We start from the raw sequence: 68578 nt of genomic DNA on the forward strand, positions 1-68578 counted from the left end.
AGCCTGTCTGCACGTCACGTCAACTAATTCCACAGAGTATTCTCCACCTCGCACCAGCACAAGTACTGAATAACTCTGTCACCAAGGCTGGCTTGGACAGAAGGGAAAAAAGCACCTAGTGCACTTCTCATCTTGTGCTTTGATATCTAAACTCAAATTTTTAAACATAAATTACTCCCACTGTCCCAGAAGAAAGCGCAGGGTTTGGAGTACAATGGTCAATTTCTATTACTTATTATGTGTATTTGGACACTCGTTCCCTCACTTGTCTGATATAAGTAAAAATGCAGCTCAATGCACTAAAGCTCCCGCAATGCCCGGGCACAGGGAAGGGACGGACCACAGGGGTCTATTGTACACAACCTTACCCTGCTTTCTGTACGAGGTTATTTTCACGGGTTCATGCATTTCTGCAAGAGGCTGTTTCTTACGGCTTGAACCCGTGACCTCCTGGTCACATGACAACAACTTTACAAGTTACGCCAATGCTTCCCATTGTCTGATATACAAGTAACACTTACATATTCAAAATTACCGTAAAAAGTACTCCAATCATAAATTTTACATATTCAAGTAAACGGAGGGATTATATTGTTGTTGTTGTTGCAGGCAAGCTGACTCGAACACTAGTGTTATCAAAAAATGACAATTTTTTTCTAATTAGGTCTACAAAACCGTTAGCCAATGGAAACAAAAACTACACTAAAGAGAGTATATGCGTAAAAATTTATCGATACCCAGATGGTAAAAATTACGAACCTGAAGAGAAGGGTTAAGGGTGAGAGCAGAAGAGAGTTTCGGAAGAGAAAGGAGGCGACACTGATTGTGACGTACCACAAAACAGCCAGTACATTTTATCTACATTAGTCGAGGTCACACAAACTGACTCAAACAACATAGTTATTATTACAGGAAAAAGAGAGTGACATTTTTTCTAATTATTCGAGGTGTGTGCAAGTGAACTCGAACACCATTGTAAGTTAAAAAAAAAAAAGAGTGACATTTTCTCTAATTAGTCTAGGTGCACATAAACGGACTCGAACACCACGTTTATCAAAACAGAGTAACACTTTCTCTAACTCGTCGAGGGGCACATAAGCTGACTCGAACACCACATTTATCAAAACAAAGTAACACTTTCTCTAACTAGTCGAGGTGCACATAAGCTGACTCCAACACCACGTTTATAAAAAAAGAGTAACACTTTCTCTAATTAGTCGAGATGCACGCAAACTGACTCCAACACCACATTTATCAAAACAAAGTAACACTTTTTCTAATTAGTCGAGACGCACACGGGCTAACTCGAACGCTAGTTTTATCAAAAAAGAGAATGACATTTCCTCTAATCAGTCACACAAACTGAGTTATCAAAATAAAGTAACATTTTTTTTCTAATTAGTCAAGCTACGTGCAAGCTGACTCGAACACCACGATTATCAAAACAGAGCCACATTTTTTTATCTAATTAGTCAAGCTACGTGCAAGCTGACTCGAACACCACAATTATCAAAGCAAAGCCACTTTTTTTTTTCTAATTAGTCGAGCTACGTGCAAGCTGACTCCAACACCAAAGTTTTTTTCTGAAAGAAAAGTGAAGGCCTTTTTTTTAGTTGAGGTGTGTGTTAGCGGACTCGAACACCACAATTATCAAAACAGAGCCACTTTTTTTCCCTAATTAGTCAAGCTACATGCAAGCTAACTCCAACACCATAATTATATTTTTAAGAAAAGTGTCTTCTTTTAGTTGAGTTGCGTGCAAGCTGACTCGAACACCACAATTATCAAAACAGAGCCACTTTTTTTTCTAATTAGTCCAGCTACGTGCAAGCTGACTCCAACACCATAGTTTTTTTTTAAAAAAAGAAAAGTTAATGCTTTATTTTAGTTGAGCTGCGTGCAAGCTGACTCGAACACCACGATTATCAAAACAGAGCCACATTTTTTCTAATTAGGTCTACTAAACGATTAATCAATGCAAACAAAAATTGGAACAAGGAGATTATACGCTAAAAATTTATCGAATTCATCGATACCTGAAGAGAAGGACTAAGCGAAAGAGCGGAACTGAGTTTCGGTAGAGAAAGTAGACGAGTAATAGTAACGTTCCATGAACGGCTAACACAAGCTGCCGCTGCACATTCTACTGCGTGTAACTTTGTGAAGATTTTGTATAAAAGGTCTTCTCCGATCATATCAATCGTCGCCGCCGGTAACGGCGACGTTGACGGTGAAGGTGACGGTAACTGCGGCGACATCGCCGGCGATTTCTGTTTTGGCTGGTCCATTTTACTAAAGTGAATGTTTTGTTTTGTGTGTACTTATATAGTGTTGGGATTTTTGCAAGCTTAGTCCTTTAAGTATTGGTAAATTTAATTCTAGTCTATATAGATTGTACTACTATGGTTTTTGGTCCTCTTGGTATTTAACATGTTCATTTTGATAATCGTGGTGTGCGGCCAGTTTTCACGTGCCTCGACTAAATTTACGTATATCTGTGCACTTATAATGTTCAGATTATAGCACTTTTGGTCCTTTAAGTATTGGTAAATGTAATTCTAGTCTATATAAATTGTACTATTATGGTTTTTGGTCCTCTTGGTATTCAACATGTTCTTTTGGATAATCGTGGTATTCAAGTCAACTTTCACGAACCTCGACTAAATCTACGGATATCTATGCACTTATAGTGTTCGGATTTTAGCATTTTTGGTCCTTTAAGTATTAGTAAATCTAATTCTAGTTCATATAAATTGTAGTATTATGGTTTTGGGTCCTCCTGGCATTCAATATGTTCGTTTTAATAATCGTGGTGTTCAAGTCAGTTTTCACGCATCTCGACTAAATCTACTGCTATCAGTCACCTTCCACCAACATTTGGTAAATCTAATTCTAGTCCATATAAAATGTACTACTATGGTTTTTGGCCCTCTTGGTATCCAATATGTTCGTTTTAATAACCATAGCGTGCAATCAGCTTTCACGCTCCTCGATTAAATCTATTGTTATTTGTCACCTCCCACCAGTAATTGGTAAATCTAATTCTAGTCCATATAAACTATACTATTATGGTTTTTTAGTCCTCTTGGTATCCAATATGTTCATTTTGATAACTGTGGTGTTCGAGTCAGCTTTCATACACCTCGACTAAACCTACTGTTATCTGTCACCTTCCACAAGCAATTGGTAAATCTAATTCTAGTCCATATAAATTATACTACTATGGTTTTTGGTCCTCTTGGTATCCAATATGTTCGTTTTAATAATCGTAGCGTGCAATCAGCTTTCACGCACCTCAATTAAATCTATTGGTATGTGTCACCTCCTATTAGTAATTGGTAAATCTAATTCTAGTCTATATAAAATTGTACTACTATGATTTTTGGTCCTTTTGGTATTCAATATGTTCATTTTTATAACTGTGGTGTTCGAGTCAGCTTTCATATACCTCTACTAAACCTAGTACTATCTGTCACTTCCCACCAGCAACAAATATCATATAGTTAACTCTATGTACAAAGGCTAGATGCAGCATGTTCTCCTTGAGTGCTGGTACTCAATTGGCTTTTAGCATGCCGATGAGAAAGTGCTCCTTTGATATAGTAATATTTTTCATGTTGAATTCGAGTTTTTTCATTTTTAGAAACTTTTTTCAGCAAAATTAAGAAGAAAAGCTCATGCAAGGTACTTATCTACCTTAATCACAAGGTATAATAAGCAAGGGTGATTCAAAATATATCATGATTCAGAGTTAAATTTTGAAGTGAAGGATACAAATGTAATTTTCATCAAATAGTGAAATTGTGGTAATTAAGATAGCATCGTCACATAATTACCAAATCGGAGTGTTGATTTTTAATATGAGTCGCGACAACATATCTACCGTGATCACGAGAGGTGGTATAGGCAGACCTTATCCCTATCTTTGTGGGTATCGAGATTGTTTTCGATAAAGGAGACAAAGGTTCATTTAAATAACTAAATTTACAGCAGAACAATGCGACTATTCAAAAACAGAAGATATTGAAATATCTACCTAACACATTCTACACCAAAAAGTACGAAGCATATCTATCCCATTCAAACCACCCAAAAACTTTTGCCATTACTCACCAGATGGTCAAATGCAATACCAGTTATTTTCTTTAACGTTGTGGCAATTCAGAAGGAGTATATGACATAATCAGATAGACGGTGCTAAAGTGCAACGTGTAGTGCTGTGTTTTTTAGACTCGTTTGTATGCGCTAAAATCACCATGTGCAATTTCTCCATTGCAATAGGTTATTGGGAACGTAATATTCTCCAAAAAAGATACGACGTCCACGCTAGGCTTACCGAAATATAACTTGCCACGATTGCATACTTTTTAATTAGAATTTGCATAGTAAAATCGGAAGGAGTTGAATCGTTTGATACGTCTCAATAAAATTAGTGGCACAAAGTCACATTTTAATTGAGGTCTTAAAAATATACATATATATATATATAATAAACAAAAAATTGTTGTTGTTTTTTCTTGTTTTTCATAATTCTTATTTTTAGTGTAGGGTTATGTTTCACATGGTAATATTGTTATTTATAATGATAAGGATTGATTCAAGTTAATAAGATGTTAACCATGTATTTTCCATTCATTACCTGATGTTATTGTAAACTTATTATTTATTAGTATAAAGATTTAGAGTATTTTAATTTAAAGTTTCAAAATATTTCTATTGAATGATGATAATTTTTTATACTATATTTAATATTCTCAAAAGAAAAAAGAAAATTAACAATTAAAATATTCGACATAGTTTAAAAAGATATATAGATTAGTAGTCTTTAATTGCAACTAAAGAAATTAGGTTCATTCAACCATGTGCATATTAATGTATGTAGATCTTAGGACTAACAAGCTGTACATAAAAAATTGTCAAACTATTTATTAATTTTTGTTAGATAGTGTTCGAATCAGCTTATGTACACGTAAACTATTTTATTGTATATCTATTACCTTTTACAAATGCACGTAAGAAAGACATTGTATATATAACTATGTCCAATAAAGATTAGATGAGCAGAAGAAAAGATGATTAACGTACTCCGTCTCTTCTGATAGTTGTCAAGCTATTATGACGTTGTAGAAGATCATCACACAACGTGGACGATATTTTTTTATAAAAGGTGAATTCTGACCAACTTGCGTACATCTAAACTATTTGATCACCGGGTATCTCCAACCTTACATTAATACAAGAGATCGAGTAATTTTTATCAACTAAAACATAGACAAATGGAAAGAAATCCCGTAAGAGTTTATATAAGAGGATTCAAACTATGCAATTTCGGAATCCCATATTTCGCACTTCCCTAAAAATTTTCTTATATCGAGATGATTTAACAACTTATATATAACCAGAAAAGAATTTTTTTTCTTTTTTACTGAATCGAATCTCTTTTTCTTTTAAGACCAAAACTAAAATTGAAAGTCGGCGAATTCAGAATAAACGTCAAATTATTACATAAAAAAATTATCGATTTGTAGAGAAAACATCATTGGGAAACACAAATAATGAGGAACATTTTAATAACATGTTGCAAATTTGTAGTGTTGACTAGCAAAATAAATCCAAATCACATGGATTAAAAGGTCATAAAATTTTATAAGAAGTGATCAAGATGGAATAAGTAGTAGTATTAACAATCATATTATTAATAATTATTATTAATAATCCAAATCTCTAGGATTAGTATTTTGTAGAGAAAATTATTAGCTATAAATTAACATGTTGCTTAAGATAATCTAATGAGTAACATAAAAACAATCATATGCATATGGACAAGTCATATGATATGATCCTAGATGTGTGGGATTTTGTTGTGGTTTAGTAGATTTACTCACATACCTAACTTATAGGTTACAAGTTCGAGCTGTGAGATTAATTGTCGATTATTGTATCAGGATCGATAGCCTATATTAGATTTAGACCCCCTTAGCTGCGGTCCTTCACCAGAGCCTGCATATTTGGAGGATACGTTGTGGTAAGTCACAAGTTCGAGTTGTGGGATTAGTTGTTGATGCTTGTATCAAGATCTATGGCCTTTATTAGATTTAGACCCCCTTAGCTGCGGTCCTTCGCCAGAGCCTGCATATTTGGAGGATACGTTAATGGTAAGTCACAAATTCGAGTTGTTGTGGGATTAATTGTTGATGCTTGTATCGAGATCGATACATGTTGCCTTCGAGAACTATGATGAGATGGATGTGATTCCTCCACTCGTATTTGAACCTTAGTAAAGGAGTCAATGCTTGTGTCAAGATCCCCTTAGCCGCAGCCCATCTTGGGAGTATGTTTACGCGGGATACTTTGTGCACCGAGTTGCCCTCCAAGTAGGAAGCAATCGATTCGGTTGCACACACTACTTGACTCATGATCATTGAACATGTTTCCTTCGAGAACTACGATAGGATGGATGTGATTCCTAGTCCGCTCGGATTCAAACCCGGGAGATGGAGAAATACTCGATACAGAAACTTTATACGTGGCAAATCCCCGATAGTAAGCCAAAGAATCGAGATGATCGGCCAGTGAGCTAGTGAGTTTCGAATACCAGATGATTACACAAACAAGAATCAATGTTCATTTCTTTTATTCTGAATCATGATGTACAACTCTACTAACTTTCACAAAAAGGTATACAATTACTGACTTTGAAGGCGAAAGCGCGCGCTTTCATTAGCGACAGAATGATAATAGGCGCGAAGCAATCTTTTACGGAACCTTCCAAGATTCAACTTAACATTCTGTCGATCAAGGTAGATCTTTTTCGTGAACTCCCATCCTCTATCGTTCACGCTGTTAGGATCAGTCAGGACGGGATCATTCTTTTCATATTCATCGTATAAGGAGCTCTCTTTCGGATGAATTTTGTATCCGATGTACTTGAGTCCTAGTTTCGCTGCTGGTTCTCCGTAATAGGTTCCTGCTGCCCAATCTGTACCGAGCGGAATGATTTGTATGAAAACAGAACCGGGCCTCATGAATAGGAAATGTGTCATCGCAGCACCGTGAACTCCGATCATAACATCACTTGAGTTAAGCACTCGATAGATCCTTGCGAGCTCTGTTGTTCGTTGTGGACTCAAGACTTCCACGCGGAACCCAATATCTTCGATCAGTTTAACCAAAGAATCTTCGTTCAGTATAGTTCTCGAATCATTTCTGGATAATATAACCACTTTAGGTTTCTTCAAATCCATCTTTGTCTCGGATGAGGGTGACGAAACAAGCTTTTCCATGTTCCTCCGAGCTTCACGTTCCTCATCTTGTACCAAACCTTTAATACGAGGCCAATAAGCACGGTCTAAAAGGTCTCGAAAGTCTCTAATGGACTTATCGTTTACCATCAAAGAAGAACTAACGGTTAGCTCATCGTGGATCCTTAAACCAACTACGGCTTCAGGGAAGCAATGAATCCTCTTATCTCCGCGAAAATCTATAACAGGATACTCGGTGAGGTGAGACAATACGTTCTCGTACTTCATTATCCACCAATTATGATACTCAAGGATTACAAACACAACCTTCTTGTTGAACTGCTGAGAAGTGATGTAAAGGGGCAATAGCCCATCGTTGAACTCGTGGTAAAGATTACCGGTGTAACCTCCAGTAGAGAAAAACACAGCAGGCACGTCATGCTTAACGTCACATTTTTGATGAATCCCGGAATGCTCTCCCTTCACGACAAGGTCTAACTCATCGATGGTATCCATCACACTCTTTTCCCATTTCCGAGTATACGGCTTAATCTTTTCATGCCGAAGTACCTCATCATTGTTCCTGTAGAGGGTAATTCTCGACGAAGCAGAATCTGTCCTAACGTCTCCTTTCATTACGCATATATCAGATCGAATACTGCTTCTTTCGCAACATATTGTCCCTGCAGTTCCACCAAAGAATCTGTCAAATTTCGGAACACAAAGAACCATGTTCACATATGCATAAGACCAACACACGAAACTTCTCATACATAATACAAAACCAACAAAAAACCTAAGTCGCTCGGACTCTCCAAAAATGTTGCCGAACCCTTGTCAGATCCTCCAGTCCGAGAAACTTAGCAAAGAACCATCAAAAGGGAAATTAAAATCTGAATCACTTGCATACATAATACAAAACCAACAATAACTTATTTTTTCTTCTTTTTTTAACTTTGATTTGCTGCACTCGAGTCGAGGGTCCTTCGGAAACAATCTTCTTACTTCCACGAAGTAGAGATAAGGTTTGCGTATACGCTAGACTCTACCATACTCAGACACAGCTTATGGGATTTCACTTGGTATATTGTTTTTATTAACTAGCCAAAAGAATGTCTAGTTCCACAACCATCTCAACAACAACAACATACCAATGTATTCCACATAGTGTGGTATGGGAGGGTAAAACGTACGCAGTCCATATCACTACCTCCGAAGAAGTAGAGAGCCTATTTTCGATAGACCCCCGGCTCAGGACAAAAGACAGTAAACAAAGTCGAAAAAAACATGAAACAAGATGAAATAATAGAAAAAGAGAAAAACAACACACACAAAATAGTACTCTACACTATCAAACCAGGGACGCCCATCTCACCCCAACCCTCCTACGACTACTAGCAAGTTTACGCCAAAGCACTCTTATCTACTAGCTATGCCCCACCCACCAGCACTTTCACAACATCCTATCTAGGGTCATATCCACAGTAAGCTGTAACTGATTCATATCACGTCTAATCACCTCCCTTCAGTATTTTTTCGACGTACCTCTATCCCGCCTGAAACCATCCAAAGCTAAGCTCTCACACTTCACTCCAGTTCTACAACCATCTCATGATCAAAAAAGATATTTTTCCACAATATATGAACATAGAAGAATATAACATCATATTTTGAGCTAAACTAAAAACATCATATAGAAAATACTGAGATACTAACCATTAGAGACAGAAGAACAAACATTTACATCACTTTTAGAAACAAGTGCTCCATCATCAGAACTAAATGAATCTGCACACATGCAAAACATAATAAAACAAAATAGAAAAATAAAAACTAAAAACCCCAAAAACCAAAAAGGCAAAAAGAAAAAAACTCCCTCGTTCATCTTTACTTGTCCACTTTACTAAAACACATGTCGAACAATACTTATCCAGTTTGAAAAATCAATAGATAATTGTTAAATCATTATATTCAAAGGATAAAAGGATAGCTCGGTGCACTAAAGTTTTTACTATGCACAAAGTCTGAAGCCTCACCAGAATGGTGTATTGTATGCAGTCTTACCTTACATTTCTATCAGAGGCTGATTTTAATGTTTGAACCCGACCTTCTCGTCACATGAAAACAACTTTCTAAGTTGCACCAACATACATAATAAAATTACTCTATTATTTATTATTCTTATAACATGTAAAGTCAACAGTAAACAAGTTAAGATAAACGGAGCAGCAGAAAACTAGAGAGAGAAGCTTACACAAAAGAGAAAATCCATGAGGAGAAGTGAAGAATTGAGGAGCTAAAAAGAAGCTAAAAGAGATTAAACAAAGAAAAAGAAGATAATAAATTTTTGGTTTAGTTTTTTTATGATTGTTTCCACATACTAAACCAAGAGGGGTAGTAATATCTTCATCTACACAAACTACTAACACATCCCCTTTCTTATTCCAATGATGATATCTCTTGTAATGCATCATTTTCTTACACATATAGTAATTAGACACTAAAATAGAAACTTCACTATATGAAAGACTAGGTGCTTTTTTGAAAATAAAAATCAAGAATGAAGAGAACCAAAGAAGAAAAGGGTGTTTTTGAGGAAGAAAAAAAGGGAAAGAAAAATAGTTTTTTTTTTTTTTTTGGGTATTTCAAGAATGAATAAACCAATGAAGAAAAAGGGTGTTTTATATGATGGAGTTGCTCGGACAGTGAGCACGTGACTAAAAGCTTTTTTAAATCTTTTTTTTTCAAGAATGAAGATGAGCTTTTTTCGATAAAGAGTTGCTCGAATAGCACGCACGTTAGCAAAAGCTTTTTAAAAAAAAAAAATTCAACGAGATGAGCTTTCCTCCGAAAAGAGGGAGTTGCTCGAATAGTAAGCAAGTTTTTTTTAAAAAAAAAAAAACTCAAGAATGAAGATGAGTTTTTTGCCGATAAGAGGGAGTTGCTCGGATAATAATAACAAACCCCCCTCACATCTGATCTTGAGATTGTGAGTTTGAATCACCAAGAAGCAGCAGAAAGGATGAAAGCTACTATAACAAGAGCTTTTTTGTTTGTTTGTTTGTTTTTTCAAGAATGAAGAGAGCAAAGAAAGAAAACTTTTTTTTCTGTTATATTATTTTTGAAAGAAGAAAAAAAAGGGTGTTTGTGATATGCACAAAATAGCTGTAAAACACACTAAAAAGCTTAAAAAAAAGGAGAAAGAACTTTGCTTTTGGTAATATTTTTTCAAGAATATAATGAAGTTGAACAAATACTATTATATATTTGGAATAAGAAAAATGGGTGTTTGTGATTTGCTTAAGGGAAGGTATTTATGAGGTTGAAGAAGAAGAAATTAAAGAAGGTGAAAGATGGGTTTTTTTGTTTGTTTTTGCAAGAATGAAAGACAGTAAAGAAGAGGACTTTCTGTGTATATATGTTTGAAAGAAAGAAAAAATGGTGTTTTGTATATATAATTCTGGTTAATGGAGTAACCGATGAAGTTGTTGTCAAGTGATCAAGAGTTTACGAATTGAACTTGTGTGTATATGTTTTGAAAGAAGAAAAAATAGTGTTTTGTCAGTATAATTCTGCTTAATTGAGTAACGGGTAAAGTTATTATTATACAATTTTGAGTTTATGAAAAGTTGTGAAAATAGTTTCTTGCATGAATATAAAGTAAAGTTGTTTATAATAAATTCTTGTGATTCGACTTTTTCTCAAGAAAAAAAGACATGTGTGTATATGTTTTGAAAGAAGAAAAAATGGTGTTTTGTCGATATAATTTTGCTAAATGGAGTAATGGGTAAAGTTATTATTATGTGATTTAAAGTTTACGGATTCAAGTCTTGAAAATAACTTCTTATATAAATATAACGTAAAGTTGTCTATAATAAATTTTTGTGGTTCGACTTTTCCACGAAAGAAGAGACTTCAAAAAAGAAAAATGGTGTTTTGTCAATATAATTTGTTTAATTGAGTAACGGTAAAGTTGTTATTATGTGATTTGGAGGTTACGGATTCAAGTCGTGAAATAGTTTCTTGCATAAATATAAAGTAAAATTGCCTACGATAAATTTTTGTGATCCGATTTTTCCTACGAAAGAATTGGACTTCTGTGTATATATGTTTTATCAATATAATTTTGTTTAATTGAGTAACGGTAAAGTTGTTATGTAATCTGAAGATACGTATTCAAGTCATACAAACAATCGCATCCATAAATACAAGTTAAGACTGCCTACAATAGTAAATTTATGTTATTTCATTTTTTTTTAACCTTATTTATAATAAAAGATTTAATACATCTTACTGTCTATTTTAATTTAGCTGTCAATGGAAGGAAGCCAAGTCATCTTTGTGTAAAAATGAGTTAATTTTTTCAAGAATAAAGACAGTGAAGAAAAGATGTTTGGCCAAATATAAATTTGTTTAATGGAGTAACTGACAAAGTTATTATTATATACGGGAGGTTATAATTTATAAATTCAAGTAATGAAAATGATCTCTTAAATATAAGTTAAGGTTGTCTATAATAAATTTTTATGATTCAGTTTTTTAAAATCTTACGTATAACACATCGAACTATCTAATTTAATTTTGATTTATAACAGGTGTTTTAGTGGGGTTGAAAGGCTTGACAAATGAGATTCTTTATTATTATTTAATTTCACTATTTATTTTATATTATTATTTGTATCATCTTTATCATTAGTCAATTTCACTATTTATTTTATATTACTATTTGTATCAAAATGATGAATTACTATTCATAGATCATCCGTTTCAATCATGAAAATAACCTCTAACATAAAAGTAGAATAAGGTAATTTATGATATATTTTTGTCGTTCAATCCTTCACAGATTATATGCATAGCGAAAGTTTTAATATATCGAATACTTTTTTTTTACATAGAAAATGAAATAAAATAATTTCATAAAATATTATTGTCTATTCCATCTCGTGAACGAAATGATCCTTGAGTACATATATAAAGAGCAGTGTGTTATACTAAAACTTCCGCTATATGTAAAACTTGGAAAAAACTGAATTACATGAATTTATTACTATATTTTACCTTATCTTATATTTAATAATATAATGATGTAAATATCAACACACTAGGGAATTGGTTGATAAAGACAACTCCATAAACAAATTAAAACTTGAAGTTGAATTTTGTAAAGAAAAATAAATCTTCCTAATGTGGGGGAGGATTATATAAATATTAAAAAATAAATAAAAAAACCACTATAGTTTATAATATTGTCAGATGATGAGAATCTCAAAATTATAAAATTAATTACTAATTTTTTAATTATAACTGTGAAAAGTTGCACTAATTACAATTCCAAGACTTCAACTACTTAGGGAATGGTGAAGCAACATTTCTCAAAATAAATTTTTTAATTAAAAGTATATTTTATTAAATTAAATCTTATTAATAATATTTTGTAACTCTGGATTTAACTATTATTATTTTATTTAATTATTTAATATATAAAATAAAAATAAAAATATAATTTTTTTTTAAATTTTAGAAAATTAACAAATAAGTTTAAAAAATTATTTTTAATATAAGGATCATATAAAATAAAACGAATTTTGATTTATTTAGTCAAAGTCTTTTGTATGACGAATGAAGAGTATAGTTTGAGTATTTAAAATATAAAAAGGTTTGTTTGACAAATTGGCATAAATTAAAAACAAAAGGGGATGAAATCATTAACTATTTCTATTTAATTAGAAATCATTTTGAAAATAATGTAAGTGCGAAAATAATCGCAAAATTTTGTTAGAGATAAATTGTAGACTTGTACTCTCTTCATTTTAAATTATATGTTATATTATTTTATACATTTCTTAATAAAATATTAATTATGACGGCAATTTGACTATTTTATACTCGTTTATGATTACGAGATTATCTTTTTTCATTAAATATTTATTTTATTCAGGTGTTTGTTGTCTTTGAAATTAGTTATTATTTTCCTCGTTTTATTTTAGTTGGGCATATTTTATTTTATATGCCATTAAGAAATAATAGATTGAATGATTATTTTTACTATTTTACCCTTTACCAATATTAATGATATTCATTGAGCAAAAACAAATATTGAAATTGTAATTACTTACATTTAATGTATACTATTAGTTATAGGGGTAAAAAAAATAATTATCCTAATTTAATAAGTGATCAACTAATATAAGATATTTTCTTAGTAAGATAACCAACTAAAATAAGACGAAAAAAAATACCAAGAATAAAATAAAATAATTAATTGTCTTGAACTTCTAAAATAATTGGCTAGTACAAGGAAAATTATTTCTTTCTTTTTCTAAAGTCAATTTATAATTTGTCAACTATATAATTGAATGCATAAAATGAAGAAATTAATAATCATGAAAAAAGAAAAAAGTGTTGTCATACTTTAATTAAAATAAATAAAGAATGCACTAATCAAGATCTTGAAAAGCTGACTTTGGAGTCTCTTTGTGTATTTGTCACCTTTACCCATATTTTATTTTAATCAGCCTACTTAGATTTGGCACATGTATTAGAGAAATATTTATTAGTAATTTATTTTAATAAATTAATTTTATTAATTATAAATTTGGAATATATATTTATCTTTTTTACAAAAATTAGACATAGTACACTAATTTAGTGCGCCATATATAGAGTGAGAACGATATCCATTAAAATCATAACATAACGTATTCGAGATTGTGGTGTTATTTTTATCATATTGAAGGTGAGATCGAGAACGATCTCGGTATAATTTGTGTAAACTCTACTTATGAAGGTGAGATCGAGAACGATCTCGGTATAATTAACCTCCAGACCCCTATTGTCTTAGTTCTTTTAATTTGTGTAAACTTTACTCATGAAGATAGTTTAGAATAAATGAAAATAACAGAAAATAAAGAAAAAATAAGGGAGTATTTTCTTATCGGTTAAACCAAAAATCAAATTGATAAATACTAAAAATCAATTAACCAAAAATCAAAACGACTATCTTATTGGTTCGGTTCGGTTTAGCGTGTTTACAAATCGAAAATTAGATCGATAATGCACAAAATCGAACTAAATCGAATCGATCACACTTCTAGTGTCAAGTCAATATGAACCAAGTAGTATGAATCACCGAAAGTAATAAAATTATCTTTATTATTTTGTTACGTCAAGTTAATAATAGACAAATAAAAATGAAGGGAGATCACATATATCCAAAGTTATGCAATTTTTTTCCTAGTCACAAAAAGTGAAAATGAACAAGTTGAGAAGCTTTTGTTATCATGGAATATACCAAGTACAATAATTAATTATATATTTTTTGGTTGTATTTGTAATTTATCAATGTATAGATACTTTCATCACAATTATTTTATTTTACAACTTATCCATACCATAAAAATCTCAATTTCAATTCCCAACCAATCAATTTTTATTCTTTTCATTAATCTTTTTTTTTTAATTGACAAATAGTTTTTTTCTCCTATAGTGAAAAGTAAAACTGACAAATAGGACCATTGGTTGAATATAATCACATGAAGCTTTATATTTTCCTTTTTCTTTTTTTTTTCTATAAATTATTTTTGTTCTTTTTTTTTTGAAAAAGAAAAAGTAACGATACTCGATGTTGTCCGTGTCAGTTTGCGTTCATATTATTATTATTTTATCTAGTGATTGTTGTTTTCAACCATTATAAAAGACAGTTCGGTGTATTAAAACTTTAGCTGATTGTTATGCTTGAGGTTCCGAGGAGGGGTCAAACTGTTAGGGTTTGTTGTACACAATGTTATCTTTCGTTTCTTGGTTTCACAAATTAAACCCGTGACCTTCTAATCACATGACAATAATTTTATCGGACTATTTTGTCTTTATGAAGTTTTTACTTATTTCAACGACTGTAACGTCATATCTTGGTTGTGGTTACACCTAAGTTGTGTCGAATTCTTCAAAAATATACTCCCTCCGTACCATTTTACTTGTCCCAAATTTCCTAATTTGATTTCTCATTTTACTTGTCACTTTTTACAAATCAAGAGGAGACTTAAAAAAAATCTATGTTTTACCCTTTGCATTAATTTTTTTTTTTCAAATTAAAATGTAAACTTCATTTAATAAGGGTATTATGATAAACTGACCATGTTATTAATTACTTTTCTTAATCAATGTGTTAAGTTAAATTGGGACAAGTAAAATGGGACGAAGGGAGTACTAATTTTGACGAATTCAATATATACCCATTAATATTTTTAACGAGTCCGAACAACATAGATTTGCGTTATAAATCTATATTTTATTTTTTCAAAATAAACTAAACTGTCATAGCTTTCCATGCCTCCACAATAAATATGTACTACTAGCTCACTTAAAGTCAATAGAATTAAATGAAGAGATAGAAATTAAAGTTTGTCAAATTTGATATTAATTAAAGAGAAAATAAATTAGAGTGATGATTAAAAAAAATATATAAGTCAACATACAATTAAATGAAAATATAGAATTAAGTAGGTCAAGCTTGTTGTTTATTTACTTCAATTATCTAAAATATACTATTTCTTTCGACTAATATACTTATCACGTCTAGCTTTCTAAAATATAATTACAAAAAATACTTCATTTTTATAGTGAAAACTAGATTTCTCTATCCTTAATAAGAGATTTCGAGTTTGAAATCAGTATATGATTTTTTCTTTTTTCATTAGGAGCGGTGGCTCCAAAAACAGCTTGTGTAATGCGCGAATCTGAATTAATTAAACTCAAGCGGAATATTAAACATTGAATGAAAAATAAAATAAAATAAAATAAATGAACTAGAAGATGACATTAATACAAAACTAATAAGAAATACAAGATACGTATCTTTCATACAAATATTTAATTACTAATTAATTGTAATTACGTAATAAATATATTTTTTCAATTTAATTTATAACTACTAAATAATTAATAAATGGTAATTTTTTAATAAGTGCTTTCAGAACGAATATAAAAAACTGAAAAAGTTGTCAGTTTTTTGTCAGCAAATTCAGTAGGAAGCAATCTAACACAAAGAGCCGTTGGAGTGTACTTTTGGACTTCTTTTATTTATTTTTTTCGATATTCGATATTCATATTATGACGGTCGTGCTCGTTTCGGATCTGATTGAGTTTTTCTGGGTTGGTTAGGTCTGTGCAACGTCGGCGTAGATAAAGAATGTCTCACTTGTGGAATTGCACTGAGTTGTTGTTGTCGTTGATATTCGATACTCATATTATGACGGCTGTGCTTGTTTTGAACCTGATCGTGTCCTTTTGGGCTGGATAAGTTCACATGACGTTGACTTCAATGAGGAATGTCTCACTTGTGAGATTGCACTAAATTGTTGTTGTTGATGTTCGATACTCATATTATGACGATTGTACTGGCCTTGAACCTGATCGTGTCCTTTTGGGTTGGCTAGGTTCATGCGACATGGGCGTAAATGAGGAATGTCTCACTTGTGGGATTGCATTGGATTGTTGTTGTTGTTGTTGATAATGTTCGATACTTATATTATGACGGTCGTGCTTGTTTTGGACCTGATCGTGTCCTTTGGGGTTGGCTAGGTTCATGCGACGTTGACGTCAATGAGGAATGTCTCACTTGTGGGATTGCACTGGATTGTTGTGGTTGTTGTTGTTGTTGATGTTCGATACTCATATTATGACGGTTGTGCTTGTTTTGAACTTGATCGTGTCCTTTTGGGTCGGCTAGGTTCATGAGATGTTTTACGTTAATGAGGAGTGCCTCGCTGGTGAGATTGTACTGGGTTATTGTTGTTGTCGTTGATGTTCGATACTCATATTATGACAGTCGTGCTTGTTTTGAACCTGATCGTGTCCTTTTGGGTTCGCTAGGTTCATGAGACGTCGGCATTAATAAGGAATGCCTCGCTTGCGAGATTGTACTGGGTTGTTATTGTTGTCGTTGATGTTTGATACTCATTTTATGACGTCTGTGCTCGTCTTGGACCTGATCGTGCCATTTGGGGCTGCTAGATTCATGCGACCCCGATGTCAATGAGGAATGCCTCACTTGTGTGATGACATAGGGTTGTTATTATTGTCGTTGATGTTTGATACTCATTTTATGACGTCCGTGCTCGTCTTGGATCTGATCATGTCCTTTTAGGTTGACTAGGTTCATGCGATGCCGACGTTAATGAGGAATGCCTCACTTGTGGGATTGCACTGGGTTGTTGTCATTGTCGTTGATATTCGATACTCATATTATGACGATCGTGCTCGTATTGGACCTAATTTTGTCCTTTTAGGCTAGCTAGGTTCATGCGATGCCGACGCCAATAAGGAATGCCTCACTTGTGAAATTGCACTGAATTGTTGTTGTTGTCGTTGATGTTCGATACTCATATTAATGATCGATTTAAATTAAAATTTGTATATTACATAATTTATTTTTTAGAGCGACACTTTCAGTAGAATGTTTTTCATTCCTATAACTCGAACTCAAAACACTAACAAAATGGGAGATAATGTCATAAAAAAACTAATCCACTACTTAAATTTTAAATTTACCAAATCCCTAAACAATTGTATATTTAGTGTCTTTCTCTTTCTATAAATATAACTTTTTTTAAATAAATAAATAAATCTTTTTGAGTACTTTAATTTAATTGTGACAGTGACAAAGCTCAGAATTTGAAGTTGGTTGGACCAGTTGAGGTTACAAAATGTCACATGATGGCTTTGGGCATATTTACGTGTGATCAAACTATTAAAATTCTCCCTCACAAAAAAAATAAAAATAAAAATAAAAATATCCCACCTAATTTCGATATTCATTTTGAAACTTCGATTAATTCAAATTCATGTAACGTAAATTTCCTTAAAGGAGAAAGCATTCCCTATACAATATGACGTTGGCATATTTACATGTTGTATGTCCTGAGCCGGAGTTCTATCGGAAACAACCTCTCTACTTCATGTGATGATATTTACATGTTGTTCTTCATATGAATGTGAATTTCTGATACGCGTTTCACATTGGAACACCATCAAAAACATAGGACGACTTTCTTTGAAGCATTTTCGACAAGCTAATTTTCGATTTACGCCTCTTAATTAATTTAATAAATACATATTAACACCTTGAATAGTATTGTTTGGTAGCAATTAGAATTAGGTTTTTAGGTAACACTTAATTTCTAAGTCATAAATAGTCAAATTTCAACTATGAAAGCAATCTATAATCATGTCAAACAATTGAATTACTAATTCTCCACGCATCTCATAAAGGGATTCAAAGTTAGGAAAAGGCTAAAAAATGAAACTTCCTACGCGATGTGATTTTGAATTAGTCGAATTAACGAATATCAAATATCAAATGAGTATAAAAAGGAATATTGGAACTTTACGTACGTAGACAAGAAAAGAAAAGGAGTTAAACATCCAGTACCCCTACCCCTGAATGATGACCAAATTTGCTACGACACACTCCAACTTCACAGGGGTCCTATTATCTCCCGAACTAAATTTTAACATATTTTTGTCAACTTTTTGAGCCGACGTGGTATCTTTTGTCAGCCTTTTTGGCTGATGTATCACCTTTGACGTGAACCCCATTTTATGTAATAAAGGTGTCACGTCAGCACAAAAAAATGAAAAAAATATTCTAAAATTGAGTTCAGGTGAGGCACATGCGATTGAAGTTTAGTCATTTTTATCGAACTTTAATCATCTAAAATTTCAGACATCAGTTCTCTTAAGTTATATCTAAAATTTGAGCACGTGTTAGACAGCGACATCCAACTCAAGTTACGTAATCATGCAAACTTATACACTTAAAAAGAATGACAAAACATGGCGATAGTTTTTGAATTTCCCCTTATATCAGTGATCTAACAATTACTGAAATTCACTCTATATCAATGGTACAATAATTTTGTTGATGTATCAATGATACATAACGAAGTACGAGAAACTCTCGCTATGTTCGTTAATTATCCAAACTTCACTATGTTTGATAATTAAGTCTCAAACTCACTAAGTTCCCATGGGCTTCTTGTTACTTTTCTTAATGGGCCTACAAAATGACCCATAATCATAAGGAAAAATTTCAGAAATAGCAACTATAGAACCTTAATTATAATTTTTATAGCAACAGTTTCATAATTACAAAAAATAACAAATTGTATTTTGTATTTAAGTAAACTGTAGCTATACAAATACATATATAAAAAGATTTACTGCCCTTGTTTTACTCAAATTAGTTGAATTAAATAAGGAATAATTATCCCATTTTATTAAATTCTCATAAATTGCTCTTCTTTATATTAGTAGATTCTTTTTCCAAATCAAACTCAAATATAATGATTATTATTTCCATGATCTTCAAAATTTCAAAATATCATTCTCTTATATCTCTAATTTTTTATTTTTTATCTTTATTTTATTTTCATTTTTTTCTTTCCACTTTATTTTCTCTCTTCTACTTCTTTTTTTTTCCTTTTTTGTTATTTATTTATTTTTTTCTTTTTTCGTTTTTTTTTTTTTTATATTTTTTTTCATTTTTTTTTCTTCTTCTTCTTCTTTAATTTTTCTTCGTTAGACAAATATCTATATCATATATACATATTCAAAAAGTATACTAAATAAATAGACATACATATCTACATATGTATTTATAGAAATACATATCTGACTCTCACATGTATATATGAACATATAGAACACAAAATCTCCATAATAAAAATAACAATTATATACATATATGTAATAAAAAAATACATGATACATATTTTAAACAAAAAAAGAAGACAAATAAGTACATATGTTATCCTCTAAAATGACATAGTATGTACAGTTTAAAGACAAATCCAACACCGTATAAAATACCTATAGCTCTGCATATGTATTTACAGAATACATACCTAATCCATATGTATATTCTTATTTTATATGAGTCACCTTTATATTTCGCAAATACATATGAAGATATATAGTATAGTTATGTTTGTTACCGTTTAATATGAATATGATATGTATTTTGTAAATACATATGTATGTTTTGTACCGTAAATATGTATCTAGATCTGTATGACTATGTATTTTGTATGTTTTTTGAATATATGTATGTGATATACATATTTGTCTTTTTAAAATAATAGTTAGAGATAGAAGAGTAAAAAGGAGAAAAAAACAAAATATAAAAACAAAAAGAGAAGTGAAAAAGAAAAAAAAAGGAAGAAAGAGAAATAGAAGTGTAAAAATAAAAGAAAAAAAGAAATAAAATAAAATAGAAAAAAGAAGAAAACGAAAATAGGAAAAGAAAAAACAAGATATGAGAAGGAAAAAAAGGAAAACAAAAAAGAAAAAAAAAGAGAAATAGAAGAAAGAAAATAAAGTGGAAAGAAAAAATAAAAAAGAAAAAGAAATCAAAATAAAAAAATAAAATGAAAAAAAAAACTAACAAGAAAAAAAAAGGTAGAGCTATAAGAGAGTGAAAAACAGTAATGATGTTTTATTTTGAAATCTTGAAGATTATGGAGATAATTATCTTCAAATATGAAAAAGAAAAAAAAAACGAAAAAGGAAAAAAAGTAGAGAAAAAGAAGAAAGAAAAAAAAGTGGAAAAAAAAAAAAAAGAAAAAATTAAAAAAAAATGTTAAAGAAAAAGATGAAAAAAAAAAGAGGGTAAAAGATATGACTATATTTGGGGAAGGTGAAAATAGGAAAATGTAAAGTAGTGAGAGTAAAATATGCACTTGCCTAGTTAATGAGTAAAATAATGCAACTCTTGCTGTAAACTGTAATTACAAAACTGTATTTATTTTTCGTAATCATAATGGATCTATTGTTATCAAGGCCCAATTGATTGCCCTTACTCTTGTTGACCCGAAAGCTTAATTACAGAAAAATTTGATATTTTCATAATTATTGAAAATCTCAATTTTGAGTCTATCGAGATACATAATTAACTCCCGATACATCCAACAAAGATACATTTTTCTCTTTGTAAAGATACATAATTAGCTCTCGATATATTTTTTTTCGATTTTGAATTTGTCGAGATACATAATACATTCAATGAATATACATCTATTTCTTCGTAAAGTTACATAATTAACTTCAACAATTTTGATCCTTCGAGATACACAATACAACGACGGAGATATATATTTTTTTGTATAAAGATATATAATTAGTTCTCGATATAATTTTTTCGATTTTGGGTATTTCGAGATACATAATACATTCAATGAAGATACATAATTAGCTCTCAATACATTTTTTTTCAATTTTGGTCTGTCAATATACATAATACATCCAACGAAGATATATTTTTCCGTATAAAGATACATAATTAGCTTTCGATATATTCTGATTTTAGGTCTCGAGATACATAATTAGTTTTCCGATATATAATTAATTGAGATTTTTATAATTTAGGTGGAGGTATAAATATGATACGTTGTGTATATTTATGTCTTTTTTTTTTCCAAAAAAGGTTCAGGTAGTTCAAGAACAGAAGCAAAAAACTGAAGATTTCATTGTTTGTGGTGGCTTCCAATGCAACGTTTGAGTAAATTCATTGAAAATTATCAAACCCCATTTTCCAGATTGATCACTTCTCACCATTTTTGCAGCAAATTGTTCGTTGGAGGTATTTACTTATACTATAATTCTGTTTCTTTACTTATAGAATGCATATATATATATATATATATCTTGATGTGCATATAGTTTTTTAGTTTTTAGTTTCTCATTTGGTGTGGAGGAGGCAGATTACGATGAAAAGATAGTGGGAACGAGTGCGTTAGTGCCTGTAGGTAGGTGGACTTAGTTATCCGTGTTAGTAGCTATAATATTAGTATTATTTCAGAATATTGTATCGTTTGTTGAATTGCTTGGTGAATCTTGTCTATGGTATTATTGGGCGCGGTAATTTCTATTGTATCATGTGCTTTTACTGTTCCTTTTATAGATTGTTTTATGTTGAGCAGAGGGTATATCGGAAACAACTTCTCTATCTCGCCTTTAAGGTAGTGGTATGGAGTGCGTACACTTAACCTCCCCAGACTTCACTTTGTGGGAATATACTGGATATGTATTTACCTCCCTACTAGTTCATTTAGTGTCATGCCTGTGAGATCCTTATTTGCCTCCCTAATAACAGTCACTTTAACATTTCATTTTGATTTTGGTAGCACCCTTAACACCTTTTCAACTTGTTCTTCAACAGTGATGACTTTTTCCAAAGAAGTCAACTCATTTGTCAAAGCAGTAAGCCTTGTCATCATTTCATGCAAGGTTTCATTCTCCTTCATCTTAAAAGCTTCGTATTCAGTAAAGAGAAGAGCAATCCTGAATTTTCTTACCTGAGAGGTACCCTCATGTGCATTGACCAGTGCATCCCAGATTTGCTTAGCAGTGGTACAGGTTGACATTCTGTTGTATTCAGCCGGTCTTAGTCCATAGACTAAGATGTTCTTAGCCTTAGCATTTTTCTTTAATGCCACTAAGTCATTAGCGGTAAACTCACTTCTTACCTTTTTGACCTGTTCACCATATTCTAACTTCCTTGGAATAGTAGGACCATCAGTGCTCCTATCCTATTACTCGTAGTCTTCTCCTTGAATGAATGTTTCCATCCTATCTTTCCACCAAATGAAGTAAGAACCATCAAAGAGTGGAGGTCTAATAGTGGATTAACCTTCACTATGACCAGTAGGTGGTGCGGAATTCATCATATTGATCTTTGTCTTAGGTGTCCTTTTTAAGACAATCTCGCTCTGATACCACTTGTTAAGAATTCGTGCTCCACTGATTATCTTATTTTCGCCTAACTGTTGCTTATCAATGGAACGGGTTGCCTGACGTGTTTCACTGACGTGTTCCAAGAAAGCAGTAAAACAGAAAGTAAGAACACAATGATTTTTATGTGGAAAACACCCGGCTCAAAAAGGTGTAAAAAAAACCACGATCTGTACCTCTACAGGATTTAACCCTACTTTACTAAATAATTCTGAGCCTCAACAACGGCTGATTATAAAACTCTTGTAACCAACAAATAGGAATTATAAACTCTAATCCCTATAACTCAACAACTAGGAATTATAAACTCTAATTACTTTGACTCAACAATTAGGAATACACACACACCTTCCAAGGTATGCTTTCCCAAAGTCTCTGAGCTTTTCCCCACTCGAAGACTAGCTCCTAATTCAGTTTATAACACACTGAAATTAATATTACATCAATAGTTAAAACACAATGAACAACTCTAAAAATCAACGTTAAAACTCTTAGCTGGATTCTATACTTAGGACCAGGTTCTTCAATGTGTTTCTTCAGTGATTGAGTAGTACCTCGTGAAGTCAATCTGTCGATTGTGCTTTTCTGCTTTGTAAGTGCGTGAGTTATTCTAAATAATATATCTTCTATTTAAGCACAGCTCTCCAAAGAGTTATTCTTTATTTTAAACTCCTCCTTTAATCAAAACTCTCATTGCATAGAATTCTACTTCAAGTGAAACTCCTTCTTCAATTCCAACCCGTGTATCCTTAGTGTTGTAGTCAAACTCCTACTCTCCAAAGAGTCCTTCAAATTATACGTTTTGCATAAACTTCTGCAATTTCAGATTCTTTCTCCTTCTACACATACACATAGGACTCTTAAGAATATGCTCAAAAGTGAAACTCCTTCTTCACATAGGACTCCTCTTTCAACTCAACTTGGTTTCCCTTATCATCAAGTGTTTGAATCAAATTCAACTTGTTCTATTCCCCACATGATCAATAAGTTGAAGTTTTCAGTTGCACTGATTTAACTCATTCTGATTTTTAATTATTTATATCGTAGACTGCACTCTTGAACTTGTTGGATAAGTGGAACATGTAGATCAACTTGTTTCATTCATATTGTCATTCATCAAAACTCCAAGGTTCCAACATAGAAGATAAGACTAATACAAAACTAATAATAAATACAAGACTTATCTTTCATACAAATATTTTATTACTAATTAATTGTAATTACGTAATATATATATTTTCAATCTAATTTATAACTATTAAAATAATTAATAAGTGGTGAATTTTTTATTTCTTTTTTAATAAGTGCTTTCAGAATGAATATAAAAAATTGAAAAAGTTGTCAGTTTTTTGTCAGCAAATTGAATATAAAAAATTGAAAAAGTTGTCAGTTTTTTGTCAGCAAATTCAGTAGGAAGCAATCTAGCACAAAGAGACGTTGGAATGTACTTTTGGACTTCTTTTATTTATTTATTTTTTTATTTATTTCGATATTCGATATTCATATGACGGTTGTGCTCGTTTTGGATTTGATCGTATCTCTTTGGGTTGGCTAAGTTCATGTGATGCCGACGTTAATGAGGAATGTCTCACTTGTGAGATTGCACTCAGTTGCTGTTGTCGTTGATGTTCGATACTCATATTATGACGGTCGTGCTAGCCTTGAACTTGATCGTGTTATTTTGGACTGGCTAAGTTCATGTTATGCCGACAATAATGAAGAATGTCTCACTTGTGAAATTGCATTGGGTTATTGTTGTCGTTGATGTTCGATGCTCATATTATGACTGTTGTATTCTCCTTGGATTGATCGTGCCCTTTTGGGCTGGCTAGGTTCATGCTATGCCGGCAATAATGTGGAATGCCTCACTTATGGGATTGTATTGGGTTGTTGTTGTTGCCATCGTTGATGTTCGATACTCATATTATGACGATCGTACTCGTCTTGAATCTGATTGTGTCCTTTTAGGCTGACTAGGTTCATGCGACGTCGACGTTAATGAGAAATACCTCATTTGTGGACTTGCACTGGATTTTTGTTACTGTCATTGATGTTCGATACTCATATTATGACTGTTGTATTCGCCTTGGACTGATCGTGCCCTTTTGGGCTGGCTAGGTTTATGCTATACCGACGATAATGTGGAATGCCTCACTTTTGGGATTGTATTGGGTTGTTGTTGTTGCCATCGTTGATGTTCGATACTCATATTATGACGGTTGTACTCGTCTTGAATCTAATCGTGTCCTTTTAGGCTGTCTAGGTTCATGAGACGTCGACATTAATGAGAAATGCCTCACTTGTGGAATTGCACTGGATTTTTATCACTGTCATTGATGTTCAATATCATATTATGACGGTCTTACCCCCCCTGGACTTGATCCTGCCCTTTTGGGTTGGCTAGGTTCATGCAACACTGGTATCAATGAGAAATACGTCACTTCTGGGATTGCACTCGGTTGTTGTTATTATTGTTGATATTCGATACTCATATTATGACGGTCGTGCTCATTTTGGACTTGATCGTGCTCTTTTGGATTAGCCTGGTTCACCAGGAGCGGACCTACATTATTTTTTGGGTGCTCCAACACCCAATAAACTCGACACGAAATAGGTATAATTACATAGGAAATATACAAAAATAAGTATAAAAGATATAAAAGCACCCACCAAAACAAAAAGTTGGTTGGGTATACTGACATTTAGATTGATTGCGCTGACATTTGGATTGATCTTAAGATTTTCCACTGGAAGTAGCATCCCGAGTTCGAACCTCTTTGAGACAATTTTTTACTTGGTTTCAACTTTTAAATTTTTTAAGCACACACAATCCTTAAATCCCGGATCTGCCACTGTGGTTCACGCGATGCCAATATCAATGAGGAATGCCTTACCTGTGGATTGCACTGGGTTATTGTTGTTGTCGTTGATGTTCAAGACTCATATTATATATGACGGCCATACTCGCCTCGAATCTGATCGTGTCCTTTTAGACTGGCTAGGTTCATGCGGTACTGACAATAATGAGGAATGCCTTATATGTGGGATTGCATTGGGTTGTTGTTGTTGTCATCGTTGATGTTCGATACTCAAATTAAAGATCAATTTAAATAAAAAATTTCATATTATAAATTCATTTTTGAGAGCAATGTTTTCAAGGTGATTTTTTTCATTTCTTGAACTCAAATGCCCAACCTCTAGATGAAAGTATTTAAGAATAAAATATTTTTAAAGCAAATAATTCATACCTAAATTCATTCATCATGCATTAACCTAATCCCATTTTTAATCCAACAGTATATCGAAAACATTTCTATCTCATCTCTAAAATAATGGTACGAATTTCATACACTTTACTCTTTTTAAATCGCATTTTTTTAAAAATACGCTAAGTATATTGTTAATATTATTCATCATGTAATAATTTTTATTTTTTTTTAACTCGATGCACGATATTTTATTTATAATAGACACAAATTAATTTAAATTCACATTAAAAAAATTATTTTCAGAACTCGAACTCAAAACACTGACAAAATGGGAGATACTCTCATAAAATGTTAGGTACTTGCCCATCAACATCACATGTTAATACTGTCATAAAATGTCATCCACTACTTAAATTTTTAATTAAATTTAAGTTTTATGCATTGTTAGTAAATAAAATATTTAAAATTATCTGATAAACTTAATTTATTATTGTAGGTTATTCAATTTTTTTCTATTCATTTTTTATGTAAAAAATTAGATAATTTGCAATAGCAGATTAAATTTATCCGATAGTCACAAAAATTAAACCTTTTTAAATTTCCCAAATCCCTAAATAATTTTATATTTAATTTTTCTCTCTCTCTTTTTGTCTCTTTCTCTTTCTATAAATATAAAATTATTTTTAATTTTATGTTTGATTGCTTTAATTTAATTGTGAAAATGACAAAGCTCAGTTGTTGAAGTTGGACCAGTTGAGGTGACAAAATGTCACATGATGGCTTTGGCATGTTTACATGTGACCAATTGTTCTTTATTTTCCTTTTTCTATTTCTTTGTAAATTTTTCATCCAAAAAAAATATAAATAATTTTTTTTGTTTAATGTTCGATATTCATTTGAAAATTTTGATTAATTTAAATTTACGTAAAGTTTCATTAAAGGAGAAAATACTCTCTACTCATTTTTTTTTTTAAATCATGGTTCTAATTCGAAACTTTGAATTAAAATTAAAGGGATCCTAGACGCTATTGCATCACAATCCTCGATAATAAAACATTAGAACTTAGTACTATGTGCGTAACGCTAACTATTTATAAGTATGTCTTTGAAAAATATTATTATTTTTTTAAGTTTTATCCATTGAGATTTTTATAACTCAATAGGCTTACTCGAAAATGTGATACCTTCCAAAAGGTTCTCATCGTTAAATGAATGTGAATTTCCGATAGACGTTCCACATTGTAACACCAACAGAACATAGGACGACTTTCCTTCGAAATGTTTTCAACAAGCTAACTTTTGATGTCTTATCCGTCGAGATTTTTATAACTCAATAGGCTTAATCAGAAATGTGATACCTTCCAAAAGGTTCTCATTATTAAATGAATGTAAATTTCTGATAGACGTTCCACATTGTAACGCCATCAGAAACATAGGACGACTTTTCTTTAAAACGCTTTCAACAAGCTAATTTTCGATTTACGCCTCCTAATTAATTTAATAAATACATATTAACACCTTGAATATTATTGTTTGGTAGCAAATAGAATTAGGTTTTTAGGTAACACTTAATTCTTAAGTCATAAATAGTCAAATTTTATCTAGGAAAGCAAATCTATAATCATGTTTAAAATTTGAAATACTAATTCTTCACGCATTGTTCATTGTCCATATTTAATAAAAGCATTAACAGTTAGGAAAAAAGCTAAAAAAAAAAATGAAACTTCCCATACGATGTGATTTTAAATTAGTCGAATTAACGGATATCGAATATCAAATGATTATAGAAAAGATATTGAAATTTAAAAAAAAAAAATTATGCACAATCTTCCTACAACTATTGCTTTCTACAAACTTTTTACGTGAACTTCATTCATATGAAATTTCAGACATCAGATCTCTAAACTTATACGAAATGGATCGATAAAGAAATAATTTTTAAAACTGAACACACTTTAAATGTATATGTATCTTCGTTGGATGAATTATGTATTTGGACAGATCCCAAATAAAAAAATATATATCAGGAGCTAATTATATATATCTTTATAAACGGAAAAAATGTATCTTTGCTAGATGTATCGGGAGATATCTCGACAAATCCAAAATTGAAATAAACGTATTAGAAGCTAATTATGTTTCTTCGTTGGATGTATTGTATCTCGACAGACCCCAAATCGAAAAAAATATATCGGGAGCTAATTATATATCTTTGTTGGATGTATTCTGTATATGGATAGACCTCAAATCAGAAAAAATATACCGGGAGTTAATTATATATCCTTACAAAGAAAAAATATATCTTCGTTGGATATATCAGGAGCTAATTGTGTATCTCGACAGAGCCAAAATCAAGATTTTTAGAATTATGCAAAATATCCAGATTTTCTATAATTAAGCTCCAAATTATCAGGATTTATCTTCGTTGGATGTATTATATATAGGGGTGTGCATCGGTCGGTTTGATTTTATGTGTTATTGGTTCGGTTTATCGATTTTTGATTTTAAATATGTAAAACCAATAACCAACCAATAAGATATTTTCTTATCGGTTTTTGGTCCTTAACGGTTTGATTTTTGGTTTAACCAATAAGAAAATACTTATAGAATAGAAATAGTAACAACTAACATGAAAAATAAAATCTCAGTCGCCAAAATCCTACGCAATGCATTTTAGTTTACAAGAATCTTCAAACTTGAACTGAATGTTAGTTTGGAGAAAAGTTAAATCCTAATTGTTGGAAGCTATAAATGCTTAAAGCTTTTCAATACGATAAAAGCCGAGTTTTATATTGTGCCTTTGTTTTCTTGAATAGATTAATACTTTGTGAATCACTGAATTGTGAATAAGTAGTACATATAATATATATACATATATACATATATATATACATATATACATATATATATAGATAAAGAGAGAGATTTATATATATAACATAAATAGGGATATAAAACAATAGTTTAGTGTATCCTTATTGGGTTATCGGTTTAACCGATAACCCAATAAGCTAAAATCGAAACCGAACCATTTACCCAATAATTTTTTTTTATAAAACCAATAAGAAACCGTTAACCCAATAAAATTTTTATCGGTTCGGTTTATCGGTCGGTTTGGTTTTTGCACACCCCTAATTATATATATCGACAGACCCCAAATCGAAAAAAATATACAGAGAGCTAATTATGTATCTTTACAAAGAAAAAAACGTATCTCCATTGAATGTATCTTGAGCTAATTATGTATCTCGACAAGCCCAAAATTAGAATTTTTAATAATCATGCAAAATGTCGGGGTTTCTGTAGTTAAGCTCCAAACTGTCGGGATTTATGTTATTTGACCATAATTATGATGATGGAGGTATTTTTACAAAGGCCCATTTGATTTGGGCCTTAATCAAATTGACCCGAAAACCCAAAGAATATTATAAAAGAAAACTTGTTTTGAACACTTGAAAAAAGCTTCAAACAGTTCAAGAAAACAGTAAAAAACTGAGCTTCCAATGCAGCGTTTGAGTAAATTCATTGAAAATTATCAAACTCCATTTTCCAGATTGATCACTTCTCGTCATTCTTGCAGCAAATTGTTCGTTGGAGGTATTTTAATTGTACTATAATTCTCTTTCTTTACTTATATATATACATATATATGTATCTTGATGTGCATATAGCTTTTTAGTTTTTAGTTTCTCATTTGGTGTGGAGGAGGTGGATTAGGATAGAATGATAGTGGGAACGAGTGCATCAATGCTAGTAGGTAGGAGGACTTTGTTATCCGTGTTAGTAGCTATAGTATTAATGTTGTATCGTTTGTTGAATTGCTTGGTGAATCTTGTCTATGGTATTATTGGGCATGGTTTTTTCTATTGTATCATGTGCTTTTACTGTTCCTTTTATAGATTGTTTTATGTTGAGCCGAGGGTCTATCGGAAACAACTTCTCTATCTCGCCTTTAAGGGAGTGGTATGGACTGCGTACACTTAACCTCCCCGGACCCCACTTTGTGGGAATATACTGGATATGTATTTACCTCCCTACTAATCTGGATTCGCGCTGTGAAGTTCCACTTTGGGGCTCGAACTCGAGACATCTTGTTAAGGATGAAAGAGTGTTTAGTATGAACATATAGTTTTATCTTTTTTTTTTTTTTTGGTTTGGTGTTCAATACTTTCTTTGAATCTGACTAATCTGGATACGCGCTAGGAAATCACACTTTGGGGCTTGATCCCGGGGACTTAGGTTAAGTATATAGGGGTATATGGTGTGGGCATATTGTTTCAGCGAAACAATTAATCCCTCCATTTTAATTTGTTTGTTTGGTTTTGAGTTGACGCAATGTTCAAGAAAGTAAAGTACTCGTTTTTTAGCTAACAATATGGATTCACTTCAGGAAGTCCCACTGTAGGGCTCGATATCTTGTGATGTGTGCCTATCGAACATCCAACGGTATACCACCCTTTCCCTTAAACCAAAACCTTAGGGTTGTGTTAAAGTTAGATTCACATATTGCTTCCAAGGGGAGATTATTTTGGGATGGGTGGTTCAACTAATGACATCGCAGAGAGTGCTCTTTGGATGACGATTGCAATTTATGTTGCCAATTGAGCATAAGCATAAGCAGAATTAAGGGCTGATGGTAGATTAGCGGTAACATGTTTGCCCACGACTATTTCCTATCAAAGTTTATTTAGTTGAATGAGGGTTTTGAAGTTGCTTACCCCTTAGAGTTGAGATATTATGTGCATTCTATAATGAATGCTTTACAGTATATAGGGATCCCAAAGCCCGGAAAAACTATGATTGCAGTTAAGCTCAACTCAAGACGAGCACCGTGTTGGCATAGCTAAGAACCGAATGACAATGGAAAGGAGAATACATTTGGACACATTCTAACACAAAATCTCCTCTCTACCGCACAAAGGTAGGGGTAAGGTCAGCGTACTGCCACCCTCCTCAGAGTCCCCTCGTAAGACTATATTGAGTGTGTTGTCGTTGTTAACAGGAAATCTGGTTTCTTTCAGGGCTTTGTTATGATACAAATGAACCTGTTCTTAAACAAGCTTTTGAGCAACATGGTGAAATTATTGAAGGTAACGTATGGATGACAATACTTCTCTTTGTTCAAGTGACTTGCTTTAGATGGAAGTGTAAGCTTATTAACTTTCAGTGAAAGTAATATGTGATCATAAAAGTGGACAATCCAAAGGATACGGGTTCGTGAAGTTCACTTCGGAAACTGCAGCTAGCAAGGCCTTGAAGGAAATGGACGGTCAAGTAAGTGTAGAAGTGGTATAAATGCTACCTATACTCTTATCTTTGCCAATTGCCGTACTGTTTTTTTTTTTTCCGACTGTATTTTTTTATTTTTTATTTTTTGAAGTTTCTGTTTTGTTACTATCTACTGTTTTGTTATTATCTTGTGTTTCTTGTACTTGCATTGCTTTTTTTTCTGGACTGTTTTTCCTTGAGTCGAGGGTCTATCGGAAACGACCTCTCTATCTTTGAGGTAGGGGTAAGGTTTGTGTATACTCTACATTCCCAGACCCTACTTCGTGGGACTACACCGTGTATGTTGTTTTCTTACTGTTTGATTATTCTACTTCTTAGTTATTGGATGGCAGAAATATTCGCATCAGTTATGCCCACAAAGAATGACATCGAGGGTTTCAAATCTCATCTCTCCTCGTAAGTTTCTAGACTTTCCACTCGTTGTCACGTTTTATTGCTTCGAATCGATCTTTGACATACACTCGTATACATCTTCATTGCAATATTGAATATGTTTACTAAGAATTCTCAAATGACTCGGATAATAAGTTTTCATCTCTGACTTAGATGTGTGCAAGAACTAGCGATTTTATCCGTGAAGTTGTATTGAAGATCGTCTTGATTCAAGAATTTAGTTGAGGGAGAAACATCCACCAACCAAAAAGGTCTCATACCATGATTCTGCATCGTGTCTCTGGCATGACGTTCTGGTGGTAGTTAGCTTGTCGTCTAACTAGTCCAGATCAAACTTTTATTGGTCCGTTTTCTTTTTCCCTTGTACCTACTAGACGAATTCATGTTTCCTGTATGAACGAGGATCGTTAAGAGGATTCAATTTTTACTGTTGTTAGAAGGAATTTTTATGCAATAGCTTTGAAATTTTTGTGTGGATGATACAGGTTGTCATATAAAAGATTTGTAAATACGTTTTATACCTGAGTATCAACAACAATTACGCCCTGAGTATCAAACAAGTTGAAGTAAACTATACGAATCTTCCCTGTTTGAGACAACTTTGCATCTATCTCGAGCAAACAAAAATGGTATGGCTGTGTAAGGACTTCGACTAAAATCTAACTGTCTGGATTGAAGTTTTCGAGCCTCTCAGTTTGCCTCTACTTGATTCTTCTGGGAGTAGATCCACAACTTCTTTCTGGAAAACAATATTCCAAAAGTTGTTCTGACCTCAGATTAATTCGTGCTAGAAAACAAGCCCTTTTTTTCTGGCCGCGGACAATAAAGAAGATAACACTGACATAGTTTACAACAACAACAACAACATACCAGTGAAATCCCACAAGTGGGGTTGGTTTGGGAGGGTAGAGTGTACGCAGACCTTATCCCTACCTCGTGGAGGTAGCGAGTATGTTTCCGAAGGACCCTAATTGGCTCAAGTGCAGAGTAGTTATAAAGGAAAAACGACAGTGAAGAAAATATGACAGAGAGTCCTCTAGGTAATGTATATCCTTGCTATCACTCAATCAGTTTAATAAGCTAACCTTCAATTACTAGAACAATATTTTGAGAGACGAGAACTCGTTTGAAGCCTCAGAAAATACTAAAGATCTCTTTTCGGAGGATCCAACACGGGTGCAGCTAGCGTTTTGGAGGATCCGAGCAACATAACGATTGAAATAAATAATAGAGGAAGTAAGAATTGACTAAGAACCTAACAACAATTTTGCCTCCAAATTCTCATCGATGATCGATGAACCATAGGGATCCACTATTGGTTCCACTTGTACAACCAACTCTGGATAGAAGGAGCTAGGAGCTTCTAGGGAAACTTTGAGGTAACGCGTGTGTGTGTATTCTCCTGATGTTGTAAATGTTCATCGCATGCTACACGCTGTGCAGGCTTATAGTATTAAGAAAGAAACTATTCTGCAGATTTATGTGCAGTAAGAGCATAGCAGGCTATGGAAGGGAAAAACTAACACAGATGAATATAACGCGAATATCTATGAAGAATCAGTTGCAGATTGAACACAATGCTCTACTAAGCCGCTTAAATATGTCGATACAAGATCATCAAGGCAGCTTCAGCAGCTCATATACTACAACACACGTACTACTATAAGCCGTTCAAATATGTCAAATGTTGCAGAGAGAGTGCAATTGGTGAACTCAGTGTTGCTACACATCCACTCCTATTGGGCTTCGATATCTATCCTGCCGAGGAAAGTAATGAAATAACTGCGTTATGTAGGAACTTTTTATGGAGTGGACAGGCGACCACGAATGGAACACCTTTGGTAGCTTGGGACTTAATCTGCAGGCCAAAACAGGAAGGGGGAATAGGCATAACAGACTGCAGCGCGTCGTGTTGAATGAGTCGTGGTGAACTCAGTGTTGCTACACATCTACTCCTATTGGGCTTCGATATCTATCCTGCCGAGGAAAGTAATGAAATAACTGCGTTATGTAGGAACTTTTTATGGAGTGGACAGGCGACCACGAATGGAACACCTTTGGTAGCTTGGGACTTAATCTGCAGGCCAAAACAGGAAGGGGGAATAGGCATAACAGACTGCAGCGCGTCCGTGTTGAATGAGTCGACTGTAGCAAAGTTCTACTAGTACTTGCCACCAAAACATCGTGAAGGATTCAGTGAACATATTGAAACTTCGTAACACAAAATAATTCACTGAGTGGTTGTTGGCTTTACCGGAGGAGTCTGAAATCAACGTGTAACTGCTTGGGCATTGAGTCTTCCACTGCTCGAGGAAGCTAAGACACATCTCGAAGTTGATTAGACTAATTATTTTTGTTCCATTTTTCTATCTAATTCTTGTGTCAAAAAATTCACTTAATATAATAAATAATTAATTCAGTATCTAATAAACCGTCTTTCTTTAATTTAGAACTCGTAAACTCAAAATTCTGTAACCATTTCTTAGTAGAATGGGATGTCTGTAGTTGGAGACAATATACATTGAATTTCATCATAAAATATAGTACATGAATATATTTAATTAATTGAACATAATTACTCTCATAAAATAATTAATTTATATATATCCATTTGCTTAATCAATCATTGATATAAAATAACTTTCCAAAAAGGTGTGCTACAACTTCTTTTTTCTTTCCTTTTGGAACTATTTTTAAACTTCTTATCCAACTTATGGGACCATAATGTCACTTCTCTAATATTGATGACACATGGAAAGATCTTGACCGTTGATTTTAGACAGTCAGATCATCTAAAAGATACTACAGAACGTAAACGTCTGTAATAAATGAGATTAATAATCTGAAAAATAAGACAGATGAGCTGCTACAACATGCATTACTGAATGTATGTAGATTAACGCCCTTGTGGCACAACTGACAACAATTGGAATGGTGATAGTACATAGATTGATCCAATGATCCAATGTCGCTCCGACTCTTCAAAAATGTTGTCGCACTCGCACCCGTGTCAGATCTTCCGACATGCATCTGGTCGACATTTTTAAGAGTCCGAGCGACGTAGCAGATTGATTAAATTTGTCTTGTTATGTGAGAAATGAATGAGTCCAACTCCATATTCTTAATGCCACTTTCTGCAACTGATTTCTTAAGAGCTGCACTCAAATCCATTGCTCTGTGCCTCATTTCCTCCCCTTCTTTAGACACCATCAACTTTTCGACTGCGGCTTGGACCACGCCACGTGTCACCACCTCATGCCTACGCGTCCACTCCTTGACGACTAGGCCAACTTTCAAAATCTTGGTGACCAATACAGTGTTACGTGGTTGATCCGAATGCATTGGCCACGCGGCTATTGGCACCCCCATGGAGATGCTCTCCATGCAGGAATTCCATCCACAGTGACTCATGAAACCGCCGACAGATGAATGTGCCAGGATTTCCAACTGTGGCGCCCAATCTCTCAACACGATCCCCTTTCCTTTAACTCTCTCCTCGAACCCTTTTGGCAATTCGATCTTTCTCGACTGATGATCCTTGGCGAAGACATTCCCTTTATCCGCGTCCCTTAACACCCAAACAAACTTCACCTCGCTCTTCTCCAACCCGATCGCAATCTCCTTGATCTGATCATCGGAGAATGTAGTCGTGGTCCCAAATGACACGAACACAACTGAGTTTGGCTCGTGTTCGTCGAGCCAAACCAGACATTTATGTTGCTTATACTGACAACTTCTGGTCCCATGTTGTACTAAAACAGGATTGAATGGTCCAAGTGCCCATTGCTTCTTGTTATTACTGATTTGTTCCTTTGACAACAAATCAAGAAAAGGACCTTCAATAACTCTACATGTATTATAAATCTTACCGGAATTAAACTTCATATAATCATATTGTAACTTTATATACTTCTCAAATTCAGGACTAAAACAATCTTCAAGTGATGGAACATCTTTCAATAAACTCGCATCGATGTCGAAAGGCCTTCCCATATTCTCCCAGATGAACAACAACAATGTGAATGCTGAGACACTATGGAAAGCATAAGCCTCAGCATTACTCAAGTGTACAAAATCTTGGACAACATACCCCATTAATGAGTCGTGGATGACGACTACCCTACGCGCCTTAGATGACAGGGCGCGTAGGATTCTTGACATGGGCTTGCGAAGATGAGAAGATGACTCGAACGAGGGTTGAAGATGACTAGGGAATTTGATGGAGGAATCGGGGTTAGGAGGAGGCGATTTGAAGAATGGTGTTGATAGTTCATGAAAATGGATGATGTTGTTGTTGTTGTTGTTGATGAATGAAAATGGATCATGAACTCTTAGTTTAGCTTGATGAGTGTGTGTCATGGTTGTAACATAATGGACTTGTATGTTGTGTGATGCAATGAGTTTACATAGATGAAGAAGTTGATTTAGATGACCTTGTGCTGGAAATGGGACAACAACAACTATAATTTCATGATTATTGCAAGACATTATTATAGAACTATACTCTATAATATATGTTTTACATATATAGAGAAAGTAGTGTATGGGAAAAGTTTGTTTTAGGTTCAATGTTTTGGACTTTTGGTATAGCAACTTGTGCCCAATTCACCTCCCTTTTATTATGTGTTTGGGAGACCGGTGCCTGAAATATGGTAAAAATTGCTACGACACACTCTAACTTCACGGGGTTTCTATTACCCCTTGAATTCAATTTTAGTGTATTTTTGTCAACCTTTTGTGCTGATGTGGCACATTGCGTGAAGTTAAACACGCGAAGCGCGTGAAGGACTACCATGTACCACGTCAGCTAAAAAGGTTGACAAAAACACGCTAAAATTTAGTTCAGGAGGGTAATAGGATCCCCGTGAAGTTGGAGTGTGTCGTAGCGAATTTAGGTTTAGATGTTTAGGGCTTTTGGTATAGCAACTTGTGCCCAATTCACTCCTCTTTTATTGTGTTTTAAGAGACCAGTTCCTGAACTGTGGTCAAAGTTGCAACGACACGCTTTAACTTTAGAGGGGTCCTATTACCCCCGATTTTAGCATATTTTTGTGACCATTTTGTGCTGACGTGACACCTTTATTACATAAAATGGGGCCCACGTCAAAGGTGTTACATTAGCTAAAAAGGTTGACAAAAGGTGCCACGTCAGCTAAAAAGATTGATAAAAATACGCTAAATTTTAGTTTAGGAGAGTAATAGGACTCCGTGAAGTTCGAGTGTGTCGTACCAAATTTGTTCATAGAAAATTTGGTCTACTCTCTGTTTGTCTTAGGTTCAATGTTTTGGTATAGCAGCTTGTGCCCAATTCACCCCCCTTTTATTATGTTTTTGGGAGACCATTTACTGAACTGTGGTCAAAGTTGCTATGACACACTCCAATTTTACGGGAGTTCTATTACACCCAATTTTAGCGCATTTTTATCACCCTTTTGTGCTGACGTGACACCTTTATTACATAAAATGGGGCCCACGTCAAAGGTGTTACATCAGCTAAAAAGGTTGACAAAAGGTGCCACGTCAGCTAAAAAGGTTGATAAAAATATGCTAAATTTTAATTCAGGAGGGTAATAGAAATCCCGTGAAGTTGGAGTGTGTCGTAGCAAATTTGGTCGTAGTTCAGGTGGTACTAGATGCTTTACTCTTTGTTTGTTTTAGGTTCAATGTTTTGGTATAACAACTTGTGCCCAATTCACCCCCTCTTTTATTGTGTGTTTGGGAGTACAGTTCCTGAACTGTGGTCAAAGTTGCTACGACACACTTCAACTTCACGGGAGTCCTTTTACCCCTGAACTCAATTTTAGCATATTTTTGTCACCCTTCCATGCTGATGTGGTACCTTGCGTGAAGTTAAACACGCGAGGCACGTGAAGGACTTCCACGTACCACGTCAGCTAAAAAGGTTGACAAAAATACGCTAAAATTTAGTTCAGGAGGGTAATAGGACCCTTGTGAAGTTGAAGTGTGTCGTAGTTCGGAGGATACTAAATGCTTATCTCAAAGAAAAAAAGATTCAATCTGCTCTGTTTTATGTGGTATTATTTCTCTATTGTCCGTTCAAAAAAAGAATGTCGCTTTTCTCGCTTTCCCATTGATGACATGGTTTTATAACATTAGAGAAATGTCATGTCAGGTTTTAGGACCACAAGTTTCAGAACGTCTTCGTGTTGAGTGTTGGAATCGAGGGAATACTTACTAACACTCGATGTTTTAGGACCACAAGTTTCAGAACATCTTCGTATCGAGTGTTGGAACCGAGGAAATACTTACTAACACCTGATATTTACGTTAAATTGTGAAATTTGTTCTTAATAGTCGAGTTAAAGTGATAGTACACCCATTAATCTAAAATCCACTTTTTCGGTTCATCTGAATTTACATCACGTAGGGTCCACCTAAGAGAACAACATTATGTATCACGAATTTCTCTATTTCCAAGACTTGAAATAGACTTTTAATTAATAATGAATTGGACAGAAGTTTATATACAACATACATGTCATATACTAGCTAATTTAATATAAACACCAGATGTGAATACATTTTTTCCGTTTATTAAAATTAGACGATATTGGAACAGGGCTAAAATTAATTTGTTACTTTTATGTAATAAAATATTACATTAAATTATAGCATGTGAATTGACAGATTTAAGGTCTAGTAGTATGATGTAAATATTTATTTTTTAAAAAAAATTGGCTAAATATACTTTTTATTATATTTTGGACTAAAATTACTTTCGCTATTATACTTTAGGGCCAAATTTGTCTTTGTATTTTAAAAAATTAATTAAATATATCATTCGTCATATTTGGGGCCAAATTTATCCTCGATGTCATACTTTGGGATCAAATTTGTTCTTGTTGTTAAGAAACTTTTCACATGTACCCTTTCTTTAATAGAAAAGCTCAAATCAACGTTAAATGTCTCATTTTTTAAAAATAAAACACTCTAATCTAATTCGTCCGACCCGACTCAAACCACCAAAAAAGAGACAAACAGATATATCCCCCTTAGTTATCTGTTGATCAAATTATTTCAACGAGATTAAGACACTGAATATTTATCAGTGCATAACTCGTGAAAAGTGGATCAACATTAGTGCAAACACAAACAAATATATCCCTCCCTTGGTTCATAAATCTGCATTAGTGTAGGACTCGTGAAAAATGACACTTAGCGGTCAAATACAACAGATTAGGCTCACTGGATATTTCTCTGAATGATTGAGTTAAGACGTCTCGGGAATATTTCTCTGGATTATGACATATCTTCATTTTTAGTTCTTTAAATACAATTTGGATCTACAATTCTTAGGTCATTTGCTGAGAAACTTTATCCACCGATTTTGAATTCTGGATGCGCATAAAATTGCATACCAAATTTTAAAATTTGAATGTAACTGGATCAGGAACAGAGTTTCTAATAGACATTTTCTCTAGTTCCATGTTTCTGCATTATCCCAATTCAGTTTTGTTTTTTGTTCATTTGTAAACAATCTACCTGTGTTGCACGTTGAAAGAGAAGTATATTTGTTCGTTGGAAAATTCGACCAATAGAACCGAAGGAGAGGTATATTTATTTGTGTATTTTTTGTAGGTCGGATGGCGGGTTAGATTAGGGTGAATTTTACTTTTAAAAAATGAGTCATTTATCATTGATTTAAACTTTTCTCTAAAGGAAGGATATATGTGAAAAGTGTCTTTACAACGATGGTAAATTTGGTCCGATATAGAGGATAAATTTGGCCCAAAGTATGATATATTTAGTCAATTTTCTAAAGTAGATGGGTAAATTTAACGTTAAAATATGACAACCGAGATAAATATATTTGGCCTCAAAATATAATAAAAAAATATATTTAGTCAATTTTTCAAAGTGAACGGGTTGTTAATTAGTTTGTTTTATTCTTCTATCATATCTATATGGACTGAATTTGAAAAATGTTAGTTTGGCAATGTGTGGTATATATAATAATAAAATAAGATATGAGTGGAAAATATGATATTTTGAAAATGATATATCAAAAATAATTATTTTGACATCTAATCATAAATCAAAAATATTTTCCAACATGATTGACAGTTTTTTTTGTTAAAAAAGTATTAGTGGAGGCTTAAGTTATCATTATTTTATGATTAAATAAGCATGTGGACTATTTTAATAAAAAATTTTATTTGCAAATTGCAATTAGAAAACAAAAAAAGATTTTACAAAAATTAGTGTAGGGTAGTTGGCAATAATTTGCTATATCTCTTTGTTTGTCAATCTATCGTAATCCTCCTCCTTTTTTTTTTCGTGTTTCGGACTAACAATCGGTTGTACGAATTCTTAATATCATAAATGCAATATTAAAGTTCTAATAGGAAGTATTTTTTTCTTTCAGTAAATATTGACAAAATTCAAATTAATCAAACTTTAGTATTTTATCAAACACCAAATAAAAAACTAAAACTTTGTATAATTAGTGTGTATTTCTGACAAACAGATTTAAACTACCACCAAACAGACAAAATAAGCACATGTTAAAAAGAATTTGGGGTAGCGTGGGGTGGGGTGGGGTGGGTGGGTGGGACGACAATGCATTCATGTTTTCTCAAATATCCAAATTACAATGAATTATTATATTAATTTCTCTATTTCCCCCCTCTTTATATATTATTTGTAGGGGATATGTATGTATATACATATACATACATGTCTTGGGCAAATTGATCCATTACTCGTCACTATCTCCGTCTGATAATCCTACTAATTGTACAATAATAAAAGTAATCATTTAAAAATTCTCCAATTCTTGACCAATGATTAATACTTGCATACATATATATGTATATGTGTGTGTATATATATACACACATACACATATGTATGCATGCATATATATATATATATATGTATATGTGGTCCTTCGAATTTGATAGGTTACTATTTAAAGGTCTCACCTATATTTCAAGCTGTGTTAATTTAATACGTACTTCATAGTGAAGCTGAGAATAAGACACATCACAAAAAAGACAAAATTTTAAAAAAATTAAGCACATGCTAAAAAAAATAAAAATTGGAGTAGGTGAGATGGTGGGGGAGGGAGAGTTAAGTACATTTATGTTTGCTCAAGTATATGGTCATGGCGGAATCAGTAAAAAATAACTGTAATTTTTCGATAGAATCTTCACATTTCTAGCAAGACTTACTTTGTTTTGATGATAGACAGATGAATGAAACATGTTGTGCAAGCTGGTCCATACAAGTGAAACTGCTTCGGACATATGGAGTGCATGCTGAAATCATTACATGCTAAAATTATTACATAAGCTGTCAACACATGGATAAGCAAAGGATGTTCACACGGCTATATGAAGATAATTGGAGCAGTTAGAGTTTGAGTAGATCAAGAAGTCTACGAGACAGAAGGATAAAGCAAAAGAGTCCTACTCATTTTAGAAGAAGGAGAGATGGTTACAACAAGGAGTGAGTTACTTGAAAGAATCCTACAGAAAATACAAGTAAAGAAGAAAAATATATGGAAGACAAGCTGCATTCAAATAACGATCAAGAACTGATAAGAAAATCGACAATAAGCGAAATCGTTCACCAACTTGAAGAAGAACCTAGTTCTCACTTAGTATGTTTTAGACTGCTTGTAATAGGAAGGTTCTTGATCTGTAATGAGTAAATTGTTCTAGTCTCAATTCTATAAGCTGAGTTGGGAATCACGTCTTCAAGTTAGGGAACTCGAAGACTTGGGAACACTTATTTTGGGAAGATTTGTGTTTTTGTAGTAATAGGAGTTAAGAGGTTTTAATTCCTTGTTTACAAGAAGTCTTGTAATTGTATTGATTGTTGAGGCTCAAAGTTATAGTGAAGATTGAGGTTAAATCCTGTAGAGGTACAGGTCGTGATTTTTTACACCTTTTTGAGCCGGGTGTTTTTCACATAAAAATTACTGTGTTCAGTTTTTACTTGTGTGAACCACGTATACTTACTTGTTCCACAGATATGCAATCAGTAGGGATCATACTCTAACAAACATAATTTTTAAAATTTTTATAAATCATTAATTAATATAGGATGCACATGCAACACTTATACTCTATAGTATTAGTACAAGTAGTTAGGAATTTAACGAATCTAATTCACCACATGATTTTGATATGTACTAGTATATACCCTACATTGTGGTCCACTTAGTTTAAAGATCATGAGGTTGTATCCAACCACTTTGGCTTGCTTAAATAAAAAAGACAGATTCAGAATTTAAAATACATGAATCTTAATTTAATATTTATTAAAATTTTAATATTTTTAAGGTATCTATTTATTTTTGTATAGAAAAAAATATTGGGTTTGGTTTAATATACAATGCAAAGTTAGTATCCGTCACTGACATCATTGTATTCAAGTCAGATTTCGTACTTTCTTATGTTTAGCTAAGACTTTAGTATCATTATCTTTCTTTCAATTATAAATCACTTGGAGTCAGATAGAACGATCTTATAATTTCGACCATCTTGATAAAAGGTTAGGTACCATTATTGCGAAACTCTCAAAGATTATTGTTGATGTATATCAGCTAAACTCTCTCTATATAATTATCTCAATTTGGCAATTTAATCATAATAAATTAATGTGATTTTTTATAAAATAGGCATATGAATATTGCTACGATTAAATTATTGGGTTTAATTTAATGTAGACATCGAATAATTTTAGGTATTTATTACTATATATTGACATCCACAATGGTATATGTGGTCCAATTCAAATATATTTACCCATCTTATTGTCCTAATTAAATAACAAGTTGTTATTAAGATGTGATATTTCTTTTAAGGTCATTTTATCACACTTTTTACTTTATATAATTTTTTTTTATCAGTGTTGTTCGAGTCAGTTTTATATTGTAGCTAAATTCATTTGGCAGCTTATTCGAGTGAATTTTTTGACGATTATCCTTTTCAGCGACAATTGTTTAGTAAATCACCCTCATTTTTCTTTTAGTCCACGATCTAAAGTTTTTTTTTTCTGATAAAATTGAAAATCTTATTAGAAAACGTTAGATCGTTGTCTAGTATTTGTAAGTTATTACAAGCATTATATGTCAATCTAATATTTCGTCTGTAAGGTTATACATTATTAAGCATCCGCTAACTTTGTGACAGCAGCCGCAGTAATACAGAGGATACAAGTGTTATTTTTAGACTGGGATCTAACATTATTCAAAAAAATTATTTTTTAAGAGTTATATTTCAGAACGTTTAAAATAAGGACAAAATCTAAACGGTGACCATAAGCCCAAGTGCAAAGTAACTATCTCTTAGCATATTGGGCTGGATAGGCCCTCTTAAGCCCACCACAGGTTTAGGCCCACGGGCTATCCACAAGTTATTGTTGGTTTGGGCCTGGCCCATTGTATTTGGCATGAACGAAATGAGGAAATTACGCCTAGTGTCACTCAAAGTTTCCGGTCTTGAACTTTGGTCTTGGTGACAAATGGCAATAGCAGAAATCGAAGAACAAGAAACTATGAACAAAATCTTTTATCAACTCTAAAACAATCCCATGTAGGACATAAAGAAAGAGCAAAAACACATGCAAACAATTAAGGAATGTGTACTATGATAAACACGTCTTTGCCATACCTCCAACAAACACACCATGGTCACAATTCTTCTGCACCACATACTTGTCTTGCCATACCTCCAAACACTATGTTGACTCCCCTCGACATGACATGAAGCAGTTACAGCTTACGTAATACATGACCCATCCTCAGTAGTGGAGCCACATGCAATTCAGGGGGTTCATCCGAACCCTCTTCGTCGAAAAATTATATTATTTTTATATGGTCAAAATTTTTTTTTATGTATGTATGGATACCTATGTTTTACGAATAGATGTTTTAGTATTATCTTGTGCGTGTCTTATTTCTGTTATTATCCTTTTCTATTTGTTATTATTGTATTACTATGTGGCTGCATGCTTTTATGTGTTTTGTTTGTTAGATTGTTATCGTCCTGAGCCGAGGGTCTATCAGAAACAACCTCTGTACTTCATCTGAGGTAGTGGGATGGACTGTGTACACTTTACCCTCTCCAGACCCCACTTGACGAAATACACTGGGTATGTTGTTGTTGTTGTTCCTGAAAGAAAAATGTAATTCTCTTTTATATCTGGCTAAAAGTTTGGACCTTAAAGATCCCTCTTCTTTCTCATGCCACAACACAATAACGTAGTCATTTTAAGAGTCTTGTTTAGGGAGAAATTTTCTCTCAAATAATTTCTATGCTTTTTAATATATTTTTGATAATATGTCGGTCACTTGGCCAAATTCATATCATATATTATAAAGTTTTTTTTATAGTTTTCTTTGTCATGTGATTTATGGCCTTTATGGTTTGCAACTATTAGCTTCCGCATGACGCTCTGACGATTTCGACCCCAACAATATTTTGACACTCCTTAGTCCACTGCTGTTAGTGATGCAGTACAATTTCTTTAACTGTACTGCGTAGTATAAAGTTTCAGATACTGGACATTCGGAAACATATCTCCCGGGGCTCCAAAGTTGTCATATAATTGGTCCTTTCGAATAGTAAGAAGGTAGAAGGTACTCGTCTTACCTTCACACATTTGCTATCCTATCCTCTTACATATATTCATTCATATACACTACGCATGCTCGAGTTGGATTGAATTTGCTGTAACTTGGATAAAGGTAACTTGTTTACTTTTGTTCAATTCTTGCAGACGTGATCAAACTCGTTACCTTGAAGAAATTTCTACGACCATGTGTAGCTATGAGGATTTGCCGAACCAAGAACTTGACAACTTGAAACAAGATCGCCAAGTAGTTGTAGTAATGGTTCCATTTCCAGCACAAGGCCATCTCAATCAACTCGTTCGACTTGCCTGTTTAATCTCCTCGTCATATGATGATCTTCCTGTCTACTATGTTATCGCCAAGCTCTGGTTCGATCCAATGCCATAAGTCCATCAGACATAGCAAAAATCCACTTCCACGACATTCGCCTCACCTCCACCCGTCTTTAATGCCTCGAGCAAATTCCCATCACATTATAAGCCATTATGGGATGCATCTTTGCTTCTGCGCGAGCCCGTTGCTTCCTTTTTATGCGATATCTCCTCGAAATCAAGACGTATCATTGTTGTTCATGATACTTTAGTGTCCTATAATGTTCAGGTTGTTTCGTCCTTGAACAATGCGGAATCATATAGATTTAATTGCATTTCAGTTTCAATAATCAGGTGATACCTGGCAGTCCACATGCAAAATAATCAGCTGGCAGCACGTGACAGTGACTAGTTTAGCACCTTCTATTCTTTTTAACCTTGATATTAGCATTCTATTTGATTCATAAGCTTCTGTTTCTTTTTATTTTCAAATTTTACAAATCCATACGAGAATGATGAGAGTTGTGTAGAGAGAAGAATTAGATCCAAGAGAAAGGAACTCGAGAAACCTCTCGTTTCGCTACCTTGAATTTATATAAGAGGATATAGTATTCATTTATTTCATTTTTATGCAGTTTCAGTGTAGCTGTGTGCCTCTTATTACGTTTCTCATTTTTGCTGCAGTGAGTTCTAGACTGTCATATTATTGTATTATAAGTTGCCAGTTACATAACAACAACAACAACATACCCAATATATTCCCACAAAGTGAGGTCTACACAGTCCATACCACTACCTCATAGGTGAGGTAGAGAGGTTATTTCCAATAGACCCTCGGCTCGAGACCAAAACAACAGAAAATAGCAGACAGTGACAAAACAACAGAAAATAGCAGAAACAAGATTATCACTAAATAATACCACCAACAATCTACTCGAAACCACAAACAAAAGTATGTGGTACAGAAGCATTGTGGCCACAGTATGTTTGTTGGAGTCTTTTGTTGAAAGCATGGATAAATGATTCATATTATTAAAAAAAAAAAAGGAAAGGCATAAACGTGTGTGGCCAAAAATCTGACTTTAGAATAGTAGAAAACGAAATTATTTTTGTCATTCATGCTTTCTACTTAGCGTAACGAAATCAAAGTTGATGATAAAAGACAAGTGAAAAAGATGGAATAAGACATGCATATTAGTTAATTCATTGTCTTTTGTTTATGCATGGTGTAATTAAAAACTCATTTTAGTTATAATACTGTATAATAGTGACTATTACTGCCCCACTCACAAAGATAAAAACAAGTTGTATGACATGATGATATAAACATTTTGTTTGTTACTATTATTTGTCATTGTCACCTTGGCAGATAAAGGAACTGAGAGCCTTGTTTTTTTTCTTTGTGTATCGTTAAAAGCACCTTCAAGAACAACTTTGCAGGAAGATAATCAGGAGACATGGAAGATCAGACACGAGTACGAAATTCTGATTTTTCTACTCCCATGACACAAGTTCAATCAGGAGGAGATAGGGAGGATCCAACAGAAGTAAGAAACTCCGATTTTTCAACTTCCATGTGTAGCAACTTAAAACAAGAAGAAGTAGCAATAGTCCTGGTTCCATTTCCAGCACAAGGCCATCTCAATCAACTTCTTCAACTTGCCTGTTTAATCTCCTCATCATATGATCTCCCTGTCTACTATGTTGGCTCAGCTACTCATAATCGTCAAGCTCGAGTTCGAGCCAACGCCTTAAATCCATCAGACATAGCAAAAATCCACTTCCATGACATCCCAACTCCTGAATTTGCCTCACCACCACCTGACTGTAATGCCTTGAGCAAATTCCCATCACAACTTCAGCCATCATGGGATGCTTCTATGCTTCTTCGCGAGTCCGTTGCTTCTTTCTTACGCGATATTTCCACAAAAGCAAGACGCGTTGTTGTTGTTCATGATAGCTTAATGTCCTATAATGTTCAGGATGTTACGTCCTCTCACAACGCGGAATCATATATATTTAATTGCACTTCAGTGTTCACTTTGTACTGTATGATGTCTTTGTTGATGGGAATATCTGTTCAGCTCGACGAGGAATTGCTTAAAAAGTTACCTTCCCTTGAAGGAACTATGACAGATCAACTCATGAATCTTGGAGCTTCTCAGAGTCCATTTATGGATATTAGATCAGGTGATATCCATAATACAAGCAAAGTAATCGAAGGCGAGTTTCTTGATTTGCTTGCACGAGTAGCAAGTAAACAGAAGAAGAAACAATGGGCGGTTGGACCAATATTGCCTACTAAACTAGATTGTGTCTCGAATAGAAACGGTGTATGCTTGGAGTGGCTGAATAAACAGCCTCCAAGATCAGTTCTTTATGTATCTTTCGGAACAACAACCTCATTTTCCGATAGGGAAATCAAGGATCTCGCGATGGGATTAGAGCAGAGCAAACAGAGGTTTTTATGGGTGTTGAGAGATGCCGATAGAGGTGATATCTTTACCGGAGAAGCCAGAAAAATTGAGTTGCCGGAAGGATTTGAGGAAAGAGTGGAAGGGACTGGATTAGTGGTCAGAGAATGGGCCCCACAAGCACAAATCTTGGCTCATTCGTCCACAGGCGGGTTCATGAGTCATTGCGGATGGAATTCTTGTATAGAGAGCATTACTATGGGAGTGCCAATAGCTGCTTGGCCTATGCATTCTGACCAACCAATAAATGGTTTCTTGGTTACGGAAATGTTGAAAATAGGCCTGATTGTGAGGGAGTGGGAGAAACGCGAGGAGCTGGTGAGTGCATCTACCATTGAAAATGTCGTGAGGAAGTTGATGGCATCAGAAGAGGGCGATGCGATTAGGAAAAGAGCAGAAGAATTGGGAGTAGCAGTAAGGCGGTCAACAGAAAAAGAGGGTGCTTCTCGAATGGAGTTAGATTCTTTTATCGCGCATATCACAAGATAGACTGGTTTTTCACCAGAACTTTTCAAGTATCTTGGCTACTTCTCATTTTCCCTTACATTTAACTTTCATTAGTCTGTTTCTTGGCTCAAACTAGTTTGTACTACCTTAACTTTTATCGGGTTTGCTTACATGCTTTGCTGAAGCGTGTGACAACGTGTTAGGCTTCCTTCTGGTTTACATAATGTTGTTACTGTTTGTGTATACTTCACGATCATTTCAACGCATTCTCATATATACACTTTATATGTGTTTTTCTTGTCCTCAGTTCAAGTTTACCGGCCACCTCACATAAGCATACAACGTGACAGCCAAACACTCTAATTTGAGAGAATCAGCATGTGAATTTGATGTGAGTGTGTGTGACTTTGATTTTGGAAAACAGCAAAAAGTGTTGGAGGACATAACTAGCAGTGATTGCATACACAGTTAACCAGCAACTTTCTTGGTTTTTGTGCATCACTTTTCATCAGTTGTTGCGATCCAGAAGATGGTAACCGTAATTCATCCCATTGTCATTGCCATTCCCTCTGTTGAAGCCATCAATGTTTTCGCAGCATTTTTAACTATCTCTGATGTAACAAGCTCATCACGACGCGCCTATGGCCTAACAATTAGTCCAATTTTCAAGTACTTTGTTACAAGTTGAGAATTCCTTGGCTGATCCGAATGCATTGGTCGCGCTGCTATAGGAACTCCGAAGGACATACTCTCCATACACGAATTCCATCCGCAATGACTCATAAAACCGTCTGTTGAACTATGTGCTAAAATTTCCAATTGCGCTGCCCAATCTCTTACTATAATCCCTCTTCCTTTTATTCTCTCTTCATATCCTTCAGGCAATTGTACTTTTCTACCTTCACTTGTAAAAACATCACCTCTGTCAGCATCTCTGAGCACCCAAATGAACTTTTGGAGACTCTTCTCTAGTCCAATCGCGAGCGCCATTGATTTCCTCATCACTTGTGTTTTGCGGAAATTTTGACTTTTTGAGAGAGTCGCCACTTAATTTTGAAAAGGAATTAAGAAACCTTTAGAGAGTTACTTAAAACGATTCAAAATAGGAAAATCGCTTTAACTTTTTAAGATTCTGAGTAAATGGTTCTTATTAACATTTTAGGAAGGTGTTAGGCACCTAAAACGTCCGCTAACTTGCGGTTATCCGATCTGTTTGAGAACATTCTTTTGATTAATTTCTAAAGATTAATTTGCCGAAAAAATGATTGATTTTAGAAATATTTTGAAGGTTTGCAAAAATTAGTTTTTAGAGAATTCATTAGGGATTTAACTAGGTTCGCACAAGGCATGCAAAACAAATAATCAAAAAGAAAAGGGAAAGGGGAGAAGTAATGATTTAGGCTTTGAAGCCCAAACCATTGAACCTGTCCTAATCTAGTTGGGTTTTCAACCCATTTCTCCTTTCACCGGTCTCATTTCTATGTTTTCGAGCCCCTTGGCTCGAGTTTTCGCTTCACCTGCATTAAGTACAATTTTGGCTTCTAGGCCCAAAATAACTCAAGCAATAAATAGATAAAACAATGATAAATAAATAAATAAATATTACAACAATGGATAAAGAAAAAAGGAGAGGCTAGCGATTCGTATTGCCACTTCGAGGGTGGGGCTTTAACCCCGTTCCCTTCTTCGACTTTCTTTCATCCGTATATAGTTCGACTCTAAACTCTCTTTCGGCTTGACTTGAAAACATAGGCCTTATTGGCCCATGAAGAATATCCAAAAAGGGAAGAGTCCGTGGGGACTCGAATGATGGAAAGAAAAATAAAACACATTAGTATATAAGCTAAATTAAAGAAAGGAGAAAAGCCAACAAAAAGAAAATAAAAATAAAGTGAGGGAGGTTAGATAACACGTGTTCAAAGAAAGGCAAAACCGCAAGAAAAACTAATGCGGATTTAACGAAAAGAAAAATTGGCAACGTGGTATGGGTCTCAAACAATCAAAAGCCGATTAGGGATAGTAATCCATATTCATATCAATTAAAAGATCAAGTTCAGACAAAACAGGGGAAATTAAAAGTAGCTTGGTACATGATCACCCCAAGAAGTAAAAAAAAATGGAATAAAAGGGGACATAAATAAGAAAAATTAATATGCACTTAGCTAAGAACAACGCGGCATAGACAAAATACTCGAGAGCCGGTTGGAATCATAAAATATTTTCATATCAATTTGACAAAGAAGAAATGTATGCCAATGGACTTTGCATTTCGGGTAATCCAACATGACAGGAATGAAGACAGAGCGTATAACCTCTTCCTAACTAATTTGAGATGATTGCTACGTACGCGAAAATAAAAATGAAAACTTCAATCTGACTATCACTATGCAAAATGACTATAGCATGGGCATAACAGTTCACTTTTAACAGGGCACATTATCAGTAGGCTCAGTATATATTGAACTGAAATTGGACACCTCTTGCATACTAAACTTCTAATTAGCAGATGCAAAAGAAAGGAATATCAAATATGAGAACCATTTCAATTCATAAAAGAAACCTTTGCGTGTTTATACCAGACGGAGACTTCCAGTTATATCGCACATAGTATGTCTTGAAATGTGAAGAAGTGCATGGTTTTGATCTCATGTTAGTAAGAGACCAATTTGTGCTAAACTTGAGCACACCTATTGCACTTGTGAGTTTTTTATGTAGACGAAGAAAATGACAGATAGGTATAGATTTACTACTGAAACGCTCACCAATCCACCTAGAATAAGTCGAAGGGACAGAACACAACCACGCAAGATGAGCCACACTATGAGTTGCAACTCAAATTTTCAAGCGGTTATTACTCAAATGGTCAGTATACTGCCTAACGCCGATTAGACAAAAACGAAGTGAGATTTAGAAAAAGAAGAAAGAAAAAGGAAAAAAAGAAAAGAAATAACCTTCAGACTAAAACATGGCTACAAATTTTAATACCAAAAGAGAGAGAACTTCAACGACGAACTAAAATCATCAAATCGAGGTCCACAGAAATATCATCTCAAAGCAGTAGTCGTAACTCAATCACATAGCTTATGGCTCTCAAGGCCTTTACAGCAAAACAATTCTCAGCAACCAAGGTTATAAAATACAACTACGAATCAGGTAATATTAGACTGAAAATTGTTAAACTAGAATCAAGGCACGACCTTTAACCAAGAACCAGCTATTCGAACCATAACAGTGCACAAGATAAAATTAGGTGTCAACAATAAAGGAAGTGGCGAAGCTCCCATTCCTTGCTTCAAAATTTGTCTCATCATGTCCAAGCGTGTGTACCGTACCTCCTAAAAGTTGCGCTTCATTGTCTGGACAATGTTAGAGATATTGACGGGTCACTTCGTGCTTTAAGGGCCAAAGTAAGTTTTACAGTATAGATTTTTCATGTTCACTCTCTTTTAATTTTCTATGGCTTTGTTCCTACCCTATCATATGTTAAGTCTCAAACTTTTGTTGATTAACAATAACATGTTGTGATGAATTTGGTTCTGCAGATTGCAAACTTCCTCCCAAGCAATTTGAATCAGAATTGGCCTCGTGATTTGTATGACAAGGTTGCTCGCAGTTTGTGAAATTGAAGAATCGCAACCTGTGTCTGCCGTTTTACTTTCGATGTTCAACATTGTACAAAGATTGTTGAACTTTCCAAATCCGGACATCATCGATGTATTTGATTAGTCGTTACATCTTAGAGATTTTGCTCGGACCGAGTGTAACAGGTTTATATGTGATCAAGTGTTTAGTCTACAACAGGATTTCAACGCAAGACATGTGCTCAACCTATGCATTATGTGTTGCGCTCTTACTACCGGACCAAAGTTGTGTGTTTGGGTTGGGAGGTGGGGGCCCATTTTCTTTTATCAACCATTTCATTTTGAATGAGTGGCTCAAGTTTCATATGATGCAACTTGCCACTGCATATGCATTATTTGCATAGTGACAAAAACAAGAAGCTGTCTATATTTTGTATATATATACATAGCTTTTATAGCACACCACAACTCACAACAACATACCGAGTGAAATTCCACAAGTGATCAGTTTCTGTGTAGGGTAGACTGTACGCAGATCGTCGCTCGTCGCTCGATTTACTTTTATAGAACACAACCAACAAAAATTTCTTCAATATACCTTCACTTCATTTCTCAAATCCTGTTCTTGTTTTCTCCATGGATAACATGAATAAGAACCTTGAAGTAGTTATAGTAATGGTTCCATTTCCAGCACAAAGCCATCTCAATCAACTGCTTCAATTTGCTTGTTTAATCTCCTCATCACACAATCTTCCTGTTTCCTTTGTTGGCTCAGCTAGTCATAATCACCAAGCTCGCGTTCGATCCAACGCGGCGTTAAATCCATCATACATAGCCAAAATCCACTTCCATGACATCCCAACACCTGATTTTGACTCACCTGCACCTGATCCTAATGCATTGAGCAAATTTCCAGCTCAACTCATACCATCTTATAACGCTTGCACGCTTCTTCGAGAGCCGATCGCTTTGTTGCTTCGTGAACTCTCGACTAAATCAAGACGAGTTGTCGTTGTTCATGATGCTTTAATGTCCTATAATGTTCAGGATGATTGTTCCTTGCATAATACTGAGTCTTATGTATTTAACTGTGTTTCTGTTTTCTTTATGTATTGTAGTTTTGTATGTATACCTAATGGTTTGCCTATTCCACTTGATGAAGATTTACTTAAAAAGGTACCTAAACTTGAAGCTGATGCACCAGATGAGATCAATAAGTTGGTGGATTTTCAACTTCAGTTTAGAGATATTGGAGCTGGGGATTTATACAATTCAAACAAAGTACTTGAAGGTACCGTTACGGGTTGCCTTGATTGAATGGAATTACCTCTCTCGATGAAAAAGGTTTCATATTTGAAGTCGTAGTATTGCTCTTGTTCTTTAGTTTCTAATGCTGTTTGTTGTTTCTTGTACTCGGTTATTGTGTTGTTTCTGTTGTAGTTTCCGTTTTGTTACTAAAAAGGGGCAGCCCGGTTCACTAAAGCTACCGCTATGCGCGGTGTTCGGGGAAGGCCCCCACCACAAGGGTGTATTGTACGCAGCCTTACCTTGCATTTCTGCCAGAGGCTGTTTCCACGGTTTTCGTTTTGTTACTATGCTATTTTTGTTATTATTTGTTGTTTCTCGTACTTCCATTAAGTCTTTTTTGGGACTACTTTGGACTGCTTTTTCTCGAGCCGGTGGTTTATCATAAACGACCTGTCTACCTCTAAGGTAGGGGTAAGGTGCACTGCGTACAATCTACCCTCCCCAGCCCCACTTTGTGGGACTATACTGGGTATGATGTTGTTCTCTTGCTTGGATTAATTGCATCAAAAATATAGTTTTCTTTGTCATCTGGTTTATCACCATCATGGCATGACGCCCCGACTATTTCGTTCCAACAGGTGCTTCTCTTGATTTGATGGCAAAAATTGCAAGTACAGAAAACAAGAAGCAATGGGCAATCGGACCGATTTTGCCTACTAAACAAGATCATGTATCAGATAAGAGAAACAAGTGTTTAGATTGGCTTGATAACCAACCTCCAAGATCAGTTATTTACGTATCTTTTGGATCATCAACTACATTCTCCGATAAAGAAGTCATGGAGCTCGCGATGGGTTTAGAGCGAAGCAAACAGAAGTTTCTATGGGTGTTGAGATATGCCGATAGAGGTGATATCTTTACCGGGGAAGCTAGAAGATTTGAGTTGCCAGAAGGGTATGAGGAAAGAGTGAAAGGGGTCGGGTTAGTGGTCAGAGATTGGGCGCCACAACTTGAAATCTTGGCTCATCCGTCCACAGGGGGGTTCATGAGTCACTGCGTATGGAATTCTTGCATAGAGAGCATTACTATGGGGGTGCCTATAGCTGCTTGGCCTATGCACTCTGAGCAACCACTTAATGGTTTCTTTGTGACGGAAATCTTGAAAACAGGCTTACTCGTTAGGGAGTGGGAGAAATGCGAGGAGCTCGTCACTGCATCAGTCATTGAGAATGCCGTGAGGAAGTTAATGGCATCAGAAGAAAGCGATGAGATTAGGAAAAGAGCAGAAGAATTGGGAGAAGCAGTAAGGCAGTCCACGGAGAAAGGGGGTGCTTCTCGATTGGAGTTAGATTCTTTCATTGCTCATATAACTAGATAAACTCTTCCTTTTTACGCGATATTTCCTCAAAAGCAAGACGGGTTGTTATTGTTCATGATACTTTAATGTCCTATAATCGGTTAGAGAGTTAGTTACAGCTGTCAAGTGGGATTGTTAGCTATAAAACCAAGCATCGCTGGTGTAATCATTCATTCATGAATAATATCACAAGTTTCTCTCTTCTATATTCTCTCTATAATTTCTTTTTTAGCTACATTTCTCGCATTAATCCCTGATTTAGCTATCATCTTCTTTGAGCATAGCTGCTAGATTAACTAACAATTTCCATTCACTAATCCCTTTAAGTGCATCAGGTGATATCCATAATACGAGCAAAGTAATTGAAGGCGAGTTTCTTGATTTGCTGGTACAAGCAGAAAGTAAACAACAACGAGCAATTGGACCAATTCTACCTACCAAACTCGATCCTATCTCGAATAGGAATAATATATGCTTGAAGTGGCTGAGAAAACAACCTCCGAGATCAGTTCTTTATATATCTTTTGGAACAACAACTACATTTTCCGATAGAGAAGTCATGGAAGGTTGCGATGGGATTAGAACAAAGCAAACAGAAGTTCCTATGGGTGTTGGGAGAAGCCGATAGAGGAGATATCTTTACTGGGGAAGCTAGAAGATTTGTGCTGCCAGAAGGGTTTGAGAAAAGGATAAAAGAAGTAGGCTTAGTGGTAAGAGAATGGGCACCACAACCCGAAATCTTGGCTCATTCCTCCACGGGCGGGTTTCTTGGTGACGGAAGTTTTGAAAATAGGCTTGCTCGTGAGGGAGTGGGAGAAACGCGAGGAGCTGGTGAGTGCATCTACCATTGAAAATGTTGTTTGGAAGTTGATGGCATCAGAAGAAGGCGATGCGATTAGGAAAAGAGCAGAAGAATTGGGAGTAGCCGTAAGGCGTTCCGCAGAGAAAGAGGGTGCTTCTCGAATGGAGTTAGATTCTTTTATCGCGCATATCACAAGATAGACTTGGATCATGATAAGGTGAATACCAAGTCGATTCAATGTTGCATAATGACTATATGCTTTCCGAATATCTCTTTTACATATATTCTTCTCTCTTGGATCATCGCTTCTATATATCCGTGTGACTTATGTTAATAATAACTAGATTTTAAGACCTTCTTGCACCTATATATACTCTTGTACTGTGACATATTCAAACTTGCTGATAAATGCATTTCAAAAGTTGAAAGTTTGTACCTTAATTTAATCGATAAAGAATTTGGTGTCATGAAAGCATGGGCTATAGGTCCATTTAGTCTGCTGGTGCTAACGGAGAAGAAAAAAGGCTCGGACAAACACCACGAGTCCCTGGATTGGCTCGACAAACTAGAACTAAACTCAGTTATTTTGTGTCATTTGGCACGACTACTTCGTTGTGTGATGAAGAAATCAAAGTGCTCGCGGTTGGACCAGAGAAGAGTCGCCAAAAGTTCATTTGCGTACTCAAGAGGTGCTGACAAAGGAGATGTTTTTACAAGCCAAGTTAGGAAAAATCATCTATCCTAAGGATTAGGCACAACAGTTGGAAATATTAATACATAGTTCAACGGGCGTATTAATTTATGAGTCATTGCGGATGGAATTCGTGTATGGAGAGTATGACCTTTGGAGTTCCTATAGCAGGTTGGCCAATGCATGCAGATCAGCCAAGGAATTCTCAACTTATAACAAAGTAGTTGAAAATTGGACCAACAGTTAGGCCATGGGCAACGCGTCAAGATGAACATGTTATATCAGAAATGGCTGAAAATGCTGTGAAAACTTCAGTGGCATCTGCAGATGGAGATGAGATGAGGAAAAGAGCAGCAGATTTCCTAACCATCTATTAAGCATGCCGTGTCGTGGCTATCTTTTATTTTCTTGACTGATGTTATTGAACGATGGGATTAGAACAAAGCAAACAGAAATTCATATGGCTGTGAGTCTGGATTATCTATTGACCCCTATATAAACCCCTTTTGTGATCTTGTAATGTAAGAGCGGAGGGTCTCTCGGAAATAGCCTCTCTACCTCCACAATGTAGTGGTTTGGTCTGCGTACACTCTACCCTCCCCAGACCCCACTTGTGAGATTTCACCGGGTATGTTGTTGTTATGTCAGAATGGAGTACTCTGGTTATATTAATGTTTCTGTCCCTCTTCTGTGCTCCTAGTGCTTCAAGATATTATCAAGGGTCAGCCTTATATTTCCAACAAACTCAACTTCAGCTGTGTAGCACAACCTTTTTACTTTTCAGATAGTGGACATCTCTATCTTGCAAAAACTATGGTCACAATACATTAAAATACTTTTCTGGACATACCTCCAAAGTTCTGTCATATTTGTTATCCTATCCTCCAAACTGTGGTCACAAAGACATATATTACATACATACATTTGTATTAAAGTCCTTTTTGTCTTCTAACAACGTATACGGTACCTCTACTTACCTTCACACATTTGTTATCCTATCCTCTTAAATATATACATACACACTCGCAACCTCACACACGATTCAAGTAACTCAAAAGCAGCAGAAGGTTGGATTGAATAGGTAACTTATTTTTGCTGAAACAAGTTTTTATATATGGATTGTAATAGAAATTTCCATGTCTTGCCTGTGTTTACTTTTATGTTCAATTCTCGCAGACTTCAGAGTCGTCACCTTGAAGAAATTCAAAAAGGTTGAACCCTCATTCAGGAGAAATGGAGGATTCGACAGAAGTACAAAGTTCTGAACGGTATACTTCCACGTGTAGCTATGAGGATCTGCCAAACCATGAACTTGACAACTTGAAACAAGATCACGAAGTAGTTATAGTCATGGTTCCATTTCCAGTTCAAGGCCATCTCAATCAACTTCTTCAACTTGCATGTTTAATCGCCTCATCGTATGATCTTCCAGTCTACTATGTTGGCTCAGCTACACTTAATCGTCAAGCTCAGGTTCGAGCCAATGCCTTAAACCCTTCAGATATAGCCAAAATCCACTTCCATGAAGTTCCAATTCCTGAATTTTCTTCACCTCCACCTGACTTAAGTGCCTCGAGAAAATTCCCGTTACATCATAAGCCGTTATGGGATGCATCTTTGTTTCTGCGCGAGCACATCGCTTCCTTTTTACGCGATGTCTCCTCGAAATCAAGGCGTATCGTTGTTGTTCATGATCCTTTTATGTCCTTTAATGTTCAAGATGTTTATTCCTTGCCCAATGCTGAATCTTATATATTTAATGGTGTTTCAGCTTTCTATTCATACTGTTTTTCCTTCTTATTTCGGGGGATGTCCATCCAACGTGAAGACGAATTTCTTAAGAAGCTACCGTCCCTTGAAGGAGAGATGCCGGATGAACTCAGGGACTTCCTAGCTATTCAAGGTCCATATATGGATACTAGATCAGGTAGCATCCTTAATACGAGCAAAGTAATCGAAGGCGAGTTTCTTGATTCGCTTGCACAAGTAGAAAGAGTAAAACAATGGGCAATCGGACCAATTCTGCCTACAAAACTCGATAATGCCTCTAATAGCAACAATATATGTTTGAAGTGGCTGAACAAACAACCTCCGAGATCAGTTCTTTGTATATCTTTCGGAACAACAACTACATTTTCCGATAGAGAAGTCATGGAGCTCGCGATGGGATTAGAACAAAGCAAACAGAAGTTCATATGGGTGTTGAGAGAAGCCGATAGAGGAGATATCTTTACCGGGGAAGCTAGAAAACTTGAGTTGCCGGAAGGATTTGAGGAAAGAGTAAAAGGGGTCGGGTTAGTTATGAGAGAATGGGTGCCACAACCAGAAATCTTGGCTCATTCATCCACAGGCGGGTTCATGAGTCATTGCGGCTGGAATTCTTGCATAGAGAGCATTACTATGGGGGTGCCTATAGCTGCTTGGCCTATGCACTCTGACCAACCAATGAATAGTTTCTTGGTGACAGAAGTGTTGAAAATAGGCCTGACTGTGAGAGAGTGGGAGAAACGCGAGGAGCTGGTAAGCGCATCCACCATTGAGAATGTCGTGAGGAAGTTGATGGCATCAGAAGAAGGTGATGGAATTCGGAAAAGAGCAGAAGAATTGGGAGTATCCGTAAGGCGTTCCACAGAGAAAGGGGGTGCTTCTCAAATAGAGTTGGATTCTTTTATCGCACATATCACAAGATAGACTAGATTTTCACCAGAACTTTCAAGTACTTTGGTTACTTACCTGCTTCCTGGCTCATTCTAGTTTATATTTCTTTTATCAGTATCTGAAACATTTTATGGCTTCAATGAGTATTGCTTTGTAGTTCTCTCTTAATAATCCTGTATACATTTCGCAGTTGTTTTTGCATATGCTAAATTGGCTGTATCCATATGTCATGTATTAGATTGTTTTACGACAAGACTTTATTCGTACATTTCTATGTCCCTCGAAATATGTATTACGAAACAGTTTTGATACAAGTTTATCTAGTTATATGCGCGATAAAAGAATCTAACTCCAATCGAGAAGCACCCCCTTTCTCCGTGGACTGCCTCACTGCTTCTCCCAGTTCTTCTGCTCTTTTCCTAATCTCATCGCCTTCTTCTGATACCATCAGCTTCCTCACGGGATTCTCAATGACGGATGCACTGACTAGCTCCTCGCGTTTCTCCCACTCCCTAACGAGCAAGCCTGTTTTCAAGATTTCCGTCGCAAAGAAACCGTTAAGTGGTTGTTCAGAGTGCATAGGCCAAGTAGCTATTGGAACTCCCATCGTAATGCTCTCTATGCAAGAATTCCATCCACAGTGACTCATGAACCTGCCTGTGGACGAATGAGCCAAGATTTCAAGTTGTGGCGCCCAATCTCTGACGACTAACCCGACCCCTTTCGCTCTTTCTTCGTACCCTTCTAGCAACTCAAATCTTCTAGCTTCCCCGGTAAAGATATCTCCTCTATCGGCATCTCTCAACACCCATAGAAACTTCTGTTTGCTTCTCTCTAATACCATCGCGAGCTCCGTGACTTCTTTATCAGTAAATGTAGTTGATGATCCAAAAGATACATAAAGAACTGATCTTGAAGGTTGGTTATCAAGCCAATCTAAACACTTGTTTCTCTTATCTGATACATGATCTTGTTTAATAGGCAAAATCGGTCCGATTGCCCATTGCTTCTTGTTTTGTGTACTTGCAATTTTGCCATCAAATCAAGAGAAGCACCTGTTGGAATGAAATAATCAGGGAGTCATGCCATGATGCAGTGGCAGATGTACATGTATTCCAGGGGTTCATCTGATCCTTTTTCGTTGGAAAATTATACTATTTTTACATTGTAATTTTTTTTTATGTATAAATAATAGAGGCTGAACCCCCTTCGACTAGTCCGTATATGTACTACTGAACTCCCTCACTGAAAATCCTGGATCTGCCCCTGCCATGATGGTGATAAATCAGACGACAAAGAAAACTATATTGTATGCGGTCATGAAAGTACGGCTGCGGAGGGTAGATTGTACGCGGACCTTACCCCTACCTCAAAGGTAGAGAGGTCGTTTACAATAAACCACCGGCTCAAGAAAACGCAGTCCAAAGCAATTCCAAAAATGAATTAATGGAAGTACAAGAAACAACAAATAAAAACAAAAATAGTAGATAGTAACAAAACAAAAACTACAACAGAAACAACGCAATAACCGAGTTCAAGAAACAACGAATAGTGACAGAAGTTAAAGGACAAGAAACTACAGGAGCAATACTACGACTTCTAATATGAACAGACTAAAAAGCAACGAATAGCGACAGAAGTTAAAGGACAAGAAACTACAGGATCAATACTACGACTTCTAATATGAACAGACTAAAAAGGGCAGCTCGGCGCACTAAAGCAACCGCTATGCGCGGTGTTCGGGGAAGGAGCCCACCACAAGGGTGTATCGTACGCAGTCTTACCTTGCATTACTGCCAGAGGCTGTTTCTAAATCTTGAACCCGTGACTTTCGGGTCATATGGCAACAACTTTACCAGTTACTCCAAGGCTCCCCTTCAAACTGGATTAACCAAATACGAAACCTTTTAGCACAGTTAAATATATAAGACTCAACATTATGCAAGGAACAAACATCCTGAACATTATAGGACATTAAAACATCATGAACAACGACAACTCATCTTGATATAGTCGAGAGTTCACCAAGTAACAACGCGATAGGCTCGCGAAGAAGTGTGCAGGCGTTGTAAGATGGTATGAGTTGAGCTGGAAATTTGCTCAATGCATTAGGATCAGGTGAAGGTGAGTCAAAATCAGGTGTTGGGATGTCATGGAAGTGGATTTTTGTTATGGCCCCTAGTTCTGGATCGAGTCACTGGACAACTAACTTGGAAGTCAAACCTAACGTTATGGTCTAAGCTCTTGTTTTTGTTTCGTGACTTACCGATGATTGCTGAATTTGCGGTTCATTCAGGGAACTGCAGACCTGGGAACTTGTTTGAGAAAGTTCTGACTCTCAACTCTCTTAAATAGAGGTTTACAGTAGCAAAGAGTCCTAACAAGCTAGAAATAGAAAAAGTCCTATAAAACTGAATTACCAAGAGTTGTAATCCACTAAGGGAAGTTCTATTCTACTAACAAAATCATTCAGTCCTATTAATTCTTGCGTTTGGAATATTGCCTTCTTCTCAGCTTTCTCACGACATTTTCATTAGTGGATGTACTTACTATCTCCTCGCGTTTCTCCCACTCCCTCACAGTCAGGCCTATTTTCAAAACTTCCGTCACCAAGAAACTATTCCTTGGTTGGTCACCGAACATAGGACAAGCAGCTATTGGTGTGAGATATGATCGAGTTTAGTAGGCAGAATTGGTCTAATAGCCCATTCGAAAATAGGCTTGCTTGTTAGGGAGTGGGAGAAACGAGGGAAGATAGTAAGTGCATCCACTATTGAGAATGTCGTGAGAAATTTGATGGCATCAGAAGAGGTGATGGAATTAGGAAAAGAGCAGAAGAATTGGGAGAAGCCGTTAGATGCTCCACAGGGAATGGGAGTTCTTCTCGAGTGGAGTTGGATTCTTTCATCGAGCTGTAATGATCATTCGTTACACATATTATCCAACACTACTAAACGACACCGTTAGAGCCTATTTAAATAAGGTTCAGCAGTTAGTAATCAAGGGTGGTGATTAAATTAGATCAAGGGCTGAGATTCACTCAAAAGGGGGTATAAATATCAAATACAAACAGAAGAAAGGCATCTGAAATTGGTATGTTCTAAGCTCGTGTTCCTTCCAAAACTTCTTCCCTAAATCTCAATCCAAATTCTTATTCTTCCTCTTCCCAATTCTATTCTTATCTTCCAAAATCCTTACCTTCCAGTGAAGTTATTTTCAATTAATTGGAAATGAGCTGATCTACAAATTGACTATTGATTCAGGTATGCAGTTACTTCGAGCTGGGTTGTTCACCTTTGAAATCGAGTTGCTGAGCTAGATTATCTAGGATTTTCCTTCAGTTTTAGTACTCTTTGCGATTTAATTGAATTTTAGTTAGTCATTTCCGAAATTCAGTTATTACTGTTTGAACACTGTTCAGCATGAAGTTAGTGTAATTGTTGATTTGTTGTCGATTTAATTTGTTGTGATTGTTGGAGTTCATTATAAATTGGTATCAAAGCCATCGGTTTTGATTATACCTGTGGATAATGACCGGAGCGAATGCTACAAGGGCTAAACAAGACGAGGAACACTAGAGAAAAATTGAAGCTCAAGTGCAGGCTAATAAAGTAGAGGTGGACTCTAAGCTCTCGGCTATAGAGTCACGGTTGACTGAGATGGGCTCTACTCAAGGAGATATGAAGCAAATGATGGAGGAAACTCATGAAGCTATGATGAGATTATTAGGAAAAAGCACTGGTAAGAGTCCAGTTACTCCTGAAAGCAGCAACAGAGGTGATGGATTGCTTCCTACGCCTAATAGAGTAGATGAAGTGGGGGGAAATGGACCCAATCTGAGCCACGAGTTTCATCCCAAGCTCCAATTTCCCATATATGGAGGAGCTGAGCCTCAATCTTGGTTGAGAAGGTGCAGCAAGTACTTCAATATTTATAGAATCACTAATCCAGCTAGAAAACTTGAAATGGCTACGTTACACATGGAGGGAGATGCTGAGGCTTGGTATTTCTCTTATACGCTTACGAGAAGTCTGGTGAGGTGGGAGGAGTTCTGTGAGGAGTTGGTGATGAGGTTTGAAGATGATCACAGTGAAAGTGTGGTGGCTGAATTCAAAATTCTCACTCAACAAGGTACAGTGAATGATTATCTGCAAAAGTTTGAGGAACTTAGGGCTCAGGTATTGATGAGAAATCCTAGAGTTCCTGAGGATTTCATTTTGGAGTGTTTTGTTGGAGGTTTGAAAGAAGAAATTAGGGAGGCTGTTAAGATGTATGATCCTGTAAACTTGGCCCAAGTTGTGTCACTTGCCAGGAAACAAGAGCGAGTTATTAATGCCAGGGAAAAAAGGGATAGATGGTTACACAAGGGGACGGTTGCACCAGTTAGCAAGGAGTTGATTAAAGGAAGCAGTACTGGGCAGAAGATCCAAGCAACACTGCCTAAACCTGAAGTCAAGCCAGAATTCAAGAGAATACCAGGTGCTTATTGGAGGTATGGAGAAAGATACTTTCCAGGACATGTATGCAAAGACAAACTGTTAAATGCCATCACAGCAGAAGAAGAGCAAGGACAGGGAACTATACTGGAAGAGCAGGAGGAATCTCAAGAGAAAGAAGAAGGAATCGAGGTAATGGAAGAAGAGGCAGTGTGCTTGAATGCCATGTCAGGTACCATAGAACCAAATACTTTCAAAGTCAAAGGGTGGATCAAAAAGAGAACAGTGGTATTACTAGTAGATTCCGGTAGTACACATATTTTTTATACATGCAAATTGCTAAGGAACTAGGGGTTTTTGCTCAGGTGGATACCCCAATGAGAGTGATGGTGGCCAATGTCCAACAGATGTTTATCCATCACAGTGTGCCCAGGGTTAAGTGGAAGGCTAACGGGGTTGAGTTTGAAGATAAATTCAGGTTGCTGAATCTAGGTAGTTGTGATATGGTTTTGGGAGGTGATTAGATGACAGTGCATACACCTGTAACCTTTGACTATAAACTATATTAGCTTAAGATCAAGCAGGGTAGTAAGGTAGTGACACTGAAAGAAGACGTAGAAACGGTAGCTTTGCACCAAATCACAGCTAAATCAATGGGCAAAATACTCAAGAAGGGTCAAGCTTTATTAGCTCATCTTTTTACTATAGATGGAGGTGATATGAGTAGTGAAGGGATGATACCAGGAGAAGTGCAAGAAGTGTTAGCTGACTTTGCCCATATATTTGAGGAACCTACTGACATACCACCACCCAGAGCTCAAGATCATGCAATTCCCATCATACCAGGAGCTAGACCGGTATCCAGGAGCTAGACCGGTATCCTTGAGACCTTATAGGTACAATTATTACCAGAAGAATGAGCTGGAAAAACAAGTAGCAGAGATGTTACAGCAGGGAATTATACAGCCTAGTCACTCACCTTACTCTTCCCCAGTCCTCTTAGTCAAGAAAAAGGATAGGAATTGGAGGTTCTGTATTGACTATAGGGAGCTCAACAAGATTACTATAAAGGATAAGTTTCCCATTCCCGTAGTTGATGATCTCTTGGATAAGCTACAAGGATTATGTTTGTTTTCTAAAATTGACCTGAGATCGAGTTATCATCAGATAAGGATGAGGGTGGAAGATATACCAAAGACTGGATTCAGGACTTATCATGGTCACTTTGAGTTTAAGGTGATGCCATTTGGGCTGACAAATGCACCAGCCACCTTTTAGTCATTAATGAAATCTTTGTTCCAGCAACATCTGAGGTGGTTTATATTAGTTTTCTTCGATGACATCCTAGTATATAGTAAAAATTTACAAGATCATATGGAGCATTTGAGAGAAACTTTCAAAATTTTGCAGCACAACAAGTTGTTTGCTAAGAGATCGAAATGCAGTTTTTCCAAGTCACAGGTGGAGTACTTAGGGTACATCATTACGAGTAAAGGGGTGGCTACAGACCCTTCCAAGGTATCAGCAATGATGTCTTGTCCTGTTCCCAAAAGCCTTAAGGGGTTGAGGGGATTCCTCGGTCTAACAGGGTATTACAGAAGATTTGTGAAGAATTATGGTTCCATCAGTAAGCTGCTGACTAATTTACTAAAAAAGAAGTCATTTCAGTGGAGTATAGAGGCTAAGGAAGCTTTTGAGAGATTGAAACAAGCCATGAGAACTGTTCCAGTGCTAGCCATGCCTGACTACAACAAGACCTTCACTATTAAGATTGATGCTAGCAATCAAGGTATTGGTGTTGTTCTTACTCAAGACAACAAACCACTGGCTTATTATAGCAAGGCTCTAGCACCCAAACATAAGGGAAAATCAGTGTATGAAAAAAAAAATATGGCTGTTCTAGCAGCCATAGATAAGTGGAGAGACTATGTGCAAGGAAACCATTTCATTATTAAGACTGATCACTTCAGTCTTAAGTATTTGATGGAGCAAAAAATCACTATTGCTATTCAACAGAAAGGACTTATTAAATTATTGGGCATGGATTATGAGATTATATATAGGAAGGGAGCTGAGAATAGGGTTGTTGATGCCCTCTCTAGAATTCCTGAGGAACAAGGTGAGTTTCAGGCACTGTTAGGAGCACAACCTGAATGGATTTTGGAGGTAGAAAAGAGTTACGAAGGAGATAACAGTGCTCAAGAATTGCTTACTGCCCTAGCAATCAACCCCAATCATAACCCGGACTACAAGTTGACTTCAGGGGTGTTGAGATACAAGGGTAAGGTGTATATTGGCAAAACTACTGCTTTGAGACAACAACTACTACATATTATGCATGCATCAGCATTGGGTGGACACTCTGGACAGTAGGGCACCTTGAAGAGGTTACAATTGTATTTCTTTTGGCCAGCAATGAAGAAAGAGGTGCAAGAATTTGTCTTTAGTTGTGATATCTGTCAAAGGTGTAAAGATAAGAATGTAGCATCTCCTGGTCTTTTACAACCATTAGCTATACCAACTCAAGCCTGGAATGACATTAGTCTTGATTTTATAGAAAGACTTCTTAAATCTCAAGGCAAAGAGGTGATCCTGGTAGTAGTGGGTAGATTCACCAAGTATGCACATTTTGTAGCCTTACAACATCCATATACAGCAGCTCAGGTGGAAAAAGTTTTCATTAGAGAAATCTATAAGTTGCATGGTTCCCAAAGACAATAGTTTCTGATAGAGATAAGGTGTTCACTAGTTTATTCTGGCAACACTTGTTTAAAACAATTGGTACCACACTATGTATAAGCACAGCCTACCACCCTGAGTCTGATAGACAGACCGAAAGGCTCAACAAGTATTTAGAAGGATACCTTAGAGCTATGGTGATGAGTAACCTCAAGCAGTGGGTAATCTAGCTTCATTTAGCAGAGTGGTGGTACAATACCAACTACTACACAGCCTTGCAAACCACCCCCTTCTTTGCTTTATATGGGTATGATCCCCCACAACTTTCCCTTGGACCTTATAATGACTCACCAGTAGTGCAGGACTTGGTCCAACAAAGGATGAAAATTCAGCAAGTATTGAGAGACAATTTAGTACAGGCTCAGGCTAGAATGAAATGGTATGCTGATCAAAAGAGAAGTGAGAAGGAACTGCAGGTAGAAGACTGGGTTTATCTGAAGCTTCAACCATATAGACAAACATCAATTGCACTCAGGAAGCACCTCAAATTATGCCTAAAATTCTATGGACCTTACAAGGTTCTGCAAAGAGTGGGAAAGGTAGCTTACAAGCTTGAACTCCCAACAAATTATAATGACCCTTCAGGTCATTTTCCATGTTTATGCTTATCTTCACCGTTTGAGCTTCTCCATAACTGCCCCAAGTCATTTATGACTTGATGGGACTGAGGGTTCGGTTACCGGGCAGTTCATTTGGTTTTTAGAGTCAACTCCCTGTTTAGAAGTCTTCGTTGGTTCTAAATGGCCACCGATTAAAACCGTCAGTGAAACAATCTCGGATAAAAATTTCAATTGTGCCAGCATATCCGAAATATCAATTATAGTCTAGTTAGACCTTTGGTTAGGGTCACAATGCCCCCGAGCTCATTTCGACCTATTAGTCGGAAAGTCATAAAATCGAAACTATATATGTGGTCCCCACTTTTTGCCTAAACTACCTTGTATGGAAGATTTGATGATTCAAATGGATTTGAATTGTGGTTTACACTCAAATTTCACTATTGAATCATATATTTTGGGTCCCAAATGAGTTTCCAGGGTCAAAAATAAATTTTTGACTTTGCTGTCGCAGGGTACCGCGTCTGTTCGCCGAAAGGGTCTATAAATAGACCCAAGGTCGCGATTTTGGGAATTTTTCTTTCACAAAACCCAATTTATGCCCCAAATTTTGTTTGTTTGCACCCATCAATTGAGGGTTATGCTTCCTTGGTGATAGATAAGCATTGGGTTGACCTCGGAAACGCGATTTCCGTATGTGGGACCTACTTGGGCTTTTTGGTGTCATTTTTGGACCCGAAGCACAATAGTGCAATATGGGTATCGTTAGACTCGTACTGATGAGTAGATTATATTTTTGATAGTGTGATGGCATTTTGGAGATTGTGAAGTAAAGACGAGCATGTGGTGCTTGAAGTGTGATTTTGCGGTTTAGCCTTGAGGTAGGCTTCTGTCTACTCTTCTTCATGGATGATGTATGATATATATTGTGTGTGAATGTGAATGTTAAGATTGATATTGGATAAAATGACTTAGTATTAAATATACATATAAGTTTGGAGATTAGATAGGGTTTTGGACCCGTAGGTTGAATTACTTAATACCCTTGTAGAATCCTATTGCCTTCTCCCTAGTTTGGGTAAATTTGTAGCATGAATATGATATAATGCTATGCTCGGAATATGGTTTTAGAATTTGAAGCATGATTTGTATATTTAGCCTTATTGGGCTAGTGTAATAGTTTTGGAACCGTAAGTTTGGTAGAGTTGACTTGAGTACCCTTGTTTCTAGTCGAAGTTACTATCTTAGGCGTTAATATGGCTTGCTTGACATCTAGAGGATGAACTAGATACCTTGGCTTAGTTTGGAGCATAGTATGCCTAATTATGGAAATTATGGATTAGAAGTGGGATCATCCGGCCTACTTAGGCCAAGATTTGTGTTAGCCCTTGTGGGCTTAGTTGCGGGTAGTAGACCTAGTTGAGACTAATGAGCCTTATTTATGAGAATTACTTGGTGAATTGATAAATTGTGATGATTTTCATCGGATTATGATTAGTGGCCCATAAAGATGCATTTTCCTCTTTATTATGATATTTGGCCCCTAGAGATGCATTTTCCTCTTTATTCAAAATTGTTTCATCATATATAAACCTTTCGACCAACATAGAAATCTCTGAACAAAGTTTTTTTTGTCATAAAACAGTCTAATAAAGGACATATGGATTCAACCAATTTAGCATATGAAAACAACTGAGAAATGTCTACAAAGATCCAGACATGCGACAGATAAACTAAAATAAATATGAGAATGTCACGACCCGATTTCTTAAGTCGTGATGGTGCCTACCTTATCCCACCAGTAGACAAGCTAAATCATAGCCCGAAATGATAGGTAACGGGCTAATAGACAGGGACAAAATAAAAGATCGCGTATGATAATAACAACCTCAATAATAAGTGAAAACTAAAAAGGAAGCATATGTATTATATAAAAAACGAGAGGAGGAAAAAGGACGAACTATACAAATGAATCCCTCCCAAGACCTGATAAGGTCAGTACAAGAGCCACTGCTAATAGGTACCCAGAGTACTAGACAAAAATATAAAATGTACACAAGTAGTCTCGAATGAAAAAGACTAACTAGAATAGATAGAGGAGGATCAGCCTCGGACGACAGTAAGCTCACCTCGCTCTAAACCAGCACTGAAAGGTAGGAACCGCGTCAACGCCGACTGCTAGTACCTGGATCTGCATCAGGAAAAAAAAAGATGCAGAAGTGTGGTATGAGTACCAAAAACGACGGGTACTCAGTAGGCATCATCGGCCGACTGAGCTTAATACAGAAAAGGTGTAACTACAATGCAAGGACGTAATTTGAGTTATTAGTAAATAGGGATGGAAAGGTAAAAAACTACCAAGCTATGCAACGGTTGTAAAGGAATAAACTTGTGCAATACAGAAAAATAACGATGCAGTAATAACAAATAAATCAAACATAACCTAACTGAGCCCCCATAAGCCCGCTAGGCACACTGAAGAAGACAATTAACCCAACCGTATCCCCATAAGCCGGTGGAACACACAAGTGGTGAAAGTAAACATACATAATCAGATGCCGGACTCGAACCGGAACTCAGAGTAACCCCAGCTATAATCATATGCCGGACTCGAACCGGAGCTCATAGTAACAATAATAGTCAAACGCTGGACTCAAACCGGAACTCATAATAACCATAATAATAATTTGCCGGACTCGAACCGGAACTCAGAGTAACCCCAACTATAATCATATGCCGGACTCAAACCGGA

General features: G+C 35.3%; 9 protein-coding genes across 18 annotated transcripts in view; 4 read left to right on the forward strand and 5 right to left on the reverse strand.

Annotated features, from left to right (window-relative positions):
• Positions 1-2455, reverse strand: part of LOC107870043 (F-box/LRR-repeat protein At5g63520) — a 23204-nt gene extending 20749 nt beyond the window's left edge. The window contains exon 1 of one of the 2 annotated variants that reach the window (XM_016716436.2): positions 2037-2455. In XM_016716436.2, the coding sequence (XP_016571922.2) occupies positions 2037-2288 (252 nt within the window). In that variant the 5' untranslated portion in view covers positions 2289-2455. The remainder of the gene's footprint in view (positions 1-2036) is intronic. The other variant, XM_016716435.2, reaches the window with a different exon arrangement.
• Positions 2456-6602: 4147 nt separating this feature from the next.
• On the reverse strand, positions 6603-10659 carry LOC107870042 (xylan glycosyltransferase MUCI21). Of its 3 annotated transcripts, none has more exons than XM_016716434.2 (3): positions 9496-10659; positions 8958-9029; positions 6603-7924 (listed from the first exon to the last, which is right to left on the reverse strand). In XM_016716434.2, exons 1-3 carry the CDS (start codon positions 9725-9727, stop codon positions 6687-6689), a joined length of 1542 nt encoding a protein of 513 aa, XP_016571920.2. In that variant the 5' UTR covers positions 9728-10659; the 3' UTR covers positions 6603-6686. The 3 variants fall into 3 exon arrangements, with proteins under 3 accessions (XP_016571920.2, XP_047268298.1, XP_047268297.1); XM_047412342.1 differs by lacking the exon at positions 9496-10659 and adding an exon at positions 9306-9486; XM_047412341.1 differs by lacking the exon at positions 8958-9029.
• A 19026-nt stretch (positions 10660-29685) lies between these two features.
• On the forward strand, positions 29686-35977 carry LOC107852450 (glycine-rich RNA-binding protein 4, mitochondrial). 6 transcript variants are annotated; one of them, XM_016697480.2, is made up of 5 exons: positions 29686-29836; positions 31261-31329; positions 31407-31528; positions 31847-31924; positions 35845-35977. In XM_016697480.2, the coding sequence occupies exons 1-4, from the start codon at positions 29743-29745 to the stop codon at positions 31892-31894; spliced, it is 333 nt and encodes a 110-aa protein (XP_016552966.2). In that variant the 5' UTR covers positions 29686-29742; the 3' UTR covers positions 31895-31924; positions 35845-35977. The 6 variants fall into 6 exon arrangements, with proteins under 6 accessions (XP_016552966.2, XP_047268300.1, XP_016552965.2 ...); XM_047412344.1 differs by having other exon boundaries at positions 31407-31513; XM_016697479.2 differs by lacking the exon at positions 35845-35977 and adding an exon at positions 33398-34389.
• Positions 34483-36506, reverse strand: LOC107852449 (zeatin O-glucosyltransferase). The gene has a single exon (XM_016697476.2). The coding sequence runs from the start codon at positions 36407-36409 to the stop codon at positions 34994-34996; it is 1416 nt and encodes a 471-aa protein (XP_016552962.2). The 5' UTR covers positions 36410-36506; the 3' UTR covers positions 34483-34993.
• Positions 36507-46102: 9596 nt separating this feature from the next.
• LOC107853863 (zeatin O-glucosyltransferase-like) lies at positions 46103-58362 on the forward strand. Its single transcript, XM_047412345.1, has 2 exons — positions 46103-47800; positions 58187-58362. Exon 1 carries the CDS (start codon positions 46294-46296, stop codon positions 47797-47799), a length of 1506 nt encoding a protein of 501 aa, XP_047268301.1. The 5' UTR covers positions 46103-46293; the 3' UTR covers position 47800; positions 58187-58362.
• Positions 48266-48747, reverse strand: LOC124898855 (zeatin O-glucosyltransferase-like). The gene is made up of 2 exons (XM_047412914.1): positions 48431-48747; positions 48266-48326 (listed from the first exon to the last, which is right to left on the reverse strand). The coding sequence occupies exons 1-2, from the start codon at positions 48745-48747 to the stop codon at positions 48266-48268; spliced, it is 378 nt and encodes a 125-aa protein (XP_047268870.1).
• On the forward strand, positions 51702-55182 carry LOC107853906 (zeatin O-glucosyltransferase). Of its 2 annotated transcripts, XM_047412348.1 has the most exons (3): positions 51796-52629; positions 53225-53930; positions 54279-55182. In XM_047412348.1, exons 1-3 carry the CDS (start codon positions 51975-51977, stop codon positions 54280-54282), a joined length of 1365 nt encoding a protein of 454 aa, XP_047268304.1. In that variant the 5' UTR covers positions 51796-51974; the 3' UTR covers positions 54283-55182. The 2 variants fall into 2 exon arrangements, with proteins under 2 accessions (XP_047268303.1, XP_047268304.1); XM_047412347.1 differs by lacking the exon at positions 54279-55182 and having other exon boundaries at positions 51702-52629; positions 53225-54149.
• LOC107870022 (zeatin O-xylosyltransferase) lies at positions 56157-58362 on the forward strand. The gene is made up of 2 exons (XM_016716406.2): positions 56157-56517; positions 56613-58362. Exon 2 carries the CDS (start codon positions 56670-56672, stop codon positions 58125-58127), a length of 1458 nt encoding a protein of 485 aa, XP_016571892.2. The 5' UTR covers positions 56157-56517; positions 56613-56669; the 3' UTR covers positions 58128-58362.
• An 8-nt stretch (positions 58363-58370) lies between these two features.
• Positions 58371-60737, reverse strand: LOC107870025 (zeatin O-glucosyltransferase). The gene is given in 4 exon segments (XM_016716409.2): positions 58371-59149; positions 59879-60278; positions 60403-60479; positions 60598-60737. Coding segments are annotated over 4 exon segments (1356 nt in total). The 3' UTR covers positions 58371-58410.
• Positions 60738-68578: the final 7841 nt, after the last annotated feature.

Source organism: Capsicum annuum, chromosome 5, assembly GCF_002878395.1.
Source record: "Capsicum annuum cultivar UCD-10X-F1 chromosome 5, UCD10Xv1.1, whole genome shotgun sequence".
In the NCBI taxonomy this organism is placed as follows: domain Eukaryota; kingdom Viridiplantae; phylum Streptophyta; class Magnoliopsida; order Solanales; family Solanaceae; genus Capsicum; species Capsicum annuum.

What these genes read in the sequence shown, in the direction of transcription:
- LOC107853906 (XM_047412347.1), top strand. Translation starts at nt 51,975, where the DNA reads ATGGATAACATGAATAAGAACCTTGAAGTAGTTATAGTAATGGTTCCA. An exon ending in TTCAAACAAAGTACTTGAAG is followed by an intron (nt 52,630 to 53,224) that starts GTACCGTTACGG and finishes TCGTTCCAACAG; the next exon opens with GTGCTTCTCTTGATTTGATG.
- LOC107870042 (XM_016716434.2), bottom strand. Translation starts at nt 9,727, where the DNA reads ATGTGTAAGAAAATGATGCATTACAAGAGATATCATCATTGGAATAAG. An exon ending in TCATGGATTTTCTCTTTTGT is followed by an intron (nt 9,030 to 9,495) that starts GTAAGCTTCTCT and finishes GCATGTGTGCAG; the next exon opens with ATTCATTTAGTTCTGATGAT. An exon ending in TTGTTCTTCTGTCTCTAATG is followed by an intron (nt 7,925 to 8,957) that starts GTTAGTATCTCA and finishes GTGGAACTGCAG; the next exon opens with GGACAATATGTTGCGAAAGA.
- LOC107853863 (XM_047412345.1), top strand. Translation starts at nt 46,294, where the DNA reads ATGGAAGATCAGACACGAGTACGAAATTCTGATTTTTCTACTCCCATG.
- LOC107870022 (XM_016716406.2), top strand. Translation starts at nt 56,670, where the DNA reads ATGGAGGATTCGACAGAAGTACAAAGTTCTGAACGGTATACTTCCACG.
- LOC107852450 (XM_016697480.2), top strand. Translation starts at nt 29,743, where the DNA reads ATGCAGCGTTTGAGTAAATTCATTGAAAATTATCAAACTCCATTTTCC. An exon ending in ACATGGTGAAATTATTGAAG is followed by an intron (nt 31,330 to 31,406) that starts GTAACGTATGGA and finishes ATTAACTTTCAG; the next exon opens with TGAAAGTAATATGTGATCAT. An exon ending in GTCAAGTAAGTGTAGAAGTG is followed by an intron (nt 31,529 to 31,846) that starts GTATAAATGCTA and finishes TCTACTTCTTAG; the next exon opens with TTATTGGATGGCAGAAATAT.
- LOC107852449 (XM_016697476.2), bottom strand. Translation starts at nt 36,409, where the DNA reads ATGTCTTGCAATAATCATGAAATTATAGTTGTTGTTGTCCCATTTCCA.
- LOC124898855 (XM_047412914.1), bottom strand. Translation starts at nt 48,747, where the DNA reads ATGGCGCTCGCGATTGGACTAGAGAAGAGTCTCCAAAAGTTCATTTGG. An exon ending in AATTCTCAACTTGTAACAAA is followed by an intron (nt 48,327 to 48,430) that starts GTACTTGAAAAT and finishes TGGCTTCAACAG; the next exon opens with AGGGAATGGCAATGACAATG.